This window comes from Mustela putorius, unplaced genomic scaffold, assembly GCF_011764305.1.
Source record: "Mustela putorius furo isolate JIRA1106 unplaced genomic scaffold, ASM1176430v1.1 tig00003834_pilon_pilon_pilon, whole genome shotgun sequence".
Taxonomy (NCBI): Eukaryota; Metazoa; Chordata; class Mammalia; order Carnivora; family Mustelidae; genus Mustela; species Mustela putorius.
This window is the reverse complement of record NW_025421987.1, coordinates 2,531,209-2,603,297: the sequence shown is the minus strand read 5'-3', so window position 1 is coordinate 2,603,297 and position 72,089 is coordinate 2,531,209.

The following is a 72,089-nucleotide window of genomic DNA, read 5'->3' as shown; positions in this document are numbered from 1 at the left end:
TTTCTGAGTTTGGTTCTAATGCAGGCTTTGTCTTTTCAGACTTTGGTGTTTTTTCTTCCTGTCTTTCAAATGCCTTATATTTTGTTGTTGTTGAAAGACAGGCATAGTATATTAAGTAGTAGGTACTAGAGTAAAAAGGCCTTTAATGTGAGATTTATGTTAATCCACCTAGGCGGGGCTGTGTTTCAAGTTTGTTGTAGCTGTCATGCCACAGGCTTCACCTTCCTCCATGTCCTTGCTTTTTTCTTCCCTATTTCTTCAGGTTACCCATTCATTACCACTGTGAAATTTGTGGACTCAGTAAGCCAAGAGTTTATATTTGATCCCAACGTTTCAATGATATAAAGATTATATACTACCTCTGCTGCTATTACACATTTCCAGACTTGAAAATGTTTATAGCATATCTTGTATGCTTTCTTTCTTTTAGTGAGTAAACCAATAGAAGTTTATTAAGTGAAGATACAGATAAAGCTCTCAAGAGTGAAAAAGGTCCTGACAGGGTTGTTCTTTTCTTTCCTCCCTTCTTTCTTTCTTCCTTTCCTCCTTTCTTCCTTCCTTTCTTTATCTTTTTTTTTTTTTTAAGATTTTGTTTATTCATTTGAGAGAAAGAGAGAGAGAGCTCAAGCAGGGGGAGGGACAGAAGGAGAGGGACGAGCAGAATCCCTGCTGAGAGGGGGGGCCCTATGACACAGGGCTCCTTCTCAGGACCCTGCATTCATGATCTGAGCCCAAGTCAAGGCTTAACCAACTAAGCCACGCAGGCATCTTTGTACTGTCTTTTATTCCTCAAGCGAGAACCACTTCTCTCAAATTATGTTTTTATTATTCAAGCACAGACCCATACATAAAACTAGCCTGTAAATAGAAAAATGTAAAATACACAAAATCACCATGCCAGTTCCCTCATGTTACTAATAAATCTTTATAGATGTAGTGTTAATGATATGAGAAAAGAAAGAAAATTTACCTGTATAACATAGCCATTTTGCTTTATCTGTATGACCACCAAATCTCATACCTTAAATTTTACCATTCCTTAAAAATGTACAATTATAAAAATTAAATAAATCCCAGTGTCAAACACAGTCTTTGATGCTTTGTTACATCCTGTGTCTACTCACTAAATCTCTGTAGAAACAGTGAAAGAACATAATATGACAAGCACACTCCAGGGATCTTATGTATGTGCACAAAGCAGATTACAGAAAGTAATAACCTAAAAAGAGAAATATGCCTAAATAAAGCATGAAGCTGGGTGTCTCAGGGCTGAGTTACCCATTGTCTGCTATCAGCTCACTATATAACCATTTAAAGTCTTTGCCTGATTTCCATCTAAAAGTGTGTAGGTGGTTCAAGGGATGTGGGGGTTGATGAAGAAAAAACAACATAGACCATAAGAAGCAGCAGTTCACAATTAAGTTTTACTGAGTAATGCTTGGGCAGGATTTCATAAGAGGGGAAGTCCTTGAGACCAAGAGACCATTCAGAAACTTAAGGTTAGGGGACCACCACCTGGAAAGGGAGGAGGATAGTAGAACTGCCAGGGAAGAGGGGGATAAGAGAAAGCACTTACATGTCTAAGTAATGTTGCTCAGGAGCATGGCAGAGAGTCTCTGCACCAGAGAAATACAAAGGGCTATAGAAGTGTGGGGCTTTAGAACTCCAAGGTACTATCTTATCAATGGACAACACACACAGGGTGAAGTGTGCAAAGTAGGCAGGCTCTAAATGGTTAAAAATATGCTTTTTGATGTTACTTTTGAAATAATTGGATGTGTAAAAGTTTGAGTCTGGTGCTGATGGCCTTTCAAACTAATGGGTGTCAGCCTGCAATGAAGAAATAAACAACCTAGGGATCGATACACTGGGCCATCTTTGGCTCATTTATATAACAAAGTGGGATGATAATTTTCACTACATACCTGCCACTTGAGTGTTGGGGGATTAATGAAATAATATTTATAAAGCCTTTTGGGGTTCTTCTCAAGAAAGTACCTTATTAATACAAAAAAGACTATTATGGCAAGAGACTTTTCCAAAAATAGCTCACACACAACCATTGCTGGTAGATTCAATATAAATGAAATAAGCTGTTCATGATGATTATAAAGAGTAAAATTATTCTTTTAGATTTTATTGAGAGAGAACTAGTTTTCCCATTAAGGATATTTCATGGACTATTTTAAAAATTCAAGTTAAAGTATGGTTTAAATAGAATTATAAATTGAATATTTGGCTTTGAATACAAAGGTGTAAATGATTAGTTTTCCAAGGATTATTTCTATTTAAGTAACATTTTTGTTAAACTAAGGGAAATATTCTCAATATTTTAATAACATAAAACATGGTCGGGTCAATAACTGTGTTTCATTATACACACACACACACACACACACACACACACATACTAGTGCCATACAATTTAACCTATATCTACAGCTGTACCTAAATCCCTTAGGGAAAAAAATATTTTATTTGACGTTTTAAAATAAATGAATTCATTTTTTTTTATTTCTTTTCAGTGTTCCAGAATTGTTTATGCATCTACCAGTGTTCCATGTAATACATGCCCTCCATAATACCCACCATGAGGCTCACCCAACCCCCACCCCCTGTCTTCCAAATCCTTCAGTGTGATTTTTTAGAGTCCACAGTCTCTCATGTTTTGTCTCCCCCTCCGATTTCCCCCAATTCCCTTCTCCTCTTCATCTCCCCATGTCCTCCGTGTTATTCCTTATGCGCCACAAGTAAGTGAAACCATATGATAATTGAATCTCTCTGCTTGACTTATTTCACTCAGCATAATTTCTTCCAGTCACACCCATGTTGATGCAAAAGTTGGGTATTCATCTTTTCTGATGGAGGCATAATACTCCATTGTATATATGGGCCATATCTAATTTATCCATTCATCTGTTGAAGGGTATCTTGGTTCTCTCCACAGTTTGACGACTGTGGCCATTGCTGTTATGAACATTGGGGTATAGATATGTGTGAGCTGTTTTGGGAAAAGGCTCTTGCCATGATGGCCTGTTTTGTATTAATAAAGTACTTTCTTGAGAAAAACCCTAAAAGGGTTTCTTTTCACTACATCACTATATTTGGGGTAAATACCCAGTAGTGCAATTGCAGGGTCATAGAGAAGATCTATCTTTAATTTCTTAAGAAATCTGCACACTGTTTTCCAAAGTGGCTGCAACAACTTACATTCCCACCAACAGTGTAAGAGGCTTCCCCTTTTTCCACATTCTCTCCAACACATGTTGTTTACTGTCTTGTTAATTTTGGCCATTCTAACTGGTGAAAGATCATATCTCATATCTTGATTTGAATCTCCTTGATTGCTAATGATGATGAACATTTTTTCATGTGTCTGTTAGCCATTTACATGTCTTCTTTGGAGAAGTATCTCTTCATGTCCTCTGCCCACTTTTTGACATGATTATCTGCTTTGTGTGTGTTGAGTTTGAGTAGTTCTTTATACATCTTGGATATCAATCCTTTGTCTGTAGTGTCCTTTGCAAATATCTTCTCCCATTCCGTGGGTTGCCTCTTTGTTTTGTTGACTGTTTCCTTTGCTTTGCAGAAGCTTTTGATCTTGACGAAGTTCCAAAGTTCATTTTCATTTTTGTTTCCTGTGCCTTTGGAGACATATCTTGAAAGAAGTTGCTGTGGTCGATGTCGAAGAGGTTACTGTCTATGTTCTCCTCTAGGATTTTGATAGATTCCTACCTCACATTGAGGTCTTTTAACTATTTTGAGTTTATCTTTGTGTATAGTGTAAGAGAATAGTCGAGTTTCATTCTTCTACATATAGCCGTCCAATTTTTGAAGAGACTCTCTTTTTTTCACTATATTTTACCCTGCTTTGTCAAACATTATATGACCATAGAGTCAGGTCCATATCTGGGCTCTCTACTCTGTTCCTCTGGTCTATGTATCTGTTTTTGTGCCAGTACCATGCTGTCTTGGTGATCACAGCTTTGTAGTAAAGCTTGAAATCAGGAAATGTGTGTGATGCCTCCAGTTTTGTTTTTTTCTTTTTCCCACTTTTTATTAATAATTCATGGTCTCTTCTGGTTCCGTACAAATTTTAGAATTGTTTTTTCAAGCTCTTTGAAAAATACCGGTGGAATTTTGGTCAGGATGGCATTGAAAGTATAGATTGCTCTAGGCAGTATAGACAATTTAATAATGTTTATTCTTCTGATCATAAGCATGGAATGGTCTTCCATATTTTTGTGTCTTCTTCAATTTCTTTCAGGAGTGTTCTGTAGTTCCTTGAGTATAGGTCCTTTATCTCTTTGGTTAGGTTTATTCCCAGGTATCTTATGATTCTTGGTGCTATAGTAATTGGAATCGATTCTCTAATTTTCTTTTCTATATTTTCATTGTTAGTGTATAAGAAAGCAACTGATTTCTGTACATTAATTTTTTGTTTTTTTATCCTGCCACATTACTGAACTGCTGTATGAGTTCGAGAAGTTTGGGGGTGGAGTCTTTTGGGTTTCCCATATAAAGTATCATGTCATCTGTGAAGAGAGTTTGACATCTTCATTGCCAATTTGAATACCTTTTTCCTTTTTGTTGTCTGATTGTTGTTGCTAGGACTTCTAAGTACTATGTTCAACAACAGTGGCCAGAGTGGGTATCCTTGTCATGTTCCTGATTTCAAGGGGAAGGCTGTCAGTTTTTCCCCATTGAGGATGATATTTGCTGTGGGTTTTTTATAGATAGATTTTATGAAGTTGAGGAATGTTCTCTCTATGCCTATACTTTGAATCATTTTAATCAGGAACAGATGCTGTATCTTTTCAAATACTTTTTCTGAATCAATTGAGAGGACCATGTGGTTCTTCTCTCTTCTTTTATTGATTTGTTCTATCACATTGGTTGATCTGCAAATGTTGAACCACACTTGCATCCCGGGGAAAAATCCCCCCAGTCATGGTGGATAATATTTTTAGTGTACTGTTGGATCCTATTAGCTAGGACTTTGTTGAGAATCTTAGCATTCATATTCATCAGAGATACAGGTATGAAATTCTCCTTTTTTGGTAGGGTCTTTGCCTGGTTTGGGGATGAGGGAATGCTGACTTCATAAAAACAGTCTGGAAATTTTCCTTCTGTTTCTATTTTTTGAAACAGCTTCAGGAGAATAAGTATTATTTCTTCTTTGAATGTTTCATAGAATTCTCCAGGGAATCCATCAGGTCCCGGGCTCTTGTTTTGGGGGAGATTTTTGATCCCTGCTTCAATTTTTTTTACTAGTTATTGGTCTATTCAGGTTGTCAATTTCTTCCTGATTCAGTTTGGGAAGTTTATAGGTTTCTAGGAATGCATCCATTTCATCTTGGTTGGTTAACTTATTGTCATATAACTGTTGAAAATAATTTCCAATGATGGTTTCTATTTCCTTGGTGTTAGTCATGATATTTTCCTTTTCACTGAGAATTTTTTTAATTGGGGTCCTCTCTCTTTTCTTTTGGATTAGTTTGGCCAATAGTTTTTTAATCTTATTGATTCTTTCAAAAAACCAGCTTCTAGTTTTGTTGATGTGTTTTACTGTATCTCTAGTTTCTATCTCATTGATATCTGCTCTAATATTGATTTACCTTCTTGTGTGTGCTTTTGGTTGGCTTAATTTGTTGTTGATTTTCCAGTTCTTTAAGGTGTAAAGAAAGCTGGTGTATTCTGAATTTTTTGATTTTTTTGAGGGAGGCCTGGATGCCTAATATTTTTTCCTTAGGACTGCCTTTGCTGTATGCCATAGATTTTGGACTGAAGTGTCTTCATTCTCAATCGTTTCTATGAATTGTTTAAGTTCTTCTTTGATTTCCTGGTTGATCCAAACTTTCCTAAGCAAGGTGGTCTTTAGCTTCCAAGTGTTTGAATGCCTTTCAAACTTTTTCTTGTGGTCAAGTTCCAGTTTCAAAGCATTGTGATCTTAGAATATGCAGGGGATAATCTCAGTCTTTTGGTATCGGTTGAGCCCTGATTTGTAACCCAATATATGGTCTATTCTGGAGAAAGTTTCATGTGCACTCAAGAAGAATGAGCACTCTGTTCTTTTAGGGTAGAATGTTCTGTATAATTTATGAGGTCCATCTTGTCCAATGTGTCATTCAATGCTCTTGTTTCTTTATTGATTTTCTGCTTGGATGATCTGTCTATTACTGAGAGCAGCATGTTAAGATCCCCTACTATTAATATATTAAGATCAGTATGACTCTTTATCTTGATTAACAGTTGGCTTATGTAGTTGGCTGCTCCCATATTAGGGGCATAAATATTTACAATTGTTAGATCTTCTTGGTGGATAGACCCTTTAAGAAAGATGCAGTGTCCTTCTGTATCTCTGACTACAGTCTTTAGTTTAAAAATCTAATTTATCTGATAAGAGAATCATTACCCCAGCTTTCTTTTGAGGCCCATTGGCATGAAAGATGCTACCCCATCCTTTCACTTTCAGTCTGGATGCATCCTTTGGTTCCAAATGTGTCTCTTGCAGACAACATATGGGTGGGTCCTATTGTTTCATCCAATCTGCAACCCTGCACCATTTTATGGGAGCATTCAGGCAGTTCACATTGACTGTGACTATTGAAAGGTATGTTTTTATTGACATCATGTTGCTTGTGAAGTCCTTGTTTCTACAGATTGCCTCTGTAAATTTCTGTTCTATGACACTCTTGGGTTCTTTCTTCTCTTATAGAATGCCCTTCAATATTTCTTGTAGTGCTGGCTTGGTGGTCAAGACTAGCCATTTTTTTTTCTTTTTTAAGATTTTATTTATTTATTTGACAGACAGAGATCACAAGCAGGCAAAGAGTCAGGCAGAGAGAGAGAGGAAGGGAAGTAGGCTCCCCAGTGAGCAGAGAGCCTGACTGTGGGGCTTGATCACAGTACCCTGGGATCATGACCTGAGCTGAAGACAGAGGCTTTAACCCACTGAGCCACCCAGGCACCACAGTCACATACTCTTTTAAACCTTGCCAGTTTTTATCTCTTTATCTCTCCATCCATTTTGAATGTTAGCATTGCTGGATATAGTATTCTTGGCTGCATGTTCTTATTTAGTGCCCTGAATATGTCTTGCCAGTCCTTTCTGGATTGCTATGTTTTTTGTGGACAAGTCTAACGTTATTCTGATGGACCTTCCTCTGTATGTAAGGAATCACTTCCCCCTAGCTGCTCTCAAGAGCTCCTGTCTAAAATTATGATTCATCAGTTTTCACAATCAAGTGTCTCAAGGTATTTCTAAATTCTATGATCTTGGGGGGTGACCATTCTACCTCTTGGATGTGAACACTGGTTCCATTCCCCAGATTAGAAAAAATTTTATGTAGAATTTTTCAGCTATATCTTCTAGTCTTCTTTCTTTCTTTCTCTTTCCCCTTAGTGATCCCCCAAATTCTGACATTGGAATGTTTCATGGTGTCATTGTCATGGTGTCATATTTCCCTAATTCTGTTTTCATGACTTCTAAGCTTTTTGTACCAGGCCTCCTACTGATTCTTTATCTCTACCATTTTGTGCACCAGAACTACTAATTCTATCTTCTGCCTTGGTTACCCTAGCTTTTAGAGTTTAGATTAGGTCAGATCTCGTTGGTAGAGTTTTTAACTTCTTCCCAGGTGGCTTTCACTTCTGCCCTAATCAATTCCATGTTGTCATTAATGATTTTCTCCAACCTAGCCATTGCTGGATAATTGTTACCCTGAATTCCATTTCTGACATACTGTTTATGTCCATATCCAATAGCTTCTGATGGTGAGGGCACAGTCTCCGAATTTTTCCTCTGTTGGGCATTCCTTCTCTTAGTCATTTTGGTGAGGGGTGATTAAGGGGTTGCGTAGCTGAATATATCAACTGTGATCCAGGCAAGGTGCACCCTGGAACACTTCTGAGCAATTAGAAGTCACCACCAAAAAGAAAGAAAAAAAGAAAAAAGATTGAGAGAAAGAGAGATACGGGGAAAAAGAAAAGAGAGAGAGAGAGCGAGCGAGAGAGAGACAGAGAAGAGAGAAAGAGAAGACCCAGCCAGAATGGGTCCAATGGTAAGATTTATAAGGTATACAAACAAAAGTGGGCAAACAAAAAGACTGACAAAGGTAATTGACAAGAAAAAAAGAAGAACCCAGCCAAAATGAACCCCAAGTATAAAATTTATATAATACCAGATCAAAAACAAATACACAAAATCACTGACAGAAGAAAAAGATGGGAGAATGACTATAAATCCTCAATGTGGGTGAGGAAGGTTATTTTGATATTTTCTGGGTGTATCTTGATATATTTGTTAAAGGACTCAACTTTCCAGAGATAAATGGAGATTAAAACTAATTTATATATAGGGGTAGTATTAATTAGGGAAAGAAAATTACCTTGAAGCTTATATCTATATGTATATTAAAAAATAGAAAAGCAAAAGAAAAACACAGGTATATGTATGTGAAAAGTTTATGTTAAAAGGTTATTATGGGATTTGTTGTATTGAACCTCTCGTTGTATTAGTAAGTAGGTTAAAATAAATTAAAAAGAACATGAATAGCAAGGGGGAATTAAAAATAAAAGTTGTGGGGTGCCTGGATGGCTCAGTGGGTTAAAGTCTCTGCCTTCAGCTCCTGTCTTGATCCTAGGGTCCTGGGATCAAGCCCCACATCAGTCTATCTGCTCAGCAGGGAGCTTGCTTCCCCCTCTCTCTCTGCCTGCCTCTCTGCCTACTTATGATCTCTGTCTGTTGAATAAATAAATAAAATCTTTTAAAAAATTAAAAATAAATAAATAAATAAAATTTGTATCTATGAAATGTACTGGTTTTAGGGCAATACCAGGAGCTTAATATCTTGTTTTCCCCAGATATTGGGGTTTTACAGTTTTATGAGGACCCTGTGGTGGTTGTCCTCTTGTTCTTTTGGTTGGCTTTCTGGGAGTTCAGGCTGCCGCATTGTTTTTTAGTCAGTCTTACTTGGGTTGAGTCCCCCTGCTCCCTATCAAGGGGCTGGGCTCTGTGGATACCAGTTTTTCAGGCTTTTGTTCTCTGGAGGTTTTTGTTCTTTCACAGCTTTTTGCAGATTTTCAGAGGTTTAGTGGAAAGCAAACTGCACCCAGACCTCCATCTCAGAGAGAAGCCTCAGTCTGCTCCCCTCGGGGTGGAACAGAACACACAGACTCCTCCTCTCTAAACTCCACTGAGCAGTGCAACCTCCCACAGGCAGTGCACATCCCAAGCCACTGTCTCAGCGGTCTCTCAAAGCACCCGCTTGTCTCTGTATCCCTATACCCTTAAAACCAAGAGCGATATTGGTCCAGGGAGCCCACTTCCAGTTGCTGCCTTTACTAGGACTGCTCTCTGGGGTCAGTCCACCAGAGAGATCCCAACTAGTGATTGTGTACTGAGATTTTCAAGCCTGTGCTGGGAGTGTTCAGACTCTTGACTGGTCCTAGAGACCACCAGACAACACCAGCACAGAGCTCTCTTGGAGAGGGTGGGGAGCATGGTTTGGGCCCACATCATGCAGTGTGTTTGCAGAGTGCAAAAAGTTGTGGTTCTAGAGAGCACTGGCTGGTGTCCACACGAGACTCTCTCATGTACATGAGTGGGAAGTGCACCAGCCTTGTGCTGGTGCAAGCAGCTGAAAGCTGGGGGCTCAGGGACCACAGTCTGGAGGCTTCACAGCATGCTCTCTGGCATCGGTGGTTGCCAGCAGTGGCCATCCTGGATCCATGGGCTTAGGCCAGTGTCCATGACTGCCTGATTCCACCAGTTGCCCTTTCAGATCTTTTGCTCTTTTTGAGTGCTTTTAACCAGACTCCAAGTTAATGCTGGTCCCCAAACACAGGGCACTCTCATATTTTGGTATTGTTTTCCAATGGGTGGCTTCTGGTGGCTCCCTCCCCATTCTGCTTATCCTCCATTATCAGTCTGATCATTCCCAGTATGCTTTACCTTTCCACTGGGATCTTCTATCCCCGTAGAGATCCAGAATTGAATAATCCTACATCACAGGCTGATTTTGTGGGTTTTCAGAGTGTTCTGGTAGATAATGAGGTCACTTTAGGGGATCAGTTGAAACAGAGTCTCCTACTTCTCTGCCATCTTGCCGCAGCCTGCCTGAATTCATTCTTCATATTTTAAGTCATATTTATATTCTTCGTATCCATTCTTCATATTCTTTAAGTCACCTTAAATAAGTTAACACTATAAAACAGGTGTGGGTATGTTTCTGGTCAACTTCTCTAATTTTTTTAAAGACATAAATCATCTCAGTAGTTTATTATTTTAATCAGAATAAAATTAGTTCTCCCTTTACACAGACATGCACACACATCTACATATATTTAGTGATATTAAATGTACCCATTTAAAGATATTGTCTGATTGATATACCAGGGGAAATATATAGTGGCTAATGCATGCTTTTTGTATGATTTATTTACATTTATAGTTAATGTCAGCACAGCAAAGCTGAGTGAGAAGTTAATTCAAATAGTTTCGCATATTCTTATTAGTGAATTATATATATTTTTCATTGTTAACTCTTTATTAAGTAAATCCTAAAAAATGATAACTGATGTTTGTATTTCCTCTCATTTTTTAATATATCTCCTCTTTGAAGTATAAGTTTATGAAAAGAAAAGCATACATGTATGCTGGAGAAAAAGGATATGTAAAAATTGCATAATCCAGTTCAACTGATTAATGTTAAGGTATTGTTTAACATTTATTTACCCAAGAGGTTAGTTTTCCACTTCATTGTACTGTATGAACTTCCTACATACTACCTTCCATGCTCTAGACTCCTGAGAAACAAGCAAATGGACACCCCATATTTCTGCTTGGAGTATGTACTCTGAATTTATCCTTAATCATTGGTGATCAGGCCTGAACAGTAATTAGTGTCAAAAATGTCTATTGTTAGAACTGCCCAATGATCAAGCAATTTCACTTCTAGGTATTTACCTGAAGAACACAAAAATACTAATTCAAAGGGATACATGCATTCTGATATTTATAATCACATTACTTACCAAATTATGGAAACGGTCCTAGTGTCCAATGACTGATGAATAGATATAGAAGATGTGGTGTCTGTCTGTCTGTATAGTGTGTACATATCTATACATAAACACACACACACACACACACACACACACATATATATACACACAGACACACACAATGAAATATTACTCAGTCACAGAAAAGAATGAAGTCTTGCCATTTGCACTGACATGGATGGAGCTAGGCAATATTACACTATGTGAAATAAGTCAATCAAAGACAAATACCACATAATTTCACACATATGTGTAACTTAAGAAACAAAAGCAATGAGCAAAGGGGAAAAAAGAGAGAAAGGGAAACCAAGAAACTAACTCTTGACTATAGAGAAGAAACTGATGGTCACAGGAATGGAGGTAGATGGGGGGATGGGTTAAATAGGATGGGGAGGAAGGCATGCACTTCTCTTGATGAGCACCAGGTGTTGTATAGAAGTGTTGAATTACTATATTATACACTTAAAACTAATATTACACTTGTATGTTAACTAACTAAAATTTAAGTTAACACCTAAAAACAGATACCTAGTGGTATAAATACAGATATATTGGGTAATTTAAGAAAACAAATTGAGTTAAATAATTTAACTCTTTTTCTGTATTTCTACTAAGCAATTAAACATATCCTCCAGTAACTAACAGGAGTAACAGGAGAAACAGGAGAAACAACCTGAAATACTTAGTATAGTCAATTTAATGGTTAATGATCAATATAACAATAGAGATAGAATAATTTTGCATTTTTATGTTTTAATCCAGAAAATTGATATATAATGAGAAAAACCTATTCATAGTCAGTTTTCCCAGCCGAATCTAGGATGAAGCAAATGACCAAGGGCCAGGAAAGAGAGTCAAGAAGATCTGAGATTGTATCTAGTAAGTACCTTATAAAGTCATGTTAGCCCATTCAAATCCATCTGTGCCCTTATTATCAAGGTAGTATCCAACTCTGTAGAAATGGTAAATTTTATAACAAATAATTTACCTTCACTTCTAACCTCTAAGAGTAGACATACAAATCCACACCATCACATAACTTCCTTCATATTGGTGACCAGCCACAACATCTACTGCAGCTGTTCCCAAGGGTGCAAATGATCTTCTCCCACAATCCATTCAATATTTCCTACACTTTTCAAACAGAATTTCTACTGGTCTTTTTTCTGACTAGTAATGGGTCTCAACTATCATCTTGGAGATGCTTGTTCTTTTAGTTAACTTTCTCCTGTTATAGGTAACTGCTGCAGCTTACTAGTGTGAAAACTTTGTTTTAATTTCTGACTATCACCAATACAAATCCCTAATTTGTCTGTGATGGAGCCTTGGGTCTATTCCTTACTTACTTATCCATCTATCATCACTTAGTTGTAGAGAAGACCCCCATGAATCTCTAGTTTTGAGGTAAGTAATATAGTTGTTTGGACCACTTATTGTATAATTTACTCATGTCTTCTAGATATTCCAGCCTGATTTCAAACAAACCACTTTCAATGGACAGAAGATTATTTCAGTTTTTATTTAACCTCATCACTTGGTGATTCTTTTTTTTTTTTTTCTATGTTTATTTTTTTTTTATTTTTTTTTTTATTTTTTTTTTTTTATAAACATATATTTTTATCCCCAGGGATACAGGTCTGTGAATCACCAGGTTTACACACTTCACAGCACTCACCAAATCACATACCCTCCCCAATGTCCATAATCCCACCCCCTTCTCCCAAACCCCCTCCCCCCGGCAACCCTCAGTTTGTTTTGTGAGATTAAGAGTCACTTATGGTTTGTCTCCCTCCCAATCCCATCTTGTTTCATTTATTCTTCTTCTACCCACTTAAACCTCCATGTTGCATCACCACTTACTCATATCAGGGAGATCATATGATAGTTGTCTTTCTCTGCTTGACTTATTTGGCTAAGCATGATACGCTCTAGTTCCATCCATGTTGTCGCAAATGGCAAGATTTCATTTCTTTTGATGGCTGCATAGTATTCCATTGTGTATATATACCACATCTTCTTGATCCATTCATCTGTTGATGGACATCTAGGATCTTTCCATAGTTTGGCTATTGTGGACATTGCTGCTATAAACATTCGGGTGCATGTGCCCCTTTGCATCACTACATTTGTATCTTTAGGGTAAATACCCAATAGTGCAATTGCTGGGTCATAGGGCAGTTCTATTTTCAACATTATGAGGAACCTCCATGCTGTTTTCCAGAGTGGCTGCACCAGCTTGCATTCCCACCAACAGTGTAGGAGGGTTCCCCTTTCTCCGCATCCTCGCCAGCATCTGTCATTTCCTGACTTGTTGATTTTAGCCATTCTGACTGGTGTGAGGTGATATCTCATTGTGGTTTTGATTTGTATTTCCCTGATGCCGAGTGATATGGAGCACTTTTTCATGTGTCTGTTCGCCATCTGGATGTCTTCTTTGCAGAAATGTCTGTTCATGTCCTCTGCCCATTTCTTGATTGGATTATTTGTTCTTTGGGTGTTGAGTTTGCTAAGTTCTTTATAGATTCTGGACACTAGTCCTTTATCTGATATGTCGTTTGCAAATATCTTCTCCCATTCTGTCAGTTGTCTTTTGATTTTGTTAACTGTTTCCTTTGCTGTGCAAAAGCTTTTGATCTTGATGAAATCCCAGTAGTTCATTTTTTCCCTTGCTTCCCTTGCCTTTTGCGTTGTTCCTAGGAAGATGTTGCTGCGGCAGAGGTCGAAGAGGTTGCTGCCTGTGTTCTCCTCAAGGATTTTGATGGATTCCTTTCGTACATTGAGGTCCTTCATCCATTTTGAGTCTATTTTTGTGTGTGGTGTAAGGGAATGGTCCAATTTCATTTTTCTGCATGTGGCTGTCCAATTTTCCCAGCACCATTTATTGAAAAGGCTGTCTTTTTTCCATTGGACATTCTTTCCTGCTTTGTCGAAGATGAGTTGACCATAGATTTGAGGGTCTATTTCTGGGCTCTCTATTCTGTTCCATTGATCTATGTGTCTGTTTTTGTGCCAGTACCATGCTGTCTTGATGATGACAGCTTTGTAATAGAGCTTGAAATCCGGAATTGTGATGCCACCAACGTTGGCTTTCTTTTTCAATATCCCTTTGGCTATTCGAGGTCTTTTCTGGTTCCATATAAATTTTAGCATTATTTGTTCCATTTCTTTGAAAAAGATGGATGGTACTTTGATAGGAATTGCATTAAATGTGTAGATTGCTTTAGGTAGCATAGACATTTTCACAATATTTATTCTTCCAATCCAGGAGCATGGAACATTTTTCCATTTCTTTGTGTCATCCTCAATTTCTTTCATGAGTACTTTATAGTTTTCTGAGTATAGATTCTGTGTCTCTTTGGTTAGGTTTATTCCTAGGTATCTTATGGTTTTGGATGCAATTGTAAATGGGATTGACTCCTTAATATCTCTTTCTTCTGTCTTGCTGTTGGTGTAGAGAAATGCAACTGATTTCTGTGCATTGATTTTATATCCTGACACTTTACTGAATTCCTGTATAAGTTCTAGCAGTTTTGGAGTGGAGTCTTTTGGGTTTTCCACATATAGTATCATATCATCTGCGAAGAGTGATAATTTAACTTCTTCTTTGCCGATTTGGATGCCTTTAATTTCCTTTTGTTGTCTGATTGCTGAGGCTAGGACCTCTAGTACTATGTTGAATAGCAGTGGTGATAATGGACATCCCTGCCGTGTTCCTGACCTTAGCGGAAAAGCTTTCAGTTTTTCTCCATTGAGAATGATATTTGCGGTGGGTTTTTCATAGATGGCTTTGATGATATTGAGGTATGTGCCCTCTATCCCTACACTTTGAAGAGTTTTGATCAGGAAGGGATGCTGTACTTTGTCAAATGCTTTTTCAGCATCTATTGAGAGTGTCATATGGTTCTTGTTCTTTCTTTTATTGGTGTGTTGTATCACATTGACTGATTTGCGGATGTTGAACCAACCTTGCAGCCCTGGAATAAATCCCACTTGGTCGTGGTGAATAATCTTTTTAATGTACTGTTGAATCCTATTGGCTAGTATTTTGTTGAGTATTTTCACATCTGTGTTCATCAAGGATATCGGTCTATAGCTCTCTTTTTTGGTGGGATCCTTGTCTGGTTTTGGGATCAAGGTGATGCTGGCCTCATAAAATGAGTTTGGAAGTTTTCCTTCCATTGCTATTTTTTGGAACAGTTTCAGGAGAATAGGAATTAGTTCTTCTTTAAATGTTTGGTAGAATTCCCCCGGGAAGCCGTCTGGCCCTGGGCTTTTGTTTGTTTGGAGATTTTTAATGACTGTTTCAATCTCCTTACTGGTTATGGGTCTGTTCAGGCTTTCTATTTCTTCCTGGTTCAGTTGTGGTAGTTTATATGTTTCTAGGAATGCATCCATTTCTTCCAGATTGTCAAATTTATTGCCGTAGAGTTGCTCATAGTATGTTCTTATAATAGTTTGTATTTCTTTGGTGTTAGTTGTGATCTCTCCTCTTTCATTCATGATTTTATTTATTTGGGTCCTTTCTCTTTTCTTTTTGATAAGTCGGGCCAGGGGTTTATCAATTTTGTTAATTTTTTCAAAGAACCAGCTCCTAGTTTCGTTGATTTGTTCTATTGTTTTTTTGGTTTCTATTTCATTGATTTCTGCTCTGATCTTTATGATTTCTCTTCTCCTGCTGGGCTTAGGGTTTCTTTCTTGTTCTTTCTCCAGCTCCTTTAGGTGTAGGGTTAGGTTGTGTACCTGAGACCTTTCTTGTTTCTTGAGAAAGGCTTGTACCGCTATATTTTTTCCTCTCAGGACTGCCTTTGTTGTGTCCCACAGATTTTGAACCGTTGTATTTTCATTATCATTTGTTTCCATGATTTTTTTCAATTCTTCTTTAATTTCCCGGTTGACCCATTCATTCTTTAGAAGGATACTGTTTAGTCTCCATGTATTTGGGTTCTTTCCAAACTTCCTTTTGTGGTTGAGTTATAGCTTTAGAGCATTGTGGTCTGAAAATATGCAGGGAATGATCCCAATCTTTTGATACCGGTTGAGTCCTGATTTAGGACCGAGGATGTGATATATTCTGGAGAATGTTCCATGTGCACTAGAGAAGAATGTGTATTCTGTTGCTTTGGGATGAAAAGTTCTGAATATATCTGTGATGTCCATCTGGTCCAGTGTGTCCTTTAAGGCCTTTATTTCCTTGCTGATCTTTTGCTTGGATGACCTGTCCATTTCAGTGAGGGGAGTGTTAAAGTCCCCTACTATTATTGTATTATTGTTGATGTGTTTCTTTGATTTTGTTATTAATTGGTTTATATAGTTGGCTGCTCCCACATTGGGGGCATAGATATTTAAAATTGTTAAATCTTCTTTTTGGATAGACCCTTTGAGTATGATATAGTGTCCTTCCTCATCTCTTATTATAGTCTTTGGCTTAAAATCTAATTGATCTGATATAAGGATTGCCACTCCTGCTTTCTTCTGATGTCCATTAGCATGGTAAATTGTTTTCCACCCCCTCACTTTAAATCTGGAGGTGTCTTCGGGCTTAAAATGTGTTTCTTGGAGGCAACATATAGATGGGTTTTGTTTTTTTATCCATTCTGATACCCTGTGTCTTTTGACAGGGGCATTTAGCCAATTCACATTAAGGGTAACTATTGAGAGATATGAATTTAGTGCCATTGTATTGCCTATAAGGTGACTGTTACTGTATATGGTCTCTCTTCCTTTCTGATCTACCACTTGTAGGCTCTCTCTTTGCTTAGAGGACCCCTTTCAATATTTCCTGTAGAGCTGGTTTGGTATTTGCAAATTCTTTCAGTTGTTGTTTGTCCTGGAAGCTTTTAATCTCTCCTTCTATTTTCAATGATAGCCTAGCTGGATATAGTATTCTTGGCTGCATGTTTTTCTCATTTAGTGCTCTGAAAATATCATGCCAGCTCTTTCTGGCCTGCCAGGTCTCTGTGGATAAGTCAGCTGCCAATCTAATATTTTTACCATTGTATGTTACAGACTTCTTTTCCCGGGCTGCTTTCAGGATTTTCTCTTTGTCACTGAGACTTGTAAATTTTACTATTAGGTGACGGGGTGTGGGCCTATTCTTATTGATTTTGAGGGGCGTTCTCTGAACCTCCTGAATTTTGATGCTCGTTCCGTTTGCCATATTGGGGAAATTCTCCCCAATAATTCTCTCCAGTATACCTTCTGCTCCCCTCTCACTTTCTTCTTCTTCTGGAATCCCAATTATTCTAATGTTGTTTCGTCTTATGGTGTCACTTATCTCTCGAATTCTCCCCTCGTGGTCCAGTAGCTGTTTGTCCCTCTTTTGCTCAGCTTCTTTATTCTCTGTCATTTGGTCTTCTATATCACTAATTCTTTCTTCTGCCTCATTTATCCTAGCAGTTAGAGCCTCCATTTTTGATTGCACCTCATTAATAGCTTTTTTGATTTCAACTTGGTTAGATTTTAGTTCTTTTATTTCTCCAGAAAGGGCTTTTATATCTCTCGAGAGGGTTTCTCTAATATCTTCCATGCCTTTTTCGAGCCCGGCTAGAACCTTGAGAATTGTCATTCTGAACTCTAGATCTGACATATTACCGATGTCTGTATTGATTAGGTCCCTAGCCTTCGGTACTGCCTCTTGTTCTTTTTTTTGTGTTGAATTTTTACGTCTTGTCATTTTGTCCAGATAAGAGTAAATGAAGGGGCAAGTAAAATACTAAAAGGGTGGCAACAACCCCAGGAAAATATGCTTTAACCAAATTAGAAGAGATCCAAAATCGTGAGTGGGGAGAAAGGGGATAAAAAGAGGCTCAAAAAGGAAGAAAGAAAAAAAAAAAAACAAAAAGAAAAGACAAAAAAAAAGAAAAGAAAAGAATTTTTAAAAAAAGAAAACACCTAAGAAAAATGTAAAAAGGAAAATATATATATATTAGATAAACTAGTAAAAAATCGTTAAAAAAGAAAAAGGTAACAGTTAAAAAAAAATTTTACCCGAAGGCGAGAAAAAAAAAAAATGAAAAAGAAAAAATTAAATTAACTGCAAGACTAAAAAAAATCACAGGAAAAAAGCCATGAGTTCCGTGCTTGGCTTTCTCCTCCTCTGGAATTCTGCTGCTCTCCTTGGTATTGTAACCGCACTCCTTGGTAGCTGAACTTGGTCTCGGCTGGATTTCTTGTTGATCTTCTGGGGGAGGGGCCTGTTGTAGTGATTCTCAAGTGTCTTTGCCCCAGGCGGAATTACACCGCCCTTACCCTGGGCCGGGGTGAGTAATCCGCTCGGGTTTGCTTTCAGGAGCTTTTGTTCCCTGAGCGCTTTCCGTAGAGTTCCGGAGGATGGGAATGCAAATGGCGGCCTCCTGGTCTCCGGCCTGGAGGAGCCGAGAGCCCAGGGCCGCACTCCTCAGTGCGAGCTCAGAGAACCGCGCCCAGTTACTCCCGTCTGCCTGACCTCCGGCCACGCTCCGAGCTCACCGAGCCTGCGACCGGTTCAAGGTAACACGGAGCTGCGAGCTTACTGTCGGCTCTGTCTCTGTAGCCGGCTTTCCCGTTCCAATACCCGCAAGCTCTGCGACACTCAGACACCCCCGATCCTTCTGTGACCCTGCGGGACCTGAGGCCACGCTGACCCCGCGTGGGCTTCGCCCCGGTTTAGCCTCTGGAGCGATGTCCCTCAGCGGAACAGACTTTTAAAAGTCCTGATTTTGTGCACGGTTGCTCCGCCGCTTGCCGGGAGCCGGCCCCTCCCCCCCGGGGTCTATCTTCCCGTCGCTTTGGATTCACTTCTCCACCGGTCCTACCTTTCAGAAAGTGGTTGTTTTTCTGTTTCCAGAATTGCTGTTCTTCTTCTCTTCGATCTGCCAATGGATTTTCAGGTGTTTGCAATCTTTAGATAAGCTATCTAGCTGATCTCTGGCTAGCTGAAGCAGTCTCAGCTTGCTACTTCTCTGCCATCTTGACTCCTCTCTCACTTGGTGATTCTAATACCTACTTCATGAAGGTCTTAATAGAATTGCATTATCATTTGATGCCCCATATTTCAATGCTCAGTATTAAGTTTGTACAGGAACTGTTTTAGACATGATGGTTAATTTTCTGATAAGGAAATCATAGCCTTGCTCTGGAATCTTTAGATTATATTCTATTACTGTTCTACTGAAGCTAGCCAGCAGAGTATCCTCATCAATGACACATACTTCTATTCTACAGCTATCAGATCTGCAGGGTTATATGGCTCGAGTAGTAATGTAGTTTGTAACACACTCTCAACTTGCTCAGAATTTGCTTTTGCTCTGGGATCCTCTTGAAACTTTCAGCCTTCTAACTCTACCAAAATGTCCACAATAGTTTTTTGAAACACATTATGCTGTCTCTACAGTACAAAGAGGCTCATTTAGTGCTGTGCCTTAATGATAGGAGAGTGAAGTTAAAACAAACAAAAAAGCCCTACCTTAGTAGTCCTAATATGGACTTGACTACTGGATTCCTGAAACATTTCCTTGTATAGAATAGGCTTCCGAATCTTCATGGAATTTATCTTTTATGTCTTGGAAGGAGTTTGTTTTATAAGAAAATTGTATTATTTTAGGGCCTAGTATAAGAGGTCTTTTTTATGGAGCACCTGGGTGGTTCAGTGGGTTAAGCCTCTGCCTTCAGCTCAGGTCATGATCTCAGGGTCCTGGGATAGAGTCCTGCATCAGGCTCTGCAGGGAGCCTGCTTCCCCCCGCTCTTTCTCTGCCTGCCTCTCTGCCTACTTGTGATCTTCGTCTCTCAAATAAATAAATAAAATCTTAAAAAAAAAAAAGAGGTTATTTTACAGCTTGACTGAGACTGCCTTTTACTTATCTCTGAAGAAACTTGTTATTCTACTACATATCTTTGGCCAAATTAATATCAAATGGGCTAAATAATAATTTATAATATTTAAGAATCTAAATTCCCATACTGGCTCCCAAGGCTGGCTTGTTTATTGGTGGCTAATGTGACAAGGATATAAAACATCCTGCTGGAAACTGTTATGGAATTTTCCTAAAATTCACATTTTTCACACAAACCTTCATCATTCAAAATCTGAAGACTAAGAAATAGCATTGTGAAAAAGAACACTGAGGGATATGCCTGGGAGTCTTTGGGGCCTCCAAACTTGTCCACAGTCATTTTCCCTTCCTGTTCCTATCACTTACCCTCAATAGAGCCTTACAATAGGATGCTATGTGGAGTTTAGCATCCATGGAATTCTCTGCTTTGTATAATATTTGTGGTTCCCTAACAGCAGTGTCAACTAAGATTCAAAATCTAGGAGTTCACAACTGGCTATTGATATTTTCAGGTAGGTTGCAAGGAACATACATAACCAGCATACATGCACCAGCATGTGTTTTTGTTTGTTTGTTCTTTTTTTTTTTATTTTTTTTTTTTGTTTTAGTTTTTTTTTTTAATTCTTTATTTTTTATAAACATATATCTTTATCCCCAGGGGTACAGGTCTGTGAATCACCAGGTTTACATACTTCACAGCACTCACCAAAGCACATACCCTCCCCAATGTCCATAATCCCACCCCCTTCTCCCTAACTCCCTCCCCCCAGCAACCCTCAGTTTGTTTTTAATTTTTTAAAAAAATTTTATTTATTTATTTGACAGACAGAGATCACAAGTAGGCAGAGAGGCAGGCAGAGAGAGGAAGGGAAGCAGGCTCCCTGCAGAGCAGAGAGCCCAATACGGGGCTCCATCCCAGGACCCTGGGATCATGCAATTTCCATGACAACAGTGCCCACATTAACTCTCATCTTCAGAGAATAGCCACCATGGAGTCCATCAAAAATATCAGTAGTCCCCTCAACTACATTCCTTATTTTTCAGGGAAAGGAGTATTTTCTGGGCTTATCCAGGCACAGACTTCTTAGATGTTATGTGCTAAATATACTCTGAACCTCCTTATCCCTTCCTCAATACTCCAACAAAATGGTACTGTCATTTTCACCTCACTTATTCTAGACTATCATCATGCTCAACTTTTGAGGAGACATTCAAGAAAACTGTGAGGACCAGGCCCAATTTCCCTTCCAGGATATAGTATTGTGAGCAACAGTTGTGGTCTTATCAATAAATTCTCTACAACCCAAATTGTATCTCGTTTGTACTACTTTTACACTTTCCAGTCTACCTAGGAAGCCTTGCCTCAGGTTTTAAACAACTTATTTACCAGATTCTATCCTCTTAATGACAAATTTCTTTTTGATGGATGAATCACACAGCCCTTTCCTGGGCTCTGAGGAATGGTCCTGATTAATGGCCTAAAGGCAATGAGAGGTGATATAGACAGACACTGAGGAGAAAAACTATCACCTTTTGGGGAACTTGCTTCCTGTGAGGTCACTGTACATGTTTAGGCAGGAGGACATTCCTCACACATAATACTGGAAGTGGTATTCTGTTTATGTAGACCCAGAGGGTTCAGAGCAATATAAGGGTTTGATATTTTCAGGTTCAATTTCCTCAATCTCCTCGCCAGTTTGAAAGTCCCCAATATTTACTTATCAGAGACTTACCATAACATAAGAACACTGTCAAAGCTAGCTATTAATTTTAATTGTCAGCTTTGCTACTTTTACAATTAGGTCTGTGACTTAATTTTCAATAAAAGCTTAAAAGCTGCCCTAAGCCAATAAGAGATGACAGTCTACCCAACACTGCCACAGAAGCTCTTTGCTTTTACAGTTTTACAGCACACCTTCAATTTCCAGTTGGCTTGCCCTAAGCCTATAATTTTCTTTCTGCAGGCCTTCCAATGTCATTAACAGAAGCCCATCCACTCTTCAGTCATTATCATTATCTTTGCTCTCGTACCATTCAAGAGCCACAGTTCCCATAAATCCAGCACCTCTCCATCCACTTACACCTAATCTCAATTAATCAAAGGTGAAATCCTTAACACTTGTGAAGTGAATACAGGCCATATTTTACCACCAGTTTATTTCTGGTATCAGCTCTTTAATTGTGGGCTCTTCACAAAGGAAACCTTGAAGCAAACACTCAGGAAACTACTTTATTAGGACATACAATCCAAAAGAAACCAGAGCGGGGAACAGGTGAGCAAACCAGGGAATGCCAGTGAGGAAACAAAACCAGATGTTACCAGGGTAGTTACCATGAAGTTTGTATCAAATGAAACCATTTTTTGGAGAAACAGTATGTGTCACAACCAAGCCCTGGAGTGGAAGGATAAGCATTAACCTGCTGGCTTCTATCTTTCATTGCTCAAAACTTTGCTTTAATGTCTCTTCAAGGTCAGACATGTGAGGCTGATATGCATGGTTCATGGATTTGCATGTCTCAAGGTCATAGGAAATAATTGAGGGGGAGGTAAGGGACACTTGCTTTGGACATAAGGAAAAGAGATGCTGGATTGTGCCTGCTACTGGGGCTAAGCTTGGTTGAGCCAAAACAGAGGTTGTCATGATGGTTAGCTGGCAAAACACAAGTTGAGGGGCGCCTGGGTGGCTCAGTGGGTTAAAGCCTCTGCCTTCGGCTCAAGTCATGATTCCAGGGTCCTGGGATGGAGTCCCCCATTGGGCTCTCCGCTCAGCGGGAAGCCTGATTCTCTTCCTCTCTATCTCTCTGCCTACTTGTGATCTCTGTCTATCAAATAAATAAATAAAATCTTTAAAAAAAAAACATACAAGTTGAAAAGAGTTCCAGACATATGCAAATCACAAATTTATGAAATAGTGTAAATGCAGTGGCTTAGACAAACAGCTACGAAACCCAAACAGAACAGCAGTTCTCTTCCCCACACACTCTACCCCTTTGATTCTTATCTCCTGAAAGGAAAAACTTTCAGCTCTTTTTAACTTTTTTTTCATTATTAAGCAAAGTAGTTTTAAATAACATACTTATTAGTATTTGGGCAAACATTTAAAAAATAACACGTTTCCACTATTCTTCCCCCCCCTTTAATCCTTTAAAATAATTTAGGCATTAATTCATGAATTTCTTCTGAAACTAACAATTAGGTCTCTTGCATTGCAACTACACACACATGCACACAGAATACACACATTAATAAACATACACACACAAGCACTGTGTATGCAAGCACACACACACACACACACACACACACATCTGTCCTACCCATTTTATAGCTAGGATTGCATAATAACTGGTTGAATTAATATCAAGAGCACCAAAATGTTGTTCACAGCTAGTCCACATTCCTTTATACTTTTTTGTTGCTGTTCCATTGCCCTAGTTTTAATAATTCACTAATTTATTTATTTACATCATTTCACCTAATGTTTTTACTATTTCAGCATCAACTTAAAAAAAGACATTCTACAATCTGAAACAGAGCAAGAGAAGATCATACACAACTTTTTTGTGTGTAATTACTTTAAAGAAAGTACAGGGATTTTACAGGATCCATGAATTTCATGCAGCTTCACAATATTTTGTTGTTAGACACAATATTTTGATGTGACAGAAGGCGATTTACAAAAAGTGATAATTTTCTTCTTCATTAAATTTGGTTTTAGAAAATAAAGTTTTTAAATGTCACACTCTAATAAATTGATGTTGCATTTTTGCCCTGTATACTTTGCAAAATATTTTAAAAGCAGTATCAGTCTGTGGCTTGAGATAGATGTGTATATGAATTATTAAAAGTGAAAAGGAGTTAAATATTCTGTTGCTAAGACTATAATTACAAATGTGAGGCATTTTTACATCAAAAGCTCCCTTTAGAGAAGTAAAAGCATAATAAAGAGCTTCTTGTCTAAAAGAGAACAAATATGTTCAGTAATGGAAAGAATGAGAAGTAGGAAGTGCTGTAACCTGTATAACCGACATTAAAGAGATTAGCCTTGGTTCTGTAGGAAAGTCAAATTAGCCAATTCTACTTTTCAACAAGATTGTGCTAAAGGAATTTAATAAGATACAGCTGAAAATTCTTGATGTCCTTAAGAATCACAATCTTCTGTTTTCAGGTGGATCGCCAATTTACCCCCATATATTCTGTATTGTCAGAAACTCTAAATTGACTTCCTTTCCATTTCTAACTAACTTTATTCTAATCCCTAATGTTTTCCTTTAGTAATAAGTGCATTCTCATTTAAACATGTTCAACATTGATTCAATTATATTGGCTAGATTTATTTAAGGTTTTCAGTGTTTTTTTTTTTTTTTTAAGAGTTATTTATTTATTTGACAGAGATCATAAGTAGGCAGAGAGGCAGGCAGAGAGAGAGGAGGAAGCAGGCTCTCTGCTGAGCAGAGAGACCTATGTGGGGCTCGATCCCAGGATCCTGGGATCATGACCCGAGCCGAAGGCAGAGGCTTTAACCCACTGAGCCACCCAGGCACCCCCCTCAGAGGTGGTTTTTAATACATAAATAGTCTAATGATTTATTACATAGCAATGACATTGCGAACAATAATAATGGATCTAAAGGTCTATGGCCTTTTAAAGTATATATGAAAACCTTTTGGGTGAATGATTAATACAAAGTACGTACAAAGACAGATGGTGTAAGATCTTTGACATTATACCATGTTAGTATTTCAGACCAGTTTGTTATAGAAAAAGGTCACTCAATATTAGAGACAGGCTGTAATAGAAAATGTATCTTGAAAGACTGAAGAAATAAAAGTTGAGAATGTGGTAGGAACTCTCTAAGTACAAGGGGTGTTATGACTGCAGATTTAAGCAAATTTATTAAAAAGTCCTTAAAGTACCAAAAGGTAAAAATGTGCTGTCTTTGATACAACATACTAGAGTATTTTCAAGTATTTTCACTCCCAATTAACTCAGTACATAAGCAGATACGATTTTTAAACAGTATTTTTTTAAGCAAAAATTTGCCTTTGCTTCTCTAGCTTTACCTCTGTGATCACTTTTTCCCATGCCTGTAAATATCATACATACTATTGACTCCCTAATCTATGATTTTTCAGCTCCATCATCTCCATATCTTGCATATATAAATTCCCTTGACATCTGCATTTGACAACCTAGAACACATTAATGGTAACATAGACACAAACAGAATGATGGATTCCTGCCCTCCCCAGTGACTGATGCCTCCTCAGTTTTTCCTGATTCAGTTTATCTATCCCATCTACCCAACATAAAAATCAAGGACATATTTTTGGTTCTTCCCTTTCCCAAACCTTATCTCATCCATCATTAAATTCTTCAATCTCTTTCTAAGATGTATATTAAATTCCCTCACATATTCCATATCTACTTCAACCATCCACATCACTACTCTCTGTCTCCTAAGCTATTCAATACATACATTATGGCCTCTCTGCTTCTTATCAGGCCTTTATAATTCACTTTCCACAAGCCAATTATTCCAAACAAAATTATTTATGGAATTTCCCTGCTTATATTGTTTCACTGGTTTCCCAAGTCAGTAAGAATAAAGCACCACCTTTTAAAATTGGATTACAGAACTGTCTACTCTCCCACATTCTCACTATTTTCCAATGGCGCTGGCTTTTAAAAATGCTCCAGACAGTTCCTGCCCCAGGGTCTTTCCAATACTTGGCTGCTTTTCTTGAAAAATGTTTTTCCTTTGTTTTCATGTAGCTGACATCTTATATTTTCATGTCTCAGCCTTAATGGCCCCATTGCAGAGGAAATGTCTTTCCTCAACCAAACACTAAGTATTGCATTATCACATCCTTCTATTTATCTGCAGTGCGCTTTCCACTCTCTAATAGATATTTTCACTTATTTTGTGGATGTTTAAATTAATTTCTGGCTTCTGACCAAAAAATGGCATATACAAAAATGAAATAAAAACTAAAAAGAGGGACACCTGGGTGGCTTAGTGGGCTAAGCCTCTGCCTTTGGCTCAGGTCATGATCTCAGAGTCCTGGGATTGAGCCCCACATTGGGCTCTTTGCTCAGGAGGTAACCTGCTCCCCCCCCCCCCGCCTGCCTGTCTGCCTACTTGTGATCTCTGTCTGTCAAATAAATAAATAAAATCTTAAAAAAAAAAAAACTAAAAAGAAAACATAGGACCCAAAGCAAAGGATAAAAGGGGAATCCTGGAGTTACAATGAATAGAAGATGTAAAAGATTAATGCAGAAGCTTAGACTTTAAACTTCTTTTTCTTTTTTAAGATTTTTTTAAAATTTTTATTTATTTGACAGAGATAAAGAGATCACAAGTAGGCAGAGAGGCAGGCAGAGAGAGAGAGAGAGGGAAGCAGGCTCCCTGCTGAGCAGAGAGCTTGATGTGGGACTCGATCCCAGGACCCTGAGATGATGACCTGAGCTGAAGGCAGAGGCTTAACCCACTGAGCCACCCAGGTGCCCCTAAACTTATTTTTCAAACATAAATTCACCTGGACAATTTTTAGCAAATTACCAATTTTTTGCCACCAAGTTAAATATGTCTCATATTGGGGCGCCTGGGTGGCTCAGTGGGTTAAGCCGCTGCCTTCGGCTCAGGTCATGATCTCAGGGTCCTGGGATCGAGTCCCGCATCGGGCTCTCTGCTCAGCAGGGAGCCTGTTTCCTCCTCTCTCTCTCTGCCTGCCTCTCTGCCTACTTGTGATCTCTCTCTCTGTCAAATAAATAAATAAAAAATCTTTAAAAAAAAAAAAAAAAGCCCTTCCTTCTTTAAAAAAAAAAATAAATAAAAAAAAATAAATAAATATGTCTCATATTTGTATATCAGATGATGGCTAATACATCTTTCTAGTTCCTCATGTAAAATTCCCTAAAATCTTCACTTCCTTTTTCAGTAAAATTCCTTATTACTAGTGTTTTTTTGTTTTGTTTTGTTTTGTTTTGTTTTTAATTTTGCTGGGGGGAGGGGGTTTGGGAGAAGGGGGTGGGATTATGGACATTGGGGAGGTATGTGCTTTGGTGAGTGCTGTGAAGTGTGTAAACCTGGTGATTCACAGACCTGTACCCCTGGGGATAAAAATATATGTTTATAAAAAATAAAAAATTTAAAAAAAAATTCCCTAAAATCACCTTTTTTTTTTCTTTCATAAGCTATATCTTAACTTTTTGATTTTTTTTTAGTTATGCCTTTCTAATATACCAATAATTTGGTGACTTATTAACACATACGTTACTCCATTTTGGATTAAATTTCCATTTCACATGGTTATCTGCAACAGCCTCCATAGAGATCTTAATAAAAGTAATTCATATTATATTTCTCTTCTGCTCAAAAACCATCCATTCCTATCTCATTCAGAGAAGAACTAATGGCTATTAAAATGGATAGCACGGATGAGAGGATTTGGCTTCCCAGTCAGATCCTGTGTCATCTTCCACATATTCTCTCTGATCTTGTCACAAAGGCCTCACTGATCTTTTAAATCAAACCAAGCCTGCTCAGTCCTCCAGGATTTGTCATTTCCTTGGCTCTCTGCCTTAAATACTGTCTCCCCTGCTATTCACCTGGATTGTTCACTCATCAGCTTCAAGTCTTTTCTCAAATTCTAACTTCTCAGTGGGAGATACCTAACCATGAAGTTTAAAATCAAGTTCTCTTTCCTTATTCTTACTCTCTCCTCATCTTATTTTTATAACACTTTTACTATGTAATCTGTAAACATAACTTAATTTGTTTACACTCTTGTTCTAGTTCTCTTTTAAATAAGTATAAATCATGTAAGTGTAGGGATATTTGTCTGTTGTGTTCAATTCCTTAATCCATGAACTTAGTAGAAAGGATGGAGATACTAGATGTTAAATAACTACATAAATACATGAATTAACAATTAGTGAATGCATCTAACACACAATATGAGCACTTTAAAAGAGAAAAAAATTGAATTTTATGGCATGACCTTAAAAGATGCATAAAATCAACATTTAACCCATTTTCACAGATAAGAATGATCAACATTACAAACTTATCAACCTTCAAATAGGTTCAGAGATTCAATGAAGTTTAAATCAAAGTGATAATAAACATTTTTTTTTCCTCTTGAAAACTTGGTAAACATTATATAAAGTAATAAAGACCCAAGGATAGCCAATATATTAAAGAAAGTTACATTGGTTGCACTTCCCTGCCAGATAGGAATGCTAATTTTAAATACACCTTGTGGTAGGCAGCTTCAAGGATGGAGTTTAATGCTCTGCACTTCTTGGTCTTCACACACTATAATCCTCCCACCTTAAGTGACCCTAGATTTACTGACTTAAATGTAATAAATAGTATAGAGCTAATATGATGTGATGCTAATTTAGGTAATATGTGAAAAAGTAAAAAGACTGTGGCTTTTGTCTTGAGTGCTTTTCTCACTCTTCCTCAGGTGGCTCTCTCTGTGGCATGGGAAATGGTTATCATTTCATGAAGCATCCTTGTGGAAAACTCTAGGTGGTGAGGGACCAAGACAGATCAAATCTGGATGTAGATCTTCCCCCAGGCTGACACTCTAGCCCAGACCGTATTTGGACTACAACCTCCTGAGAGACCTTGACTGAGAACCACATGACGAAGTCATATTTAAATAGATGACCCTGAAATAGTATGAGGTAATAAACATTTGTTGTTATTCTAAGCTTAGGTATAATTTTTAATACAGCAAGACATAAATAAAAATTATGGTTATTAGGAAATTGTGTTTTGGAACGAAAATTTATAAATATTAAAAGAAGAGAGCAGAATCCAGAAACATAACTATACATATAGAAACTGATACAAAATATATAGGGAATTGCAGGTTAAAAACAGAGGAAAAGAAAGAGTACTACTTATTGCTACCTTGTGTCTAATTAAGTCTAAAATGTTACTTTTTTCTTATAAAATTGCCAAAGTAAAATGGAAAACTGCTAGCCAATCCAGAGAGCCACTTGTTTTCTTGGAACTGATGCACTGAAAATTTATTCCTAGTTTGTGGAAGGTCAGATTATTATGGCAAAATCCTTATTGTTAGTAGACTATCAAATGCTAAAACAAATTGGTACTGACAGAAGGATTTGATTGAATTACCAAATGTACTCAGCCAAAATTCTAATACAACAAAGTCAATTACATTCCTTTTCCTCTGTCATTTTAGCTCATTTATCTTAAATAAATGGAGAAAGAAATGGAAAAAAAAAAGTCAGGAAATAATTTCACTCACTCACCAGTATATCCCAATTTGGACAGAATAAACACTATATAAATGAACCAGTTTTAATGCTGGCAGTATTCTGAATTGCCTGCTGTAACAAACAGGATATGAAAACCCTAGTTATTGCCCACTATCTTAGTAAGTGTATATGTATATATACCCAGGTAGCTAATTAATCATCAAAAGCTATTAGAAGATATAGTGGTAACTAATACTAATCATCAGACATTTTACACAGAAGGTTGTCTGAACAACAGAAGTTAAGTACCTTGTCAAAAGTCACATATCAATCTGTTAAAAAATAAAAATCTATCTCTTCTCTCATGATAAAGACAAATTGCTCTGTTATCATTATACAAATACTTCTTGAATAAGAATGATTATGGATAGCCAATCATTGTTACTGGTCACTACCCTTTCTATTAATGTCAATTAAATATGTACTTGAAATAGAACTGTTTTCTTTCTATATCTGTTCTAATTTTGTAGCTTCTTGCTTTCATATAATAAGATATAAGCATCAAGATGATCTCCAACAGTATATAGTTTCTTCATTTTGATAACTAAATTTATGAGCTATATAAAAGGAAGAGATTAAATTATAGCTTTGTCAGACCATAACGAAAAACTCAAAGTATCTGACCTCATAGACTTTATATGAATTAGTATCCATTAAGGATGATGAAAAGCCATTAATTGAAAAATATGAGTATATCATAAAAGTTCTAATAGAAGCTTAGGGTTCCCATCATCCACTGATAATACATAATTTTAGGAATTTTTGGCAAACTCTCAGACTTAATTGTGTGATAGAGTTATTGATATGCATGTAATGATCTTAGCAATATATTTTTCAGTTAAATATAGAGTGAATTTAATTTCTAAGATTCCTTAAAATAAACTTCTGGGAGCTTATGATCATATGATCTTATATGTTACATATATGTAGCACCTTTAATTCCCATACAAAATATCTGAAATGTGGTGAGGCCTCAGGGTTCTATTATTTCATCTCACCATACTATATATATACTCTTTCTATCTTGCTCTTAAAAGATAGTTCTGTCACCAGTCATTGGAGAAAATTATAAGAATTAATGACTGTTATAACAGGCTATTTAAATTTCACATATAATACAAATTCCAAGATAATAAAATATCAACTATTCATATATCAAAGTGAGATATACATATAAGATATATTATCTGCAAGATAAGCAAAGAAGTTTCCCAAAAACCGGTCTGTGACTCGTTCAACATCACCCACATCAGGACACAAAATGGTCAGAACTGGAGATTAAGATAGAAGTAGGTTCACTAGGGCACCTGGGTGGCACAGTCAGTGAAATGTCAGACTCTTGATTTCAGCTCAAGTAGTGATGTCAGGTTCAGGATCTCAGGATTGTGAGATTGAGCCCCACATCAGGCTCTCCGCTCCGCATGAGGCCTGCTTAAGACTCTCTCTCTCCTTTCCCCCATGTCCTTCCCACCCCCGCCACACACTCTGTTTCTCTCAAATAATCTTTAAAATAAAATAGGTTCACTGAAGAAAAACCAATAAATTATATGCCATCCAAATTAGAAACTTCTCTGCAAAAGACCTTATGAATTAGATGAAAAGAAAGACCACAAAATGGGAGAAACAATTTGCAAATTATGTGTCTGAGAAAGGATTTTTACCGAGACTATATAAAGGGTTCCCTATACTTAACAGTGAGAAAGCAACAGATCCACTTAGAATATGTGCAAAAGAGTTAAACAGACACATTCATTAAAAAAGATAAGAGTTTATAGAGTGCCTGGGTACCTCAATTGGTTAGGTTCTTGATTTCAACTAAGGTCCTGATTTCCAGGTCCTAGAATCAAGCCCCTTGGTGGTCTTCCCATTCTGTGGGGAGTCTGCTTGAGGACTCTCCCTCTCCTCCCTCTGCCCCACCCCACTCATTCCCTCTCTCAGTCTCTCTCAAATAAATAAGTCTTTAAAAAAAAAAATTAAAGGATAGAAAATAAGCACATGAAAAGATGTCTAACATCATTAGTCATTAGGAAAATGCAAATTAAATCCATGTTGAGATAGTACTACACACATATTAGGAAGGTTAAAATTAAAAAAAAAAAAAAAAACCCTGATTATTCCAAATGGTGGGGAAAATGTGGAGTTGAATCTCTCACACATTCCTTAAGGCCAATAAAATGATACAGTCATTCCGGAAAACAATTTGGCACTTTCTTATATAAATAAAACATGGATTTCCCATATAACCTAACAATGACACTGTTGGCTACTTATACTAGAAAAATGAAAAATTTACATTCATAGAAAAACCTTTTTATCCATATTCATAGCAACTTTGGGCTTATACCAAGCCAAAAACTAGAAACAATCCAAATGTTCTTTAATGGGTAAACATGGAAACAAATTGTGGTACACCAGTGCAACTGAATACCATTCAGCAGTGAAAAGGAATTTACTGTTGTTTTAACCCAACCACTTTGAAGGATTTCAAGGTTATTACGCTGAGTGGAAAAGAAAAAATGAAAAAAAAGCTAATCTCAAAAGTTTACATACTGTGTAAGTCCATTGATACAATTTTCTTAGTTATACAGTTATTGTCCTTCATGTATTAAGGTTTGGAGGAAGTTGTAACACAAGGGAACTTCTTTTTTTTTTTTAATTTTTAATTTTTTATAAACATATAAACATGTACCCCAGGGGTACAGGTCTGTGAATCACCAGGTTTACACACTTCACAGCACTCACCAAAGCACATACCCTCCCCAATGTCCATAACCCCACCCCCCTTCTCCCAACCCCCCTCCCCCAAGCAACCCTCAGTTTGTTTTGTGAGATTAAGAGTCACTTATGGTTTATCTCCCTCCCAATCCCATCTTGTTTCATTTATTCTTCTCCTACCCACTTAAGCCCCCACTTCTTATGGTAATGAGACATGTTTTGTTTTCTGGTTGTGATCATGCTTATACAAATCCACATATGTGATAAGATTATATAAATAAGATTATATAATATGATACACCAACAAAACTGTGCACGAAAAAAAATAAATAAAGTGAATCTGAATAAGGTCTTTAACTATGTTAATCACATTATGCTGAAGTCAGTTTCCTGGTTTTGGCATTGTACCATGGTTATAGAAGATATTATCATTGAGGGAATCTGGGTGAAAGATAAATGAGAACCCTCTGCATTACCTGTGCAATCTCTTGGGAGTCATTTTCAGAACGAAAATTTACAAAAAAAAAAAAAAAATTAAAGACTCTAAAATTCAGCAGAACTATTAATGTAGCCATGATGGGGTATTTTAGTGGCATTGATTCTTGTGATTACTGCCTTTAATTCTCTGAAAAGTGTACTAATAAAATACAGCCACTGATTGTGTTTGCACCCCCACTCTTCTCAGTGACAGCCATAAAGGTTGGGAGGTACTTGTGCTTACTTCAACCCTAGGAAATGGAGTTTCACCAGAACCCTGCAGAACATTTGATATATTTTCCTTGTGTTTTCAAGAACTCAGTAGACTTGTATCAGAATCACCCTTAAACATGGCTAAGAAAAAAGAAAGTCGGTGTTGCGAGTTATTACATGGAACAACCCAGAACACGGACTATGCTATGACTGTCCTGTAACCCAGTAGGGGTCCAGACAGCCATGTCAAGTGACAGAAGGCAAAAGGCACTGGGATGGGGTTGAAAATAAATCACGGGATACGAAGTTCTAAAGATTTCCAAAATTCTTGCCTCTTTGACTTACTTATATTTGACAGATAAAGTTAAAACTGTCACATTTCACTTAAGAAGTGGTAACTTTTTTTTTTTTTTAATGTGGTCACAACAGAAATTTCAGTCATTAATTTATTCTCTGAAAACCTGAAAGGATTAACAGGAAGTGTTCTACTAAGAGTATTATGGAAATTTCTTTGCCCTAACTCCGGTAATCCAAAATCATGGGAACCTTTCCTCTCTTGAATGTTTTTCTACTACTACTATCCCTAGAAATTTAGGGTTTCTTCTCAGGCTGCATGTTCTGGATTCTGCCCACCATTTTTTTAATATACACTTTTTTTGTTTTGTTTCAAGTATATTGGTTTCAGGAGTAGAATTTAGTGATTCATCACTTGTATATAACACCCAGTGCTCTTCACAAGTGCCCTCCTTAATGCCCGTCACCCAGTTACCCCATCCCCCACCCTTCACCTCCAGCAAACTTCAGTATATTCTCTATAGTTAAGAGTCTCTTACTGTTTGCCTCACTCTTTTTTTCTTCTATATGTTCATCTTTTTTGTCTCTTAAATTATACATATGAGTGAAATCATAGTGTATTTGTCTTTCTCTCACTGACTTGTTTTACTTTATGCAATACTTTCTAGGTCCATCCACATTGTCATGAATTCTGCCCAATTTTTATAGGTTCTGTTGTCCACACAGGTGATGAAAGCAGCTTTGTGGTGATGTCCAAATGCTCTGATAGGAGTGCAGATGAAAGCTATCAACACCAACACACTGATATTTTTAATCCTTTCACTATTACTTGTCAATAGGTCAAATTTATAGAATTTTTTATGTAAAATAATTTGGGGGGAATTTCGTGCCTTCATACTTTCTGCATATCACTCCTTATTCAACAGAAATATGCAAATATATCAGTCTTGAAAATAAATTTGTTTGTTAATGTCTATTTCTAATATTTGCCACTGAATTGTTTGTGTGGGTTTTTTTTTTCTAGATAACTGAACAGTTACAAGCCATCGTTTTCTTTTTGACCAATAAAAATATAGCTCATTTATAACTATGATTCATATTAACAGTATTATATGTTTTATCACTTCTGAATATATTAAAATTTTCCCAGTTCATTGTTAATAGACATTTCTTAAAAGTCTTGCTAAACTTACTACCATTTATCATTTGGGTCTTGTCCACATTAAATTTTATATGTATATTCTTTTGAAAAAATATTTTTGATATATAAGTTTAATTAGGTAAGGCCTTAGTCAGTACTATAAGGCACTAATATGAAAGTTAGATGATAAAACAAAAACTACTTAGAGAAAAGCTAAAGGCAAATATCATGGTATCTTATAGGGAATTCATGAAAATAAATTCTATGTGTTAAAAAGTATCTATTTTTCTAATTATATAAACCATTACTAAATAAACTGCTAACATTTTATCTTTCTGTTTGCAACTTAACAGAGCATGAATACTTTTTAAATATTGCTCTAAACATATTACTGTGTTTTGTTCTTAAATTAGGATTTGTTTTTGCTTTCTAAGAAATGGTTGAAAAACAATTATTTCTAGGCGGGGTCTTTCTAACCTTTCTAACCTTTCTGCCCATGGGTCTTGTCCCCATGCTTTACTAAAACTGTCTTTTCACACCAGAAAAAGAAACTGCTTCTAAGTGTTAATTTTTACCCATCTTACAAAATAGCAACATACAAAGGGTGTTAATGTGTAAGGACCCCAGGAAGCAGTATTCTAAAACTGAAAATAATTTCTAGTTTTATTAGCATTCAGATTGTATAAAACTAAGTATTAATACAAATCAAAATTTCTGCCCTTGGATGTCAACTTTCCATTATAGCAGTTAGAAAAAATATTTTTTTATTCTTCCATATACCTTATTTTTTTTATTACATTCTATTTTTAAGGAAATAAGAAGTGAAAGCCTTTTTTTTTTTTTTTTTTAATGCAGAAAGTGTGGGTTATATTCCTGACCAAAAGAAATCACTAGCAAAGGAGACTACTCCAAAATACATGGAGCCCTTAGCAGTCATGGAGGTATGATTCATGGGGCCTCATTCACCCATCTGCTTCAAGCTAAGCAGCCTTACTTTAATCTCTATTATCTATTAGCTATCACAGGAAATCCTACTCAAAGAAAAAAATCTGCTGTTGGAAAACAACAACAACATCAAACTTCCCCAATGGCTTTGGAGTGATTCGGAGTTAATCACTCTGTGTGTGATAGGCTTCTTGAGTTTATGTAGAATCTGCCCACTTTTACATCATCTTGACCTAATTCATTTTTCCCCTTTTTCTTTGCCCATGTTTTCTGCCGTCTTTATTTCATTCATTTCATTTATTTTCTTTTATTCATGAATTTTTAACAAATATGAGAGATGATTTTTTCCCTCTGCTCATGTTACTTTTCCTTCTTTGAATAGTTAAAAGAAAAACAGAGTATTATACGAGTTACAACACACAAAAACTTCTGGGGTAATTTTGTTTCGATTTGTTTCCTTTGTTGTTATTCTAATTGTTGGCTGTACTTAACAAGGAATTGGAAGAACAGGAATAAGAATGTAAGTAATTTAGAGGAAAATATTCTCTCAGGAAATAGGTGTATTAAGGTCACAAAAATTCAGATAACATTATCTGTTTAATCTATAAAAGGTATTCTTCAATGTTCTAATTTTATTGCTTTTGTTTATTTAATTGTGCTTCAGTGGATAACTTCTTGTGAAAATGTTACATCTGCGTGGTTGGTTGGTTTGGAAAATATATGCATATATTATCTGTCTTTTGGTTCAGTTAAGGAATGTAGTTGTCCCTCACAGAAGAAGAGTACTTACGTTTCCTTAAATATGCACTAACCAATCCATTGCATGCATCAAAAGTTATGTTCTCTCTTTGTAAAGCTTATTTCAAGCATGTGTGGCTAGAACAAATTAAAACAGAAGTCTGACATGTTGTCCTCCCTCCGTCAAGTATTATCAGTCTCCTGTGATTTTATTTTGATCTATTATATTATGGGAACAAGAAAATTTAGGGCTTAGATATTGTCAAGTCCGTCCTCACTTAGCATCAGTGATGACATCATAGGCAAGAAAAAGTGCACAAAAGTTCAAATCACTCATCTTGCCTTAATATAGTGTGAGAAGATATTGTGTCATATGTTAAAGAATAAAAATATATCAGTTGTCATTATTATTTAAGAGGTTTAAAATAACTATCTTTGGGGCATGTTTACAATATGAAAATGATACAAAAATTTCTATACCTAAAAGAAACTGCTAATTAAAAACAGAAATGTATATGCAAAGTAATTTCTATGGAAGTTATTAATATTAAATGTATGAAAACAATGTACTCAGTTCTGTATATACCATGAGAATTTAGATGTCACATATTAGAACACAAAACTCTAGCTTCATGTTTTTCTACTTTCATTATTAAAACATTTAATTGCATTTTCTTTCAAATGCATTTAAGTTATTTTCTAATATCAAAATCTCAATTATTCTCTACTCAAATACTTTCAGTTACATTTCCAGAAACTATTTTAGTTGTGATAGCTTTCTAATATACCAATTGTTTCCTGTGCAATCTAGCTCCAGAAAGTTCTATATCGTTTCATTTCTCCCAATGCAATGAAAAGGGTATGAAGCAATAAGATGTGACACAAAGTGCTTTTCTGGGGATGGTTTCCTATGTCCTAAGTCTTATAACTACAAAACTGAAGGCTTTTTCTTCCTATTTTAAAGCAAGACATATGCTTTTGGGTAACTTTCTTAAGGGGTACAGATAATTACGCATGTGGGCTTATGATCACAAAAATAAAATATACAGCCAATTGGCAAAAGTGAAACAAGAATTCACAAATTACATGGAGAAAAAAAAACAAGAATTCACCAAATTAAGTGGAGAAAGAACAAGAGAGAACAATAGAAACAAGAAAGGTCCAAAGGTGTACTAGAAAAACCTTTAATCCACAAAAATGCAGAGGATTATCGGTTTTAAGAATCTCATTTAAGATAAAATTATATTCCGGTGTTCTCTTTCAAAATCTTTGCTTGTGAGACATGCAGCAAATTAAGCTTTTGAAAATTAGCTTCAATTTAAATAAAAATGGAAGTCTGAAAATGCAGAAATATATCACATGTCAATAAGATTTGTTCATATATATTATATATACATGTATATATAAATATATATGTGTACTTGAAAAATGTGTGTATAAGCATAGATTATTTATGAATACAGAAAGCACTAATTACTCTAAATGGATATTAAAATTAACAGGTAAATAACTATATATTTGAAAAAAAGCAAGTATTTAAAAATTTTTCCAACCCTTGTTCATACCTTATTTTAACCATATATTTTATCACAAGAGTTAAACACCCAGTCGTGGCAGTTACGAATTAGGCTGCCTTAAACTTTCATGTTAAAGTGATTACACAGACATAAGTTTTCAATTCTTTGTGTAAATAGCAAGGAATGCAACTGCTGGATCATATGGTAAGGATATGTTTTGTTTTGAAAGAAATCACCAGACTGTTTTCCAAAGTGTCTAGATCATTTTAGATTTCCACCAGCAGTGAATGAGGGTTCCTGTTGCTCCATTCCTCAGAAGCATTTGGTGTTGTCAGTGTTCCGGATTTTGGACATAATAATAGGTGTGTAGTGGTACCTCACTGTTTTGTTTGTTTGTTCGTTCATTTTTAATATTTTATTTATTTGTCAGAGAGAAAGTGAGAGAAGGAGTAGGCACAAGCAGTGGGAGTGGTAGCCAGAGGGAGAAGCAGGCTCCCTGCTGAGCAAAGAGCCTAATGTGGGGCTTGATCTCAGGACCTTTGGGATCATGACCTGAGCTGAAAGCAGATGCATAACCGACTGAGCCACCCAGGCATCCCCCTCACTGATACTTTAATTGCATTTCCCTGGTGACATATGATGTGAAGCATCTTTTTATATGCTTTTTTGCCATCTGTATATCTTCTGTGGTTAAGATTTTTAATTTTTTAATAGGGCTGTTTTTTAATAGGGTTTTTCTTACCTTATTTTTTTTTTAAAGATTTTATTTTTTTATTTGACAGAGAGAGATCACAAGTAGGCAGAGAGGCAGGCAGAGAGAGAGAGGAGGAAGCAGGCTCCCTGCTGAGCAGAGAGCCCAATGCGGGACTCGATCCCAGGACCCTGAGATCATGACCTGAGCTGAAGGCAGTGGCTTAACCCACTGAGCCACCCAGGCGCCCTTACCTTATTTTTTAATAGGGTTTTTTGTTACCTTATTGTTGAGTTGTTCAGAAGTCTGTGCATGTTGGATAACAGTCTTTTAGCAGATATGTATTTTGCAAATATTTTCTCCCAATCTAGGGCTGTGTTCTCATTCTCCTGACATTGTTTTCACAGAGTATGAGTTTTTAATTTCAATGAAGTCTAGTTCATCAATATACTGTTTGTGGATCATGCCTTTGGTGTTATATGTAAAAAGTTTTCATTATATCCAAAGTCATGCAACTTTTCTGCTCTGTTGTCATCTGGGAGTTTTATAGTTTTGATGTTTACATTTTTCTTAAAGCTCTTATTCATTTATTTGACAGACAGAGATCACAAGAAGGCAGAGTGGCAGGCAGAGAGAGAGAGGCAAGCAGGCTCATTGCTGAGCAGAGAACCTTGCTGAGCAGAGGACCTTGGGATCATGACCTCCTGAGCTGAGGGCAGAGGCTGTAACCCAGTGAGCCACCCAGGTGCCCCACTGATTTTTACATTTAAGTCTGCAATATATTTTGAATTGACTTATGAAACATGTAAAATCTGTGCCTGGAGACTTTTTTTTTTTTTTTTTTGCATGTGGATGTTGATGTTCCAGAACAACTTAAACTTAGTATCAATGCAAGAAAGGCATTTTAAGGTGTATATAATGGGAGATAACAGTGACAAGATCTATTATTTTGGGGATGTGCACTTAGGGAATCAAAACTTGGGTTAATTTCTTCCTTGCGTTACTTGATAGCTTAACTATGTGGCTTCTTCAGACCCTATTTTTTTTTTAAATCTATACTATGGAAATAGAAATAAATATTGTGTGATGTTTATTTGGTTATTTAATGAAATTATGAATTTGAAACTGTTTTATACATTCTTGGATGCCCTACATATTCTCAACCCATTTGAAACTATTGAGGACTCCTTGAAATACTTTTATCTAGTTTCAAAGACATCATGGTGCCCGGGTGATCTCATTGATGAGTACTACTTTTCAATCTTGTCGGCTGAATTTCCTCCTCTTTCTGACCCTAATTATTGGAGTTCTCTAGGAATGTGAGTTCACATTTTATGGCTTCTCTCTCTGTCTACATACTAGTTGAATGAATTCATCTAGTTATACAGTTTTAATACCATGCATATGCTTCCAAATGCCCAAATATCTCTCTCAAGTCCTGAAATGATCTTGAAACTGCAAACTTATTATCCACCTGCCTGGATGACTAATGAGTAATTTTAAATGAACACGATTCCCTGCCTCAAACCTGTGACTCTTTCAGTTTCTCTATTGTGGGTTTTTCCCACATTAAAAGCTTAGAATACATATTATACTCTCTCGTATAGTTCATTTCATCAGCAAATCTCACATCCTCCAGTTGTATTATAAATCAGATCACTTTTCACCAATTCTATCCCTAAGACCTCAATCCCACACTATTATCTTCTCATACCTCCTACCAATTGCTCAGCTTTTATTTTTTTACTTATTTGCAGTCTCTTCTCCACAAAGGCCTCAGTGTAGTCATCGGGTCACGCCAGTTCCTGCTTAAAGCCAAATGGCATCACATTTAAAATAAAATCGAGGTTCTTTCCATGTGCTCTTGTGACTCTTAAAAAAGAATAAAGAAGAATTTTTAATAAATGCATTATACCTCTTCAAAAACAAAATCATTGTTTCAAACCACATTTCTACTCTTCCTCTAATTTATTCTACTTTTCTTAGTCTTCTTGACATTCCTTTAAATACCAAACATTTCCATTTATGGCTTTTTAATTTGGCAAATGCTATTTACTATGGCTTTCTCTTACAGATTTACAAAATAGTTTATCTTTGCAATAGTCTAAGAAATTCCACACTAGAAATAAACTGTTAATATGGATGGGTTTCCAAAACTCTTTAGTTAACCTCTGCAGTCAGATACTCTTCTTCAGAATCTACACCTCCTTGCTAATGAGCTTCATATCTGCTATTGCTTTGCCTTACCATTAACGTGTCACACAAGTGGTAGTTTACATAATTGTTGGATTATCTGCCTCAAACACTAGAATATAAACTCCACTAGGACAGTCTTTATTTATTTGTTTACTGCCTTATTCTGAACATTTAGCACAATGGCTCACATGTAGTAATATATGACTGTCTCTCGAGTGAGTATGTGTGTGTGAGAAAGAGAAACAGAGAGAAGAGGGGAAGGGGAAGAAAGAGACAGATTGACAGAAAATAATTTAGAGCACTATGGAGTCATTTTATGTCCATATTCCACAGCCAATATTTATGTTCTGTTTCTCTTTCTAAAGTTCACATCTTACATATTGTAATTTACATATTAATTTAATTATATGCTTAGTGTATACATTAGTTTTTAATAATGTAGTTTGTTATTTTTTTTTCTTGTTTTCTATATGTGTTAATGATTTAAATCACTTTCCAGAATTTGGTACATGCAAATGCTTAACATAGTAAAATTAAGTTGAACTAATTACAAATTGACTATTGTGATGAAAGTAGTGATTGGGTTGAAAAAATTGATTTTTTTTATTCTTGCAACAAATATTTATTGAGTGCCCAGTATGTGCCAGGCATAATTTCAGCCACTGAGGTAAAATAGTGAGCAAAACTGAAAAAATTCTTATTGACATGACTAGAGAAGCAGACATTTTCATATATTAGAATATTTTGTTATCACACAACTTTTTTTCCATGATGTACAGGCTTACTCTGGTTTCTTTACCTTGTAAGAGAAATTCTTTTTGTAGTTGGAAATACATTTCTAATTATGTCAAAATGCTATAAAGTACTATATTATTAGTTGAATAAATAAACACTGAAAACTAGAATCAATAGAAAGTAGGAAAAAGTCAGCAAAATCCAATATGGAATGTGCTGAATATTTTATTTTTGAACCCCTTGTAAGATTTATAATGTTATTATTTACAAAGAAATAATTCAAATAGTATTCCATTCTAACTGATACAGATCTTAAAAATACTTGCTAAAACCAAGAAGACAAATTCCACTCATACATGGAATCTAAAACCAAATGAATAAACACCGAAGAGGCAGAATCAGACCTATAAATACCAGAGAACAAACTGACAGCTATCAGAGAGGACGGAGATGGGGGGAGAGGAAAATGGGTGAAGAGGAACGGGAGGTACAGTCTTTCAGTTACGGAACAAATAAAGAAATAATCTCAATAATATAGATCCTGAATATTGCAAGACAGTCTCCTGCTTTCCTTGGTGCTTAATATTCTTTTTTTTTTTCTTTCAAAGATTTTATTTATTTATTTGTCAGAGAGAGAGAGAGAGCACAGGCAGAGTGGCAGGCAGAGTCAGAGGGAGAGGCAGGCTCCCTGCGGGGCACGGAGCCCGATGTCGGACTCGATCCCAGGACGCTGGGATCATGACCTGAGCCGAAGGCAGCTGCTTAACCAACTGAGCCACCCAGGTGTTCCAGTGCTTAATATTCTTATGTATATGGCGTGCTCTTGTATCCGGTAATGCTCAAGACTACTTGTGCTCAAGATCTTGAAGTCTAAAAAGTTCATTGGCGAGGGAATAAAGGATTGGATTCTTTCTTGGTCCTATATGTAAACAGAAAGCACACAAACAAACAAAACCTCAATATCAGTTATAAAACAATTCTCTATTTCTTAAATTTGGAGAATTTACTAATTACTTGAGTAGAGTTGAAAATAAAGAAAAACTATCAAAATGACAGACTTTATAGATTAGAAATCTATTCATACTAATGTGAATGACATTATGTCTGCCTAAAAAGAGTTTTCAGGTCTCCCTCCCAATCCCATCTCCTACCCACTTAAGCCCCCAGGTATATTTTGAAATTTCATGCCATTTTTCTTTTATTTAACAAGAAGTTTCTCAGGTTCCAATTTCATTTACCCAAACTTGTGATGACTTAAGAGAATTAAAACACAGAACCAGAAGATTTACTACTCAAGCTTATAAGTATTTATATTTGCATAATTTACTTAAAAGTTCATGGTTAAATTACAACTGAGGTTAAATTAATAATAAACCCACCAAATTTTATGTATTTAGATTTTTCTGTATGCCATGTTATTTACATGCAGTGAATCTAACCTGTATCTGAATAAGGAAAAATCCATATATCCAGGTTTTGTATCCATATATCCATGTATCCAAGTTTTGCTGCTATAATATCTCCACACCAGTGTCAACTGTAAAAAAAAAAGAAAAGGTAAATAAATTGCTATATTTTGTAAAATTTGTCAAATATTTATTTTTCAAAGTTGAATGCCATAAATTAAAAAAATATTCACCAAGCCATTATGAATATAAAACATGCAATTAATAAAAAAGTTATAAAATGCTGATATAAAAGCTTGAAATCACAGCCATGTTTAAAATATTTGATGGGTTATGACTTATTTTGGGAAGTATTAAATCAGAGAACATAAAATATGTATATCTTTAAATAATTTATTTTCAATCTCTGAAGCACATTAAATAGAAAACTACATGAATTCTAGCAAACATATTTTCCTTTAGGTTTGATAGTTACCAGTCATTTGTATTATGAACCAAGAAAACTGATGTTCTTCAAATTTAGATGGTATAAGCAAGCCACTCTTGGCTTGGTCATTAAGCATCTGCCTTTGACTCAGGTCGTGATTCCAGGGTCCTAGGCTCAAACCCAACATCAGGCTCCCTGCTCAACGGGAACCCTGCTTCTGCCTCTCCCACTCTCTGTGCTTGTGTTCCCTCTCTCACTGTGTCTACCTTATCAAGTAAATAAATAAAATCTAAAACAAACAAAAAACAAGCCATCTTTTTTGCCACAGTTCCCCCCCTTTTTTTTCTTTCGTTTTATAGTAAAATAAAATCCTACTTCGCTATTCCTTTTCAGGATAAGTTGATGGAGAGCACTAGGAATATAAGAAACCAGTGAAATAAAAGTATCCCTAGAAACATACTTAAGGAATACCTTTAGTTTTAAAGCTCAGCCATTTTGATTTGCATTACATTTATCATTAAGGAAGCTTCAATATTTGTCTACAATAAGGAAAGATACTTTAGTCAAACAGAATAAACAAGGATGTCCAACTCTAATTTAAAATAAGATGAAAAAATAAGATGAAACAAACTAAAAAAGTGATGTTACAATGTAAAGTTACTGTCCTCCTCAGTATTTGGCAAAACCAAACCAAACCAAACCAAACCAAAACAAAACAAAACAAAGTAGAATCCTGTTTTCCTTCCTGTAGACCTCTTTCCTAGTGTCCTGTCTTCCACCTCTAATTTGACCTACTTACTCTTCAGAACTGCACTAAAGCTATTGCTCATAAGAAAACAGAATTCTTTTATTTCTGCTTAATATTCAATTCCAGTACTGCAACCATTAAGTAATGTTGCTGTTTTTATGTGCAATTGTAGTTGAGTGAATGATAAAAAATTGTCTGTTTTTTTGAACTTTCTATAAACTTTAGTAGTTTATAGAAATGTATTTTATTTTTTAAATATTCATTTCTTTGAAGGGGAGAGGACACAACAGGTGAGGGGAAGAAGGAGAGAGAGAGAGAGAGAGAGAATCCTTAAGCAGACTGAACACCTGACATAGAGCTTGATCCCAGGACCCTGAAGCCAAAATGAAGAGCCAGGTGCTTAACTGGCTGAGCCACCCAGGTGCCCAGCAGGATATTTTAGGTCTTAATTTCTTTTTCTTCTTTTAAATTTTAAAAATCAGTCAGGAAAGCCTGGTGCAAGCTAGCTTCCTATGCAGACTTCCATTTAAAAAAAAAAAAAAGAAGAATCAGAAATGACAGGAATCAGGAATAATCTTTCTATTTACATAGAAATGCCCTTTATAACTTATTATCTTTTATAATTTGTCAAAGAATCTGCTCATAACAAGAGCCTACTATTTTTCAATGGCCTATTTTATTGTTTGGAGACCTGTAACTACCAGGAGGTTGTTTTATTGTATACTGAGATTGTTCCCCGCATTCTCAGCCACGGGGCACTAACTACCGGCAGGAATTACTAGACCACATATAGCTTTGGCTTCTATTATATTCTCAGTAGGAAGCTTTGCTGACTGAGAAATCTTTATATGATTAGTTGGTTGCTTGGAAGTTTCACCCACTAATATAATAAATACTTTCTATATATTTACATTCCACCCATGGAATCTTCTGCATTTATTTTTTCATGAATTATTATTTAGTTTCAAAGTCTGCCTTCCTTTCAACTGGCTTCAAGAAGCCCTTGGCATTATACTGACTTACAATCCATTATATCTAATTCCTCCAGGATCCCATCTGTGGTCTTGTCAATCAAGCTTTCTTTCTCGTCTCCAGTACCCAGTGTTTTCTAATGATCACTGTATACCAAAGAATAGCCCCTATACATAAACTACATATTGGAATCAAAGTCTGCAACTTTATAAGATGCAGAAATCCCATGTGTATGAAAATATTCCAGAGTAAACAGAATGAGCATTTAACAGATTATGTTATAAATCATGTATGACTCATATTCAAAACTATCTAAAAACAAGAAAACTTTTGCAATCACGTTAATAAATATTAACACAAAAACTACAAATAAAACATTAAAAACAGAAGACAGTGGAGAAGTATTTTCTTTGTCATATTAGTAATTATGATGGAATATATGGAGAATTTAAAAAATAACAATGTATTTAATCAAAATAATATACTACGTTAGAGTCATATAGAAAAATCTAAAATTTATAAAATTTAACTAAACGTATGATTATGGTGAAATACATGAAATCATAGAAATATACTCTACAGAATATTTTTATACATAAAGCAGATGACCTGCAATAAAATTTAGGATAAAAGTCATTCAAAGGCATGGGTATTATCAATGAATAGCATTCCTGAAATCTGAGCCAGAAAAGCAACATAATTACATATAATTGGAAGGAAGTTTCAGTCCAACTCTTCATTTCCACTCAGGTCATGATTTTGAGGTCCTGGGATGGAGAAGCTTGGCAGAGTCTGCTTAAGATCTTGATATTCGCCCCCTCCCCCACCTTTCTTTTTAACACTCCTCACTTACTGAAAACCCTGCCACATAATCGTTTGCTTTGAACATGAATTAACATTTTCTTTTATGCCATTTGTGTTTGTGCATGTATGAGTGTGTGGGGGGGTGTATGTGATATTTTGAAATTAACCTTATTTTTTCTGTTTACAAAAACAGGTCTGCTTTATTTCTGCACTTATCTAGATTGGTAACATAACATATGTTTAGCAGAATCCTGTTTTCCTTCCTGTAGACCTCTTTCCTAGTGTCCTGTCTTCCACCTCTAATTTGACCTATTTACTCTTAAGAACTGCACTAAAACTATTGCTCTGGTATTACCCCCTGCATGGTTTCCCACATGGGAGTGACTATTTCTGGTTCTCATATCTTTTCTCTTCACTTCTTTGACTTATTTCAATTTTTGTGGACTTTAATATAATCCATATGCAGTCCATTTTCATCTCAAAGTTTGAAGAGTTGTTGCATGATTTTCTGGCATCCGGACTTGCAGATAACAAGACTTGTGCCAACATGACATGCATTTCTTTGTAAATGACATGAATCACTTGGGTTCTCTTTGTTCTTGTAGACATGAGACTCCATAAGTGAGTAATTACTATGTGTCAGATTATTTGATACAGTACGCAGTGGACCCTTTTTCTTAGAAAGCTATTCTCCAAATGTTCTTGGAAACTTTATTATTTGATTGATAATCTCTTTTCTTACAGGTTCTTAGATTGTTATTTTCAGCTATTGTATCTTTTTTATCTGTTACCATTTCTCATATATTTTCCTTACTTGTATCTTTGCTCCTAATTTTAAGAGAATTGTCTTGTAGATAGTTTCTTTTTTTTATAAACATATATTTTTATCCCCAGGGATACAGGTCTGTGAATCACCAGGTTTACACACTTCACAGCACTCACCAAAGCACATACCCTCCCCAATGTCCATAATCCCACCCCCTTCTCCCAAACCCCCTCCCCCCAGCAACCCTCAGTTTGTTTTGTGAGATTAAGAGTCACTTATGGTTTGTCTCCCTCCCAATCCCATCTTGTTTCATTTATTCTTCTCCTACCCACTTAAGCCCCCATGTTGCATCATCACTTTTGTAGATAGTTTCTTATACTTCTTTTGAATCTTTGGTTTCCTTGTCAATCATAATTTTTACTTGCATCAACTCTATATTTGTCCTATTGCTTATTTCTGCATAATATCCTTTTAATCCTATACTTCTATAATTCTTACACTACTGTATTACTATATACTGAAGAGTATATAGTAAACCTCTTGTATATGCATTGATCTCTAAGGAAGTATTTTTATGTATTTTCACCTATAAATTAAATTATATTTCTTCCCACATCTTTAATCATTTTTTTTTAAATTGTGTTTTATCTCATCTATATAGCTCTTGTCACTTTTTATACTAAAAACTATCAGCTTGGTTGTCCAATGTGTGTTTCTTCTGCCTTAGTCTATATAAATCTGTACCTCTGGGAACTATATTGGCATATATATTTGGGCATATATTTGGATGAAGCTGCATGTTGCATGCTTGCTTGAAAACTAGTGCGACCTGCCCCACAGGTGGTATTTCATAAATAAATGCTTGCCCTGGATGATTACCGAAACTATAAAAAATTTGCTTTCCCCGAAGAGTGTACAATTTCTTCAGAGAATTACTCTATATCTTTTTAATTTCTACACTTGATGTTGTATCTTTACATTTAAATCTTGCAATCAACTGTCCCTGCCAACTTCCTGCCAGACCTCTGCCAGCATTTCAACTGGGACCCTGACACCATATTCTCTTTTAGTTACCAAAGCTACAGCTGCTTCTATTCTGCTTACATTTAAACAATATTTGTCAATAATTCAGATTCAAGAATATAGTTAAATGGATTCATTTAATGTTGAAGGTTCATTCTCAAATCATTATAACCTTTTTACTGTTAGGCTGTTTTTCCTTTCTTTATTTGGCATTGTTACTTAGTAGAAACACTGGGTATGGACACTTACATGATCTTTTTATTCAGTGATTGAATTATATTGGATTCCAGTATATCAAATAGGATTTTTGTCAAGACTAAATAAAATTAATGCCATCTCTTTCAACATTAGTTCTAAACTGTTTTAGAGCTATTCAATTGACTTGAATTCAATTCTGAATTATCTTTAATTATCTTTTATAACCTGACTCTTTGGGGCTAAAGAGTAAAAGCTTATATGAAAACCTAATCTAAGAAACTCTACTGAAGTCTTTGATAATGCATGGTGGTATATCTGTTATAAACTATATAGTTAAGAGTAAAAAATAATATCAAACAAAGCAACAAGAGCAAAACTTTTATAGGTTAGTAAAAAAGACATGTCCTTCTAAAGGAACAATCCATTTTAGCAAGTATTTGTTTAACTGTTATATATTAGACATACATATATATGTACTTTTTTTTAAAACAAGCTCACTAAAAATTTATTTGTAATAAAGTAGATTGGCTATACCTAGCTACATAATAAATAATGTTTTCATTCTCATAGCATATTTTATATTTATTATTTTTGTTTTGGGTATTAAATAAATATTTTTCATCTTTTGATTTATTGTGATTTCTGGTAAAGTGAATTTCTATGTTTTATTGTGTAATATATGGCAGCATTTTTTAATGAATAAAATTAGCCAACTTCTTTTTATTTTTTTTAAAGATTTAATTTGAGAGAAAGTGTGCATTAGCAGGAGGGATGGCCAGACAGGGAGGGAGAAGCAGACTCCCCACTGAGCAGGGAGCCTAATGACAATAAAGGGCTCCATCCCAGGACCCTGAGGTCATGACCTGAGTAGAAGTCAGACACTTAACCAACTGAACCACCCAGTGGCCCCAGCTTTGAACTTTTTAATACTTCTTGGCTTTTATATTTTTATAGCCTATCATAATATTTTTACCAAAAAAAAAAAAAATCACTTCCCCCCATTTGCCATTGAAAAATGATGACTATAATCAGATTAAGTTCAGAAATTCTTATATTAAACTTTTATAAAAAAAAAAAAAAATACTGGGGCTCCTGGGTGGCTCAGTGGGTTAAGCCTCTGCCTTTGGTTCAGGTCGTGATCTCAGAGTCCTGGGATTGAGCCCCATATGGGGAATCTCTCTCTCTCTTTCTGGCAAATAAATAAGTAAAATCTTTTAAAAAAGGAAAAAAATCACTTCTAACCATTTTTCAAAAATAAAATAAAATAAAATAAAATAAAAGTTCACCTGTGACCATGAAGAATCAATGTGAAGACATTTTAAAGACATTGCTGTCCTTCTCAATCCACAATTATCTTTTAACATATTTTTTGGAAATACATTTAATTGTTCTAAAATATCATCCCTTATAATCTACATCATACATTGGAAAAGAATGCTCATGAAATAAATGCATTATGTAAATGAAAGCTTCAAGAGAATTAAATAAACAATATTTTAGAGCTCATGTAATTAAGCTCATTGTTTTATTTAAACTCATTGCATTTTCAGGGTGGCATATTAAGAAGTGATAGAAAGTCAGTGTTTTCCTTCATAAAACAAAATGCCAGGAATTTTAGTTTTTCTCGACTAGATTAGATTTGGATACAATATATTGTCATTCATAAGAAAGAAATACATATTCACACAGTGTAAGTTCTATTTTTAAAAATCTACTTAATTGGTTGTATAACTTCCACTGCAATTTACTTTTTATCATAGAAATGTAAACATCAGTACTTTCAAAAAATTATTATTATATCCAATTAGCTTACATATAGTACATCATTAGTTTTGGATGTTAAACTTCAATACTTTCAAAACAATTCTCCCAAATATGAGTCTGAACTCTTTTTCTTAATCAATGTGGTGGTTACAGACTAGCTCCATATAGTAAGCATACACTGAAGGCTGGGGCTATTCAAATATCTCCCTAAATTAAGGAATGCAAAGATCTTTCCCTTTGTCACTAATTTTTATCTTCAGCTTCCTTAATTGCTATATCTATTGTATTTCTTAACTTGTACAACTTATGTTTGTGGTACAAATCTAAAAAAAAATGAACTACTATAACTGATGTCACAACTCACACATTTTTTATTTTTATTTTTATTTTTTTTAATTTTTTTTAAACTCACACATTTTTTAACTGACATATGCTGAAAGGATGACAAGCTGAAGAATATAATCTGTGCAGCGACATGACTTTTATTGGCACATAACATCTATCTTCCAACTGTAACAAACACTTTGCTTACCCAACATTCTGGCTGACACTTCTGAAAGGTCATAGGACATATTTACATAGTGTTATAAAATCACAGTTCACACAGCTGGAAAGTTTCTGCTGGTAGTAGGCTTCATTATTTCCATGTGCTATAAATTTTATGTGTATTTTTATAAGGGTTTCAAAGTGTTCTATGATACTACATCTTAGAGGACACCCAATTTTTAAATCTTTACCTTTATTCTTAGATCTTTACCTGATTTTGCCCTTGACATTCTAGAGAGAGTCAAATAACTGTAAGAATATCTCTTTTTCCTTTTTATTTATTTATTTATTTATTTTAAAGTTTTTATCTATTTATTTGACAGACAGAGATCACAAGTAGGCAGAGAGGCAGGCAGAGAGGAGGAAGCAGGCTCCCTGCCTAGCAGAAAGCCTGATACGGGGCTCGATCCCAGGACCCTGGAATCATGACCTGAGCCGAAGGCAGAGGCTTTAACCCACTGAGCCACCCAGGCGCCCCTCTCCTTTTCCTTTTTAAATACAATTCTAGTCACTTGGTCATCCCCCCCCCCCTTGTTCATTTTCAATCTAAAGATCCAGGCTATATCTCCGTTCTTACAATGCTGGTATACTGTGTGCATGCACATGTGTAATACTCCTGCTCTATTTTTCCCTCTTTTGCAGGATTCTTTTTATATATTTGCTCTTATTTATTGCTTTTATATATGCTTCTTTTCTCTTCCATTTTCTGGGATTATTTTCCTCCACCACATTTGAAAACATTTCAGAATTTTTATCTACCAGTCATTCCATGGAATTTTTATTTTGACCAGTCATGTATCTAATATTTAGGACTTTTTAATTTTTAGCTGCTTACATGCCGTATTTATTATTTAACTGTGGTAAGTGCTCAATATTTTTTACTAAAATTAATTAAAAGTGTGATTTTGATTTAACTTTCTTTTTTCTTCTGACTTACCTCTATGCCCTCATCCTGGTTATCTTGTGTGTTTCCAACCCCACACACAAGGTACATGAAGGCCCTACCTCATTCACATTTCTACTGCTCTTATGTTCTCCCAATTCTACTCTCCTTCTCTCTTCCAGAATTGTTAATCTCCTGTTTCATGCCTGTCTTTTTTTATTTTTCAAATCTTTTATTTTTTGCATTTTGTAGTGTTAGTTTCTCATAAAAGGTAAGGTGAACACATGTGACTTTTGAGTGCCATGTTAATCCAAATGTTTAGATTTTATATAGAAAATATATGTGACAATATAATCCTAGCATATTTTTTAAATTGAACCCTACATAATTAATGGAAAATGAATATAGTTTATGTAAGTATATCTTAAATATCATTTAGTCTATAAAATAAAATTATTTAAATCTTTTAGAAGATCTCAAATATGGTGGACAATAAGCTGTAAATACACAATAGTGTTTAGTAGTAACAATAAAAATAAAATATGCATTAATAAGAAGTAAGTTTTTTGTTTGATTGCTATGATCAATTTTGTACCGTTAAAATATGTATTGTTTTATAAGTTGAATTGTGTCTCCCCCACATTATTTTTTTTTAAGATTTTATTTATTCATTTGACAGATAGAGATCACAAGTAGGCAGAGAGGCAGGCAGAGAGAGAGGAGGAAGCAGGATCCTGACTGAGCAGAGAGCCCGATGTGGGGCTCAATCCCAGGATGCTGTGATCATGACCCGAGCTGAAGGCAGAGAGGCTTTAACCCACTGAGCCAGCCAGGTGCCCCTCTCCCCAACTTTCTTATGTTGAATTACTAACCCCCAGTATCTTAAAATATGACCTTATGTGGAAATAGGATCACTGCAGATGTGATTAGTTAGGATGAGGCCTCTTGAGTAGTCTCTAATTCAGTATGACTGACATCCTTATAAAAACAAGAAACCAGAACACAGACACACACTGAGAAAATGCCATGAGAAGACTGCAGTTACACCGCCACAAGCCAAGGAGCTACCAGAAGTTAGGAAAGATATCTGAAAAGATCCTTCCTTAGCATCTTCAAAAGGTGCATGTGTCTTCCCACACTTTGATTTTAGACTTCTGGCCTCCAAACTGTGAGAAGATACATTTCTATCATCCTAAGACACCCAGTTGAGATATTTAGAGCAGCCCTAGGAAACTAATACATCTTATCTTCATGAAATATTGTCTTTGGGCCTGTTATGTCTCCTCTCGCCCTTGACTCTCTTCTTGGAAAATTATGTCTTTCCTCAAACATTATTCAAACATTAACACCTGAAACTTCTCCTGCCGTCTGTGACTACAATGCCTTTGAAATTTACTTAAATTGTAGCTCATGACACATTATTGTCATAGGATAGCTAGCAGTGATGATCATGGTAGTTAATTAACTTAAATAATGCTCCGCTTCTTCATTATAAAAGAAGGGAAGATGTTATTTGCTAGATTTTGTCTCATTGCTGTTAAGATAAATATAAAAATAATATTGATACATGCAAAGCTGTATATGATCTGGCATCTGCCATCCATTCAGCTTTGTTCTATAATCTTACATGATTTAAGTCCTTGCTGTCTGCTCCAGCCACACTGGTCACTGGAATACTACTTACATTCTCTTACATTCTCTTCTCGTCAGTGACAGCAACATCTTTCTGTTGAATGGGCCATTTTCTCTCCAATAAGTGTCCTTTCAAATGTTGTTTTTATCTGCTTAGAAACACAGATCACTATTACTTATCTATTTATTTATTGGCTTGCTTCTTGGTCAATATCTGTAAACTTTTGGAAAGCAGATCTGTGTCTGTGTTCACTCATCATTGCATTTCACTGGCAAATGCATAAATAGATGGACCACAGAGAAGCACTGCTAATTTTAATAGTTGTAGCCGAGATGGTAAGTGTAGATGTAACAAAATTATTTCCGTTTGGCTACACAGGCTTTGAATATTCTTTATTTATATGTGAAAATAAGCATGCGCTAGCTACAAAGAAGTAACTCCTACCACTCTTCTGACTCTCACTGTTTCAATACATACCCTCTTTCAATCCTAAGAACAGGATGAGATATGTATAACATCTTCCCTTCTTTTATAATGAAGAAGCGGAGCATTATTTAAGTTAATTAACTACCATGATCATCACTGCTAGCTATCCTATGACAATAATGTGTCATGAGCTACAATTTAAGTAAATTTCAAAGGCATTGTAGTCACAGACGGCAGGAGAAGTTTCAGGTGTTAATGTTTGAATAATGTTTGAGGAAAGACATAATTTTCCAAGAAGAGAGTCAAGGGCGAGAGGAGACATAACTGAAAGCAGGAGCAGAATGAATGTTCAAAGCTTCCCTTCCATCATCCCTATAGGTGAACTTCCAGTTTCTCATTTCAGTGATTGCTCGATATAGGGTCATGTTTATATTAACGAATGAACAACTGAAAAGTGCTGTAATGAATTGCCCACATTCTTAAATTAAACAGAGCATCTCTTAGGAGGATCTGCTAGCCCATTAAATTATTCTCTCCCTGAAATTTTACTTCCTTTGTAATGGAGAGCGAGCACATGCACTTGCCTGCAGAGAAGAGAAGGGGAGAGGAGCAGAGGATGGAGAGGGACAAGCAGACTCTGTGCTGAACTCCGAGCCAACGTGGGGCTCAGTCTCATGACCCTGAGATCATGACCTGAGCTGAAACCAAGAGTCGATAACTGAACCAACTGAGCCACCCAGACAATCCATTCTTTCAAGTTCCTTTTTGGTCTAGCAATTTTTTGGGATGGCCATTTTTCTCACACTTTGTTGTCACATATGCTTCCTTTGGGGCTTTGATAATACCAGCAGATATATTTCTGGGGTCATGTAAGATCAAAACAGAATGAAGATGGGATATATTTTTGAGGAGATGGATAGAAGGTTATCAGAAATGCCTAATATTTGATCCCTCCCAGTATTTAAACTTCAATATCCAGGAACCTGGTATTTGCAAACAGAGAAGCCTAAGGCGATAGAAGATTCAAGCAGTGCTGCAGTTATCCAACACAGAAGAGCAAAACTCAACCAAGTTTTTAGCAATCTCAGAGTTCCGGCTATCCTGGAAATGGTTCTTGCTCTAGCAATGACATCACCATTAACAGCAGCAACAATAGATACTAACATTTTTTCTGTGCTTACTATATGCTAGACCATGTTTAAGGTTTTTCATATGTACAAACTGGTTTAATTCAAATCCTATTTCCCTGTTTACTTACAGATAGATGATACAGACCTAAACTGGTCTGATTCCTGCAGCAAATTCCTTAGTGAAATTTAAAACTCTCAAATTTTTTACTATAGAATTGCTCTAAACCACCAGCAAGAAAGGTTTCCATGAGTTTAGATTGATAAGTAGCAAAATTGTATTAATTACATCAACAACACAAATTGTGGGCTACCAGTCTGATCTCCTGCCACTGGGAGATCCCTCAGACTGCTGCTTGGGGCTCTGCCTCAACTGACTCAATAAGCCCTCTGAGGCCTTGCTTCTAGACCACTACCTTTTTGTGTAACTTCAGCCTGTCTGACTCCAGCCTGATGCAGTAATAATGCCTACAAATTCTAACCCAATAAATAAAGTGATAAATCATGTGTTCACACCTAAATAAAGAAATATATAAAGAGGGAGAAAAAGAGTTAAGCATTTAGATTTGAACTACACTTAATGGACAGAAATGATGGAATGATGCAGATTTTTAAAAACGGTCTTTTACCAATCATATTAATCATTGTTTCAGGTAAGATTCAATAACTGATGCTCAGATCCACTGATAAAAAGTTGATGAGAGACGGGGCATAAAAATTACATATATATAATACATACATAAATTAAAAATGACAAAAATTTTAAATCTAGGTAAAAAGTATAAGGAAATTATTTTACTATTCTTGCAACTGCATTATGTTAAGTGTGTAAAAAGTTATAAAAAAGGGAAACTTCTTAACACTCATGACCTCAATTTTATTTGGTACAAAATGGGATTTATAATTTTGATTAAAAATATACTAAGTAACATACTACATAACTGAACCATTATACAGTATAAATTCCTAATTTATAAATCAGTTTTCACCTCTTCCTTAAAGATGTCAATATGGTAGAAATATATTTTAATCAAGTCATAAACAACACATCATTTTATTTCTGCAGTGGATGCTATTACTAACTTCTAACAAAGTTTCTCTGCTTAAAAGTGAAGGTTATCAGAAACACTTTTCTAAAATGACAGAAGATGAAGGTGCCTGGGTGGCTCAGTGGGTTGAGTTTTTGCCTTCGGCTCAGGTCATGTTCTCAGGGTCCTGGGATCAAGCCATGCATTGGGCTCTCTGCTTGGCAGAGAGCCTGCTTCCCCCCTCCACTGCTTGCCTCTCTGCCTACTTGTGATCTTTGTCTGTCAAATAAATAAATAAAATCTTAAAAATAATAAAATAAAATAATAAAATAAATGACAGAAGATGTATGCCATGAAAGTAAGAACTTTCAGTTTCTGGAAGCTGACAGATGTGGCTTCAGATTCCACTCTGTGAAACTGGAAAAGTTATGTAGGTTCTCTAATTTTTGAAAGATAATTACTAATATTACAATATGGAGTTACTATATGGAGTTGTCATGGAGTCCAAAGGAGAAAATTCAAGAAAATACTTAGCACAGTGTCTGTACCAAATTAGTTTTTTTAATACATGCTGGCTATTATAATTCAAAAGGATTACATATAATAAATAGATTTAGGCACTATTTCTCTTGAAACCACTACATATGAAACCCTTCCATAGATATGAAATCTTAACCAATTCACCATCTAAAACTAAGTTGGTGATTTATTTTGTTCACACATTAAAGAGAATAACTATATTTCTTCTTAAATACCTTTCTTGTAGAAAAAAATAAGCAAAACTATATCTAAAGTAAGTTTTTCAAACTGACACTTCAAATGATTTCTACTGCTTTTCATTTCTACTTTCATTAGATATGCTCTGAAAATATTTCACTGCCTGAAGAACTACTTGATAGTTTATGAATGCTTTTTTATATTATTTGAAGGACAGAGATATATTGTTCAATTGAAAATGCCAAATACTGTTTATATTTCTTTTACTTGCCATTCTGTAATTTATTAAATATGCATTTTAAAACATTTTTATTGTTAGCTATTAAACTTTACTCTGGAAGCTCAAATGCTTTATTTTATTATTGTTTCACTTTTTCTAAATAAAGTCAGTATTGGAAGAAGAGCAGAGAAAATCAGTTTTCTTCTGAAGTTTTCAGGTTCACGTGATTGGACCGTTTCTCTGTCTTTGGACACAACACACTTTGATGAACATTGACTTCAAGAGTTTTAGAACAAAAATAATTTTTAGTAAAAAATAAAGACATTATTTATTCCATGTCTGGAATAAAGACATTATTTTAGAAATATCAAAATTATACAAAATGAAGAGAATAATCATAGAGGTGTAATTATGAAGTTAGAAGTTATGAAACTAACAGACTGCCATTGTTCTTAATTTTGTTGACTTAATTCTTTAATTCTAATTGTAGGAAGCAGAAAATACTATTTCAAGCAGTTTAAAAAATGAAGGTACTATCTAAATCTGTTACCATTCTTTTGATAATAATTAACATATCTTTTTTGTTTTAATTATTTCACTGTCACTATTAGTGACATGCAATATTTGAAAATATGCAAATCCAGATTTAAATGAAGTTACATGTTATACTAGAAAACTAAGTTTTCTATTTTTTTATGTTATTTATTTATGTTAAAGGGTGAGAGAGAGAGAAAGCAAGAGAGTGGGGGAGGGTCAGAGGGAGAAGCAGACTACCTACCCATGGGGCTGTACAGAGAGCCCCATGAGGGACTTGATCCAGGGACTCCAGGATCATGACCTGAGCCGAAGGCAGACATCCAACACACTGACACCAAACAGACTGACCACCCAGGCACCGCTTTGCTTTGCTTTGCTTCTCTTCTCTTTTCTTTTCTTTTTTTCTTTTCTTTCTTTTCCTTTCCTTTTCTTTTCTTTTCTCTTTGTCTTTTCTTTTCTTTCCCTCCCTTCCTTTATTTCTTCCTTCCTTCTTTCTTTTTTTTCCTTTCTTTTTCTCTTTCTTTCATAAAATGTATATTCCCTGAAAAAAAAAAAAAAGGAATTATCTTATAGCCTCTTCCAAGGATTTCTAATTTTCTCTTGAGTATAGCTGTAACAACACAGATACCTTGATATCAATATCAAGATAACTTATAGTAACTCATCAATTTAACAAAATATCACTGGGCCATTTAATAAAGGCTCCAGTGTGTGTGACTTAACACCTATTTGCCTATGAAGCATAGTCTGAGTTTGAACAACTGGTTACGGTTTCAAGTCTGCAGTTTTCCACTTCTTTGATTTTTATAGATCTGCAGAGCCGTCTTTCTCCTAGAGAATTAGCCATTGAATTCATTTGAGCCAGCCTGTGCCCTGAGAAATGTATTTTTAGCCCTGAGCATATCAATAATTTAAAATAAAAGGGTGAAGTTGTATTAACAATTAAGCTCTTAAAACGTGCCTTTTAATTAGAAAAAGATGTTAAAATAGGGCAACACTTTAAAGTAGCAAAATGAAACCCATTTGTAACATATTGGCAATTAAACTTATTCCTTTTTTATTATTCCTTAGACACCCTGTGTTGCACTTATAAGGCAATCCTAATTCTTTACTGCTAGTTTTGAATCACAAGTTTAAGCTGACAGTTACTAGGTTTCTTACTCCAGGTTTTTAAGTTCTTATGTGCTGCCTTGAATTACTGAAAAGCTATTTTCTTCTTTAGGTCTTATGTATTTCTTTATTTTTTTTTAAATTGATTTGTAACAACCCATTTTCTAAATTGTACCAAGTATGCTCAAAATATAATGGGGTATTAAGTAAATTTTATATTTGGAAGTCTGATGTTCTTAATGAGGATCTGAGAATTTTTATACATTATATTTAATACACTAAAATGAATAAGACCTTTTCTAGGTCTAAACATTGCTAACAAAATGATGATTTTTAACACTCACTTGAGGTTCATTTTCGTATATTTAAGTACAATTTAATTGTACTACTATTGGCAGCACTGAGAAGTGAGTTGTGGCCATAATATATTACTCTTCTTCCAACAACAACAAAAAAATTTCTGCAAGGGAAAACTCTTTAGTTAAGATTGTATTTTTAGGGCACTTGGGTGGTTCAGTGGGTTAAAGCCTCTGCCTTTGGCTCAGGTCATGATCCTAGGGTCCTAGGATCGAGCCCCACATCGGGCTCTCTGCTCCACGGGAAGCCTGCTTCTCCTCTCTGCCTATTTCTCTGCCTACTTGTGATCTCCATCTGTCAAATAAATAAATAAAATCTTTTTAAAAATTGTGTTTGTAGAAAACATATCAACATCAATACTTTCATTTCAAAAAGGTGAGATCTGTATTTTTTTATTGTTATGTTAGTTACTGTATCATCGTTAGTTTTCAATGTAGAGATTTGTATTTTAAACCACTTGAACCACTAATAAATATAGAAATATTATGTCAAAGCAGTATGGGGCTTTTATCTAGAACATCTATTCTATAAGAAAATACTTTCTGTGTTCAACAGAAAAAGGATTAGTCGATAAAGTGCACTGCCTGCAAGAGTAGCAGGAGTGAATATTTTGTAGGAGACCTAGTAGTCTTTCTCAATCACGTGAGCTAATACGGGTTAGAGTTCTGCTCCTCAATAACACAGTTTTCCTCACTATCCTGATATCTTTTTTAATTTATCACAAATATTCTTGAGGCTATTCATATTGAGGGGTTAATTACTATGGGACTAACAAATGTCAAGGATTTATAATACTATCCTTTCTTTATTTGACTAATATTTAATGGGATCAATTATGCCCCTAGCATTTAGTTACATTTGCATGCCCCTTTCTTTTGTTGTAGATTTACTCTCATACCTCTGGGCCTTCACATGTGCCATTCCTCTTGTCTGTAATGACCTTTTCTTATTCTTTACTTGGATTATTAATTTACTTTCTAGTTTTAGGCAAAATTTAACCTCAAGGAAGCCTTCTCAAACTCTCCACTGATGATACAAATGTTCATCTTCCCTGTTCACACATGATTCTTTACTATATCTTTAAATGTATTTACTATAATACAGTATGATTATTATTTTACTTACCTATCCTTTAGTCAGATTTTCTACAATTAAAAGTTTATGTAACAGTTAATGTTTTCATTGTTATTCATTTAAAAGAATTCACCCCATATTTCAGATAATTCTCAAAAGTACTCTTAGATTTAGTATTTTGCATGGTTCTCATTTCCATGTAGTTTAAGGGTGTTGCATTATTAAAATAGCTTCTACAATATTTCATTAAATTAATATTTCTTAAAGAAGTATGTGTACCATGCAACCATGTTGGGTACCAAGGGGGTCAGGAAAGCACATAAAGACTATGACAAGTGTCTCTTTCTGGACACGAGAAAGCAGCTGATGTTACAATAATTCTCTCACTGAGAAAAACTCTAAAAAATTACTCCCAGTACCTCCAGAAAAGTCACTCTTCATTACAAAGAGCAATCAAGTCAATCAAAAGGCTGAAGAGAGAGGAAGAATGATATAGTAGTTGGAGAGAACAGAGGCCTTCTGGGAAGCAGCAGCTAGCTTGGTGTTTCCTTTATTGCAACTAAATTGGAAAGACTGAGGGTGCCTGGGTGGCTCAGTGGGTTAAGCCTCTGCTTTTGCCTTGGGTCATAATCTCAGAGTCCTGGGATTGAGCCCCACATCAGGCTCTCTGCTCAGCAGGGAGCCTGCTCCCTCCTCTCTCTCTCTCTCTCTCTCTGCCTGCCCCTTTGCCTACTTGTGATATCTCTCTCTGTCAAATAAATAAACAAAATCTCTTAAAAATATAAATTGGAAAGACTGTGATTGAAGTTTAGACTTTGAAAGTGGTTATGAGTTGAGGAGCCAAGATCTCAGAGAGAAGAGAGTTAGAAATAACTGAGTTTAAACTAAGCATGAACATCCCCTGGAGATATCTGCTAACCCCCAAGTGGTATTTGTATACCAACAATCCATGCATCTGCACATATTATATATGCATCTATGTACATAAATTTAAACTGGAATTTAAGAGATGTTCTCCTTAAAAGTTTCTTAGGTCCTCCTTATTCTTTAAAATATAAAAATATTAATTTTGGATGCATTCTATCAAGTCAAAGATACACAATATAATCATTAAATATTTTTAAATGATTAAAATTATTATTTTTATTGAAGTATAATTAACATACAGAATTATAATAGTTTCAAATATACTATATAATGATTCAATAATTCTATCCATTACTTAGTACTCACCAAAATAAGCATATTCTTTGTCCCCATTATCTATTTCACCTATTCCCCCACCAATTTGCCCTCTGGTAACCACAAGTTCGTTCTCTGTACTTAAGAGTCCGTTTTTATCATTTGTTCCTTTTATCCTGATTGTTCATTTATTTTGTTTCTTAAATTCCACATATTAGTGTGTTATGCCTGTGTTTTCACGTCGGAGAGACCACCAAGGAGCCAAGCACCGATGGGATCACACCATCACACGAGGGTTTATTTGACAAGCTTAAGCTTGGGCCCAAGTATACCCGATGCAGTGGAGTAGGGATTTGGCCCCCAAACCAGATTATAGTCAGAGTTTTTAAAGGCAGAGTAGGGGTGGACTCGGCAGTGGGTGAAGACAAAGGTGATTATGGATGATGTAAGTCTCTAAGGAAGCAAGGTCTCCAGGACCTTAAGGGACTAGCTATTGTTGGGAGAAAGGTTATTTATCACCAGTAGTAAAAAACCTTCTGGTGAGACCCTTTAGATGTATATCAGTGGGCCATATGCTTGGGAATGATTCTCGACACTATCTTGGAGGTTTAGAGATAAAGTTTCCTAAAGTAGACTTACAGGATCCTGGTCAGACCTGTTGGGGTAGGGGGTTGGTCAGGGGTTAAATATTTATATTTATGTAGTATCATAGAACACTTTGAAACCCTTATAAAAATACACATAAAATTTATAGCACATGATTGTCCTTAGCAAAACCTCAAGATGAGGGCAGTTGAGTTCCCAGGGGAGAGCTACTCTGTCTGTTTCAAGGGCTTGTCAGTAGGTAAGGAATTTTAATAATTTTCTTCTGCCCCTGTTTCCCACATCAGCTAAACTTGAGGTGGGATGGCCTTCATTTTCTCGGCCTCCACATTGAAATCATATGGTATTTGTCTTTCTCTGACTCATTTTACTTAACATACCTTCTAGGTCCATCCATGTTGTTGCAGATGGCAGACCTCATTTTTTATTCTGGCTGAGTATTATTCCAGTGAGTGTATATGTGTATGTGTGTGTGCATATACACATATACACACACCACATCTTTATTCATTCATCTGTTGATGGATACTTGGCTTCCTCCCATATCTTATCTATTGCAGATAATGCTTCAGTAAATACAGAAGTGCACATTTCTTTTAAAATTATTGTTTTTATTTTCATTTTTGGGGGGCAAATATCCATTACTGGAATTACTGAATCATATCATAATTCTATTTTTAGTTTTTTTTTTAGATTTCATTTATTTGACAGGGACAGCAAGAGAGGAAACACAAGTAGAAGGAGTGGGAAAAGAAGAAGCAGGATTCTCACTGAGCAGGGAGCCCAATGCAGGGTTTGATCACAGGACCCCAAGATCATGACCTACACTGAAGGCAGATGCTCAGTGCCCACTAAGCCACTCAGGTGCTCCTATTTTTATTTTTTTCAAGCAACACCCATACTGTTTTCTACAGTTGTACCAATTTGCATTCCTACAAATAGTCAAATAGTGCATCGAGGATTCCTTTTATTCCATATCTTCATCAACACTTACTATTGTCTTTTTGATTCCAGCCACTCTGACAGGTGTGAGATGATATCTCATTGTGCTTTTGATTTGCATTTCCCTGATGATTACTGATGTTGAGCATCTTTTCATGTGTCTGTTTTCTTTGGAACAACTGTCTATTCAGGTCCTGTGGCCATTTTTAAATTATTTTTATATGTTCAATGTTTTAACTTTTTTAATTCAAATTCTGGTTACTTCACACATAGTGTAGTATTGGTTTCAGGAGTAGAAGTTAGTGATTTATCACTTACGTGTAACATCCAGCGCACATCACAAGTGTCCTGCCTGCCCATCACCCATCTAGCTCACCCTCCTACCCACCTCTTCTCCGGCAGCCAGCACTTTATTCCCTATAGCTAAGAGTCTCTATTGTGGATTGCCTCCCTCTTTTTTTTTTTTTTTTTCTTTCCCCCATGTTCACGGTTTTGTTTCTTAAATTCCATATGTGATTGAAGTCATATGGTATTTGTCTGCCTCTGACTTATTTCACTTAGCATAATACACTCTAGCTCCATCTGCATCATTGTAAATGGCAAAATTTCATTCTCGTTCATTCTCTGCCCATTTTTAAATCAAATGGGCATTACTCTTTTTAACTGGATCTGACTAAAAAGTGATTAAAATTATAATCACGATAATCATAAAGGGATAAATAGAATAATATTAAGTATTTGATTCATCTAAAAGAAGATAAAGAGAAACAACAAAGAACAGCTAGAAAAACAGCAAAGAATATAGTAGTAGATTTAATCTGAAAATATGTATACCCTTAAGTTTAAATCAAAGAAATATTCCACTTAGAAGTATTAGAAAATAAACTATCATAAAATAAATTGTCATAAACGGCATACTGTAATTTTATAAAAGGAGTATACTACAGTATACTATTCACTGCTTATGAACTATGTATTTATAAGGATACACATCACTCAAAGTAAAAGAATAATAAATAGATCACACACACACACACACACAAATGCTAGCATAGCTATATCAGTATTGCCTAAAACAAAATGTTAGACAAGACATGCTACTAGAAATAAAAATTATATTTTATGTATTTTTAATTTTTATTTATTATACCTTAAAACTATATTTTACTTATTGTATTCATAAAATGTGATAATTATGATAGAAGAACAAATCCTTAATTATACAGCAGATTTTAAAAAGTATGTCAGTAAACTATAAAACAGCCCATAGTATCAGTAAATAAATAAAGGACTTGGCACTATGATTGACAAGCTGTACTTTATTTTTATATATGAAGCATTATATGAGCAACAGAAGAACATTTTATTTTTAAATTCACACGGGCATTCACTAAAATAGGATATATACAATCCAAACTTAAACAACGATAGGCAATAAATCAAGTGTTAACAAAATTTTAAATAATAAAGTTTTTTAGAATGTGGTATCCCAAAACAGAATTAAATTCAAATTTAATATAGCTAAAACACCTACAGATGTAGAAGTTAAGGACTAGACTTACACATAAATAATGTAATGCAACTTGTAAGTTAAAGATTAAATCTAAATTTTAAAAAATTGGCTTGATATGAAATGAAAATATGACATGAAATTTGTAGATGTGTCAAAGCAACTGTTACAGGGAAATTTACAGTTAAAATGAATTTTCCAGAAATAAGGAGAGGCTAAAAATCCATATCCTACATCAAAAAGAATACATTAAAAATGAAAACAAAAGCAATGAGTTAGAAATTGTTCATATAAAGGAGTAACCTAAAAGAGCTAAAATTTGGCTTTCTGAAAAAGTTAATAAAATGCCCATATCTCTAGAAAGATTGATAAAAAATTAAATAGAAGCTACAATTTATAGCATATCAGAATGAAAATAAATGAATTCTTTTGGTTAGATCTTAAGATATCAGAGGATAGCAATTTTATGCCAATAAGTTTTTAAATTATATGAAATTTTAGATGAATTTCTTGAGAAACACAGATTATCAAACTAATTCTATAAGAATTAGAAATAAAACAGTTGTATATTTAAGAAATAGTTTCATCAATAATCTATACCTTTGCCTAAAATGTTTCTTTAGAGAATTTTTAAAATATTTTAAAGAAGCATTAATACCAATTTCTTAGAGACTCTTACAGAATAGAAAAAAAGGAACATTTCCAAGACATTCTATGTCTATTATATTCATGTCATTAATATAAACTTTACAAATACAGTACAAGAAAGGAAACTATGAAGCTATCATATTACGAATACTATAACCTTGCAAAGAAGGGAAGTGCAAGAAAGGAAACTTACTCTTCTTCTACCCACTTAAGCCTCCATGTTGTATCACCACTTCCTCATATCAGGGAGATCATATGATAGTTGTCTTTCTCTGCTTGACTTATTTCGCTAAGCATGATACGCTCTAGTTCCATCCATGTTGTTGCGAATGGCAAGATTTCATTTCTTTTGATGGCTGCATAGTATTCCATTGTGTATAAATGAAACAAGATGGGATTGGGAGGGAGACAAACCATAAGTGACTCTTAATCTCACAAAACAAACTGAGGGTTGCCGGGGGGAGGGGGTTTGGGAGAAGGGGGTGGGATTATGGACATTGGGGAGGGTATGTGATTTGGTGAGTGCTGTGAAGTGTGTAAACCTGGTGATTCACAGACCTGTACCCCTGGGGATAAAAATATATGTTTATAAAAAATAAAAAATTAAAAAAAAAAAAAAGTCAAAAAAAAAAAAAAGAAAGGAAACTTACAGGAAAGGAAAGGAAATTTCTGGCATAAATATAAATTCAAATATTTGAAGCAAAATTAACAAATTGAATTCAGCAATACATAACTAGATAATATATATTGGCTAAGTTTACTTTACTGCTGACTCAAATTAATGTTAAAAGATAAATCAAAATTTCATTCATAATTATCAAAACTTAGAAGAAATCAAGATGTAGGTGAATAGATAAGCTATGGTACATCCAGACAATGCAATAAGGGATTATTATTCAGTAATAAAAATAAATGCACTGTCAGGATGTGTGGGTGGTTCAGTTGGTTAAGAGAGTCTACCTTTAGCTCAGGTCATGATCTAGGTCCTGGGATCTAGCCCCACTTCCTGGCTCCCCGCTTAGCAGAGAGCCTGCTTCTCCTTCACTCTCTGCTCCCCCTGCTTGCGCTCACTCCCTCTCTCTGTCAATTAAATAAATAAAATCTTAAAAAAAGAAAAGAAATGTACTGTCAAGTCATGAAAAGATATGGAGGGATCTTCAATGTTTATTACTAAGTGAAAGAAACTAATCAGAAAAGGCTACATCCTATATGATTCTCACTATATGACATCCTGAAAAAGGCAAAACTGTAAAGACAATAAAAAGATCAGTGGCAGCCAGGATGTGGGGAAAGGAAGGAATGAAAAGACCAAAGGACTTTTAGGACAACGAAACCACTCCGTTATCATACTAGAATGATGGATACATGCCATCATATTTTTGTCAAAACCCATGAAGTCTATAACAAGGAGTGAACTCAAATGTAAACTATGAGCTTTAGGTGTTAATGATGTATCAGTGTTATTTCATATTTGTAACAAAAGAACCACTGTGATATGGGATATTGATAGTGGGACTGTGCATGTGTGAACACAGTTAAGTAAAAGGGAATTCTCTGTACTTTCCCATCCATTTTGTGTGAACCTAAGAATCACATACCTCTCATGAAATCAACAAAGCACATTCAAGATTTCCACACACACACAAAAAACCCCACAACAATACCTAAAGAAAACTTTAAAAAAATAAAGGGATAGATCATACACGTAGACTCCAGAATACTTTATGTTGATTCCCTAAATTAATTTGTAGATTTAAGTCAGTACTGATTTAAATTAATTACAGCAGTGTGTGAATGACAGACTGATTATAAATTGTATATGAAAATATAATGGCCAGAAGTAGAAAAGATATTCTTAAAGAGGTACAAATTTGGTGGACTTGCATTATCAAATAGAAAAACTTACTTCTCACCATTATTCACAATTTATTTTCTTATAACTCTGACGATGTACTTTTTTATGTACAGTTTTTGGAGCATTTTGAAAAGTCAAAGGCGTAATTGGTCAAAAAGCGAAGGGAATGTTTGTCATCTTTTTTCTACCAAAAACCAAAACATGTCCCTTCCATTGTCTCTTAGGAATTCTAGAAATTCTACTCCTAAATCCCTCTTTTTAAGATTTTTATTAATATTATTAGATTTTCCTAAGCGTAACACTTCCCACTGTTCTCAGTCACCTCTCTTTCTCTTATCCACAGAGAGAAAATCAGGGGCCATTTTAAGTGTGGATAGTAAGAATCCTTTCAACTTAACCTCTGATTTTGTGACTTATCATAATCATGTGAGACATATTTTTATAAACGGTGGGCAGGGTACACCAGCAAAATGATGATGGCATCCAGCTTCTAAACGGATAAGGCTCTGTGTACCAGATCCTTCATTTTCTGATCCCACCCCGAGGTCAACCTGTTTTCGGTATGCCAACTCAAGTGCATGGTAGACATTTTTCTGGTTTCTGCCACAGGTTCTTTACTGAAACCATAGACAAGTGAGTTAATGTGCCTCCCCTCTTCTAATAAGAACAATTTGAAAGGCTGGGACCCCAGTGATAAATGTCCCAGACAGCCTTCCTTTGAACAGACAATTCTGGGAGGCAACTACAGTTAGATGTCCTGGACGAACCGGGTCCTTGACAACCGGCATGAGAAGTCCGTTGCAGACCTCCACCTCCTCTCCTGCCTCTCTCAGACTCGCACTCCTTTTCACCTTCGCCGCCCATCCTGCCTATATCCTCATCCTGTTTCACACTGTGCTTTTGAGGTAACATAAAATAAATCTATGCTTCGGAACAAAGCAAGAAGAAGCAGCCTTTGATTTAATATGTAAAAGGCAGAGAGAAGTTTAAAATCACTCAGAGGTTTGTATTTCAGGATAGCACAGAGATAATTATGGCATTAGAGCAGGAATGGAGGCATGCCCATCCCTTTTCTTTCAAACATTAATGAAAATATAGGTCATACTGTTTGCCATTTTGCAGATAATGAAATGCAAGCTGGAGAGTAGAATCTGCTCAGAGATGGATGTAGAACTGAGAAATCCTTAATCCTTGTCTGGTCTGACAGAAATACCTCTCTTCTGTGAACCACTTTGTTTAAACCTCTGATGAATGCTCTCGTTTAATTGGAAGATAAAACAATAATTTTACGACAGAACTCTTAATGTTTTAGTGCCATTTACAATAAATGTCACAATCTGAAACTCACTGTGATTTGTATGCAGCCCTCAAGTTTTATTTTTGAATAAGTTCCTTCCATTTATTTATCTCTTTTCTTCCCTTACAACATTACCGTGTAGTTTAAGTGCATAGACCAATGAGTTTAAAAATAAAATCTTCTTAGTGAAAAAATGAAAATTTTTCATAATGTACTTTTCAATATATTACTGTCACAAGTCCTTATTTATGTGATACTTTTGTTTTATTCCTATTGCATAAAGCAGAAAATATATAGAAATCAATGGACCATCATTTATATTTTCCTCCAAATTACAATATTTAGAGAGCCTTAGAAAATTTTATGGTACTGCCTACCTAATGTAATGCGCTCATAGTAATCTTTTTATTACATTGTTGCTTAAGCTACCATTGCTTTAGGTTTTAACAGTCATATTATTTAATCAATGCCATCAAACTCTGGTGTTGAGAGTATAACTGTACTTCTTCATAAACTGGTAGGTCGTAGTGCTGTGTTAAGTAAAACAAAGAACAATTTATGTCTGTTGTTACCACATATTTTTACTGCTCATTTGCTCTTAAAGTCTTTTCTGTTAAATCAATGGCAGGAGAGTATTTCATACTAATTTTTGTTTTCAGTTTCTACTTTAAATTACATTAATGACATCTCCTGGTTTCCCTAACTGAGTCTCCTGAAATGGAAATCTGACAACTAAGTGTAATATATATAGTTCATTCAGTTTGAAAATAAAGGGAATATCTGTATATTTATAGTAGTACAATAATGGATTCATCCTGATAATTGCTAAGGTGTTTTGAGCCAAAAGTATTTAAAATATTTGGAAAGGTTGAAAACCTACTTGTATAAATATTCATTTTTTAGGAAACAAATATGGGGAAATTGTGAAATAAAATGAGTCTTGGCTATAAGTGCAAAGTAAATCTGATGAGCAAAGGTTTCTGTAGTTGAGCAATTTCCTCCTGCAAGGCAAAGGTAACTGTTTCAGGAGAGCAGAGCATTACGTACAAAGGTAGAAAAGGTGATTAACTAAATTACCCGCTGTCCTGGAGAAATTAATTTGCTTCACTAGGAAAGCTATTTATTCTCAGAGTATTTTATTGATTGAGATTCATGATAGGGTCGAATGCATATCTTCCTGTTCATGAGTCAACCCTACATTAAAGTATTTATGAAGGATAAAAGTAAATTCATTATCATTTATTTTTCAAGTTTTTCTGAAGGTAGAAAGTAGATTAAATTGAGAACATGGAAGAGTTTAGGCTTCAGATAGAAAATATTACATCCCTGTTAATATCTAAATGTGTAATTTAATCAAAATCTTTATTCAGTTTAATGACATTTCCAATTTTTTGTACTTCAGTGACTGACACTGAAAATAAACAGGCAATATCTGTGTCTTCATAACCACAAATAACAAAGCTTATAGTTCTATTATCATCATTATTTTTGTTATTATTATATAACATACTGAACTGTGTGTGTGTGTGTGTGTGGTATCTATTTAAAAATGAGAAATAACTAAATATTGAGATGGGTCTAGTCGGGGTGATACATCCATGTGGACTGCAGTCACTATCCAAACCAACACGGGCATCCCCTGGATGGAAACAGAACAAACCATGACAGCCAGTGTATTGAACTAGTGGTCTGGCTAGTGATCATTAAGGAGCCCTGCCATAAACCCTTTGCCATGACAGTTTGACTGTTCTAAAAGGATTAACCTTATGCTTTGGACCAAGGGAAGCCAAGGGGTGGATGATCACAACTAAGCCGGACTATGTGGAAAGACATTTGAGTTGACTTGCAAGAGCCTGAAGCAATCCTCACTGTTTCTCAAGTCCTAGCTCATAAGATGCTGCCACCCCTTGGCACTCAGGAAGCAGATGCCCTAGCCCAGGTGTAAGCCTGGGCAATCAACAAGTCAGTACGCAGAGCAGCCTGAGTGCTTAGAAAGAGCTGGCACCTTAGCACCTGGTGGGGATGGCGTATTGCCAAGAATGCTGGATTCCCCTTGAAATACACTGACTTGGTTAATGAAGTGACAGCACGTCTTGTGTATTCTAAACAATATCAAAAACAACTGCCAAAGGAGTCTAGGGCCATCCGCCAGAGTTTGCAGCCATCGATGCCTCTGCAAATTGATTATATTGTCTCCCCCTCCGAATGAAAGTTCTAAATATGCCTTGGTCTGTGTGGACACTGCATGCGGCCTAACCCAAGGTCGCTCGTTGCCAAGCAAACCAGGCTGCCATCATCGGGGGATTCAAAAAGCTGAGAACCACATATGGATAACATCATTGAATAGATAGTGATCAGGAGTCACATTTCAAAGTCTATTATGTGCAGGAATCCAAAGGATCATGATACTGAATGGCAGTTCCTCCTCCCTTATAATCCACAAGCAGCGGATTTGGTAGAAAGGAAAAATAGAATATTAAAGCCTTTAACATTACTAACAAGTAAAACCACCACCTTGGTTGGCCTAATGGACTAAAGTACTATCCCAGGCTTTAGTATAGTTGAATGATCAGCAAGTAGGGCATGCTGCCCCATATGTCAGATGAGAGAACTCTGGCCAAGTAACCCAAAACCATGAAGGTATGGAAGTTGAGGGAAACAGCCATTGCGCTTTCACTACGGATCCCTGTGTTACACTGCTGAGAACACCTAAGGCCCTGGGAAAGGCATTATCACCTGGGGAAGGCCTTATCTACTGAATTTTGCAGCGGAATGTCCAGCGAAGTGGGTGAGTGACAGTTTCCCTGTCTGAGGGGGAACTACTCAGTCTCCAATGGAATCCTGTTGCTGCAAGTTGGACCTGCTGTAATGCACTGTACCTGGAATTGAAGATACACCACCGAAAGAGGAGAGAAGGTAGGGGTTCTGGTCTGGCTTACCTGAATCTAGTTCATCCCTTCATTCTTGATGGTGATGCTTCTTCTTGTCAACACGTATGGTATGCACAATAGGTTAATTTCCTAAAGCTGCAACCACATTAACAACCAAGGAGAAGGCCACATATGTGATTTTTTTATAGAAGGGAGACCTCCTCATACAAGTTCCTACTAAATAGCCATCTTTTTGACCTTAGACTCTGCAACTCATGTGGTGTACTGTCAAGGGATGGACCCCTGATAGAAATACCTTTCTACAGGCAGTCCACCAGTAAGCCCAGCAAAGGAATCAGCCCAACAATTGGGTATTGGGACATATGCCCTTCACTAGTTCTTCAAAACTGCCATGGTAGGTATCACCACTCCAGGAAGCCATTACTGCAGTATATTAAGGAAAACAAGCTGGGATTAGTACTCTCAATTTGTTTTATATTACACTGTGCATGTATATTCTTTTCTCCTAACTATCAAACTGCACAGGCAAGACTTCAAATGGCTAACTGGAAGAGTCCTAAAAATACCATCATCAGAGCCATGAGTGCCAGATGGGCACATTCTATTTCCCACTGGTATGATCATTTGGTCACTGCCTTTGTTCCCTCCACTGGCCTGGAGGAAGTCATTGCACACATAGAAGCCCTTAGTAAATTCACCCAAGCGCACTATAGCCAACAAAGCCTGTCTTACTAAACACTGAAATGTCTCTAATAGGAAAACTGTCTTCCACAATCAGATGGGCTTTGGGTATTATTACTGTCTCATAAGGAGGCACCTGTGCCATTATCCAAACAGAATGCTGTGTGTTCAAAACTGATGAGTCTGCTAATGTGTCATCTTTATGAAGTCACATCAGGACACAAATGAATGCCCTGAGTGGTCTGACCCCCAGCTTAGGGGACTTAATAAATCAGTGATTCAGATCATGAGGCTCTTGGTAGGAAAAAAATGTTACTTATTTTGGAAATCATTATCTTAATCTGTGTTTTCTCCTGCATGTGTCTATATTGTTGTGGCATCTGCCTCCAATGCAGCCAGACAGCCACCAAATGAACCACCTCTATGCTAAGAAAACCCTTTACTGACTGATCAAGTCACACTGTCTGAGACGGGGTGTGTAAGATTTTATGAGCTAGTCAAAAGGCCATCAAAAGGACCTAACCACCAGCTGACCAGCTGACCAGAAAGCTGGAGCCAGGCAACTAGAGAAGGTCCTTACCCAGCCCCCTGCCCATCTTCCCTACCCCCACTTGTCCTTAGAATATCCATTTGGCCCACTTTTCCAACACCAACAGCCCCTGAGATAGCGATGTATTACTGAGACTATCTGGACCCCATTAAGTCCTCTGTAAACTCAAGAGCCTAGTATGTGGGGGCAGAGATTTCCTCATTTTGCAGCCATGAAGACAAGCCTCCTATGTAAGCTCCCTTTGTTAAAAATGAACAAACAAACAAAAATGAAACAAACAAACAAAAAAACACAGGCCCCAAAGGGGTGTCACTTGGATCAGGTTCCCAAACTGGGGCTTGATACCTCATCTAATTGCGATTTCAACCCCTGCCCCCAGAAATGTCACCTTAATAGGTCAATCTGCAGTTTTTCAATCAGTGCTAATGAGTATGCCACTTGGGCCCTTTCGATCCCCCAAAGAAAGAAGAGGTCACCTGCAGAAGACTGCCTGCTTTTCCCGCTAAGGGAAAGCCACCTTGCAAGTAACAATCCTCTTTCTTTGGCTATTAACTTTCTTGCCCCACCTGCCTTCTAAAAAACCAAAACAACAGAACAACAACAAAAACTCTTCTATTTTGTAGCTCTCCTCAGAGTGCCCCTCTATTTCATAGTTACATTGCTGACAGATTCATGAACTTAATAAAGCCAATTCGATCTTTTAGAACAGACTGAGCTGAATTTTTGTTATTCAGCATCTTGTTTACTGAACTGCCGCCTACCAATCAGGAGGGCTCTGCCGTTTTCTTCAGGGTCTCTTTGTCCTCAGGGCACCAGGGCCATTTTCAGACTTTATGTGGCAAACTCAAAGCCACGCACGAACTTACAGATATCAGGGTAAGCGTGGTTTTGGGATTTCCTGAGTTAGGGGCAGCGCCGAGAACTGCATAATCACTCCCCGAAACACCGCGAACTTGACCCTTCTTCTCCAAAGCAGCCCAATCGCACAGGGTCTCGGGAGATCTCCAGGCTTCTACAGGTGGCTGGCAGGAGAGCCCTGGAGTGGGAACATCTGGCTGCCCAGGATGCTGGAGGCCCCTGGTGCCAGACTTATCAGCGAGGAAGCATCTGGTTCCCACTGCTTGTCATGCAAACCCCAATTCTCCTGGTCACCTGAAAGCACCCCGATCGGAGGCGCCTCACCCCGTCCCAGGTATGGGAGAATAGGCTTTGGCAAAGACTACAGGGACAAACACCCGGCCCCAGTTCCATGTCTGTAATAGTCTGAGGCCGCGGCAACCTGAACGCATGTTCCACTGCGTATCCTCAGTTCAGTTGTTCCTCCTG